Source organism: Callithrix jacchus, chromosome 9 (assembly GCF_049354715.1).
Source record: "Callithrix jacchus isolate 240 chromosome 9, calJac240_pri, whole genome shotgun sequence".
NCBI classification, from domain to species: domain Eukaryota; kingdom Metazoa; phylum Chordata; class Mammalia; order Primates; family Cebidae; genus Callithrix; species Callithrix jacchus.
The window spans coordinates 33,746,451-33,818,539 of NC_133510.1; the positions used below are offsets into that span (position 1 = coordinate 33,746,451).

Consider the following 72,089-nt stretch of genomic DNA (forward strand, 5'->3'; position numbering starts at 1 on the left):
GTGTGAAATGAACAAAGGCAGGAAATAAATTATGAGGTAAGAAATAGTATTTACTAGGCATTGCAAGATTCTTTTGGTCAGCAGCTTAGTTGATTTATGGTTAAAAAATAGCATATTAAACGGTGCTTTATGAAGGATTAGCTTCCTATTGCTTAGATGAAGTAGGCATAATCTAATTTTATTATTAATGCAGAACAAATGTGCTAAGCCTTGAAAAGTGTACTCACCCAGAAATGGATGAAAACTGTTCCTTGAGGTTGAATTCATTTGATGTTATTTGGGAAAATGCTTTAAGTGATTAGTCAGACACCTGAGTGAGGCAACCCAGCTATTTACCATTTGTCTAGTAGTTAAAAATAAATTCAATATTGTTTCTTTGTTAAGGAAATCAGGACAGAAAGGCTGCCCTGTGTTAGCCACACTAATAATAGTTATAAATGATAGTAACAGAACATACTTATTGAGCTCTTATGAGATGCTACATGCTTTGTCAAGGGCTTTATGTGGATTATTTTGTTTAATTCTCAAAATTGACACTGAGGTATATTGTTATTCCAGTTTACAGAGAAAATAAGAAATTTCACAAAGGCCATCGTTGGTAACTTGTGGACTCATGGACAGTCTCTAAACTACAACAGTAGAGCGATGTCTCTTATTCTGCAGTTGATTTGCTATGGACAACTAATTAAAAAAATAGTTTGGTTTGGAACAATCCAAGATGGCTGATCGCTAACATCTCGGAATTGCAGCTCCCAGTGAAAGTGCAGAGAAGGAGAGGATGCCACAATTTCAGACAAATTTTGATCGCTCACGGAGCAGAAGATTCCCAGTGGAGGAGCTGCACTGGTCGCCAGCGCGACTCTTGTGGCCGTGCAGAGGTTTCACCGGCACCTCGGCGCAGCAGCTCTTGGTGCAGAGTAAACGGGACTGGTTCCCCTTCTGACCAAGGTTTGGAGCTCTGGGAAGGCAGAGTCACCTATTATGGACTCAAGAAGGAAGCCAGACTGGAGATTCCTGGGCAGAAAAGCACCATTAGTCTTTTTTTTTGAGACGGAGTTTCGCTCTTGTTACCCAGGCTGGAGTGCAATGGCGTGATCACGGCTCACCGCAACCTCCACTTCCTGGGTTCAAACAATTCTCCTGCCTCAGCCTCCCAAGTAGCTGGGACTACAGGCATGCGCCACCATGCCCAGCTAATTTTTTTTTTGTATTTTTAGTAGAGACGGGGTTTCACCATGTTGACCAGGATGGTCTCGATCTGTTGACTTTGTGATCCACCCGCCTCGGCCTCCCAAAGTGCTGAGATTACAGGCTTGAGCCGCTGCGCCCGCCTGCACCATCAGTCTTAACACTGCTGTTTTGGGCAGAGCAGTGGGTTGCTCATATTTCGGACCTGGGAATTAACAACTTGGACGTCCACTCAGAGACCTAATTTGAAAGTTGGTAATTACAAAGACGACAGGTGGATACATTTACAATGATGGGAAGAAACCAGCGTAAAAAGGCTGAGAATACTCAAAATCAGAAAGCCTCTCCCTCTAAAGAGGATCACAGTTCCTCATCAACAAGGGAACAAGACTTGATGGAGAACGAGCACATCCCATTAACAGAATCAGGCTTCAGAAGATGGATAATAAGAAACTTCTGTGAGTTAAAAGAACATGTTGTAGCCCAATGTAAAGAAACTAAGAACTTTGAAAAAAGGTTTGATGAAATCCTAATGAAAATAGACAACTTAGAGAGGAATATAAGTGAATTAATGGAACTGAAGAATACAATACAGGAACTCCAAGAAGTATGCACAGGTTTAAACACTCGAATTGTTCAAGCAGAAGAAAGGATATCAGAGGTTGAAGTCCAACTTAATGAAATAAAACGAGAAGACAAGTTTAGAGAAAAAAGGATAAAAAGGAATGAGCAAAGTCTCCAAGAAATGTGGGACTATGTGAAAAGACCAAATTTATGTTTGATAGGTGTACCTGAATGCGACGGAGAGAATGAATCCAAGCTGGAAAATATTCTTCAGGAAAATTTTCCTAAACTAGCAAAGCAGGACAATATTCAACCCCAGGTAATATAGAGAACACCACAAAGATATTCCTCAAGAAGAGCAACCCCAAGGCACATAATTGTTAGATTCACCAGGGTTGAAACAAAGGAGAAAATACTAAGGGCAGCCAGAGAGAAAGGTCAGGTTACCCACAAAGGGAAGCCTATCAGTCTTACAGCAGATCTCTCAGCAGAAACTCTACAAGCCAGAAGAGAGTGGGGGCCAATATTCAACATCCTCAAAGAACAGAACTTTCAGCCCAGAATTTCATATTCCAGCCAAACTAAGCTTCACAACTGAAGGAAAAATAAAATCTTTTATGAACAAGCAAGTACTCAGAGATTTTATTACCACCAGGTCTGCTTTACAAGAGCTTCTGAAAGAAGCATTACACATAGAAAGAAACAACCAGTATTAGCCTTTCTAAAAATATACCAAAAAGTAAAGAGCATCAACACAAAGAAGAATTTACATCAATGAATGGATAAAACAGTCAGTTAACATCAAATAGCAGTAATCCAAAATTTAAATTGACTAAATCCCCCAATCAAAAGATACAGCCAAAACCCAACGGCATGTTACATCCAGACCCATTTCACATGCAAGGATACACAAAGACTCAAAACAAAGGGATGGAGAAAGATTTACCAACCAAATGGAGAGCAAAAATAAATAAATAAAAAGCAGGAGTTGCAATTCTTGTATATGATAAAATAGATTTTAAAGCAACAAAGATATAGTGGTAAAAGGATCAATGCAACAACAAGAGCTAATGATCCTAACACCCAGATACATAGAGATTTAGATTCAATGAGACAGAAAATTAATAAGGATATCAAGGACTCGAACTCAGATCTGGAACAAGTAAACTTAATAAATATTTATAGAGCTCTCCACTTTACATACACAAAATATACATTCTTGTCAATACCACATCACACCTATTCATAGGTTTAAATGAAATATTGATTGGCCATTATTAATACCCATTTTTTTTAGAATAAAGCAACATTTCCGTTCTCTCTCCCTCTTTTTCTTCCACTTTCTTCCTCTCCTTCACTCCTTTTTTTTCTCTCCTTCTCTCAAAAAAAAAGAAAAAAAAATAGTTTGGTTTGTAGCAGGCTTGGAGACTATATGGCATGGGAGAGTGTGTGCACCTTGAAGTTGCACACACCGGAGTTTCAATTTCGGTGCCATCTCTAGAGCAAAATTCACAATCTAGATGAACATCAGAATTGTGAGGATTCAATCAGATAATTGTAAAGTGATTTTTAAAAGTTTGCAAAAAAATCTTTTCTATTCTTTCTCTCAAATTCTTCTCTCTTTTTTGGCTTCATGAGTATGTGATCTGATTTCCATCGTTTTAAATTAAAACTCATTTCCAGTTGAAAGAAAAGTTGGTGAGCTAAATCTCTTTTCTGTCCCATCACTCTGTAGAAGACAGAACTGACAAGATGGTTCAGCATTTTAAATAAAACCACCTTTTTGTAGGAGAGAGATTAGCATAAGACATGTTAAAAGAAAGATCATAAATATTCTAAAAGCAAATAGGTCCAGAGATTTTGTTCTGGGGAGCTACATTAGGTTTCTTAATTTTGTAGGGGAGGAGCCTTAATATTATTTCCTTCTCTTTTTTATCTTAATCTGCACCTATTTCAGAAGGGTCATTCACTGGTCTATTTTAGTAAGTCCTGCCTTATTAGAGAGAAATTAAGTTTGGCTTCGCCAACCTCAGGATAGCCAGGAAGACAGGAAAAAGGAGCCAACAGGTTCTTGCTTTAAGTTTACAAAACTTTGTAGTTCTGCTTAGACATTTAAATTAACAATGGGGAAGGTTTAAAATTTAGATTTTCTAGTCTTCAAAGTCTTCATGGAAGCTATGTATTCTGAAAAAATTATCACCTTGTAATTAAAAGTATCAAGCCTTGCTGCAACCGTTAAAAAGCAAACTTTGCATGGATTAGTTTTTGTTTAGTGGCATAAAAATGAGTGGATTGCTTTATATATGGCTATCACATAGTGTTCTGTAACTTTTTTCTCTTGTAGAGTTATTATGTATGCATGCTCACTAGTTCTGTTGTTTGACTCACAGATATCTATCTTTGCTTTCAAAATGTGAGTGTAAGCAATGCTAGGTGGTGCTAACCATCTATAATTATCTCTATTTCTTAATAAAGAAATGGTATTGAATGGTCAACAATTAACTGCTTAGCAACACAGGATTTTTAAGTAAGCTGCTGCTTTTTAGAATCAGGGAAAGGAAAACCTATCCATGCACTTGGTCTATCATTGGGGCAGAATTTTGCTACCTGCAGCTCTTCTTAACAGCAATGGATGCCAGCAGGCTTATGACTTTATCTCTAGAGTTATTGCCCCAAGAAATAATATTTCAATTGCAGCTATCTCTGTGAGATATCTCTATAATGACTCTCTTTTACTTTGTGCTTTGAAATGTATATTATTAATATACCAAACCTTCTTATGACCAATGCTGTCAGTGATGTAGATAGCAGAGGTGTAGGTATATCAGTTAAGATTTTAAAAAGCTAAAATATTGAATGAAAACAGTGAAGTCTGCTGGAAACCATACCAATGTCTGGTGCTCAAGCGTTTTTCAATATCTATGTATTGCCAGAAAATAAGAAATGTTTGAGATCATCTATAGTGTCTTTTGGTTTGGTAGAGGAATTTTTCACCCAAAGACAGTAATATAAATGCCAAACATTCTCTAAGTCTGTCTAAGGATCTATAAAGTCTCAACCTAGACATGTTGTACAGACAAGCACTATTGTCACCAACATACATTGCTTGAGAAGTATTGTTTGAGAAAAAGTATGCTACAGACAGACACACTGGAGTAAATGTGAAAATGATGCATGTAGCAGAGTTAAAGTTTTATTCTGCTCAACACTTGACATATAATTTTCAGTAATCTTTAGTGATTAACCTCTGATGTTTCTTAACAAGATCTACTTATCTGAATCTTTTTTTTGGGTGCCTTGGAGTTGTAGGTTATTGTTTTAGACACTTGGAATTATTGCTGTTCTTCTGAGTCCTGTCTGAAGAGGGGCTGGCTTTGTTAATTTTTAGTGCAGCAGCATTAAGAACAATATTTAGCACTTATGAGGCTCCACTTCTCAGTTTCAAAGCACTTTACAAATATCAATTAATTGCTTTGAATGGGGAGCTCTGCAGCTGCTGAGAGAAAAAAGAGCACATAGTGATTGGCTCATTATCATTTACAGCTGTTGAAAAATGTTCTTCAAAGAAATAATTACAGATCTTCATATATATTTAAAGAAAAAAGGAGCAGGCAGGAGGCTACTAAGGGTCTTCTTTAACAAACGACTCTTGTCTTTCCATTCTGTTTCGAGAGCAGCAGCTTTATTGCAAATAATTGTCCTCCCCTGGACAAAAATAAAAAAAGTGCTGTAATAACCCCTTCTCCAAGAAAATGCAAGATAGTAAATCCTCTTTTAAAAAATCTCAATTTCACCAATTTTGATTTGTTTAGAATTTTTGTTGCTTAGTGGTTGGGCTGCTGCTGGACTTTGCCTAATGCAGCCTTATTTAACGTCTGATCCAATGTTGGCTTTGTCCAGCTTTAATTATGCATGAAAACAGAACAAGTAGACAATAATGGATAGCACTTCTCGCTTTGTTTCCAACAGAGCTTTATCACCATAAAGGCGCCAAAAGAAACTATCTGAGCTGTCTCCCTGTCACTAGGAAGAGATACAGGCAGTCCTGGCCATAGAAACAGATTTCCTTTCCTTTTCTTTTTCATTCTTTTTTCTTTTCTTTTTTTCTTCCCTTCTCTTCTTTTTCATAACGTGTATCTCCTGGTTGAGCAGATAAGCTGCTAATTCTATTAATTTTCTTATCAAAATCAGCAAGGGAAGCAAAGCTTCCAATTTAGTGATTTATTATCCTGAGCAAGCTGTGCCAGTGTGCCTTTCATAGTCTGTAATTGGCACTAGAGGGGAAGAGACTTTCAAGGGAGATGCACTCAGCTAACCGTTTCCATTTCAATTGACTATTGAGCAAACAAATGGAGTGTCCTTTCATTGGCTTAAATCATTTAAAATGATAAAGCTAGCAATTCTGCATTTGAATATATGCCAGTGGATATCTGTATGTGAGATGCTGACCCCTAAGACATTAAAATATGAGCATAATAACCTCTCTCTATAGGATTTGCCATCAATAGAACATCCAAGTGCAATACGTTAATTGACATGCAAAAGGCCAAAACTGATCACACATGTAATCTGACCCTTATTATTATACCGCCCCCAAAGGCCTTTGAAATCAACATCTTTCCTTTGCATGCTGAGTATTGAATTTTTGGTATATGAAAGTTGGCTGCATAAGCAGTGGACTCTGGTGTTTTAACACTGAAGTAAAAACCAGTCTCAAAGGCAGGAACATTATCAATTTGAAAGGAAAGTGGTGAGGTGTTGGATGCCAGGAGTGAGTGGGACTGATTGAGATATAAAAGGGAGACTAGGTTTCAGGTGGGAAAAAAGTTACTTCTTGTTTAGTGTCATTTGAAAAGCTAGGAAAGGCTCCTCTGCCCCAAATATTATCCTCAGTAAAATAAGAACTTCAATTGTAGGCATCCATTTCTTTTTGTTTGTGACCATAATTTTTTTAAAAAGTAAATTTTATGTAATAATTGCCACCAACTAGTTTAATGGTTGCAAATCTTGCTACCTTCGTTGCTCTAATTAAATCTCAGAGCAAGGCAGTAGTGCCCCTGTTATACAGATAGTGCTTAGAGAAACTTGAGAGGTTGAGTATCATACATAATGTTTAGATGCTTGACAGGTTAAGTAACTTGTCTGATTTTACTTGGTTAGAGTGTTCAAGCTGGGATTTGAATTCAGCGCCATGAGACATGAAACTCTGTTGTTTTCTAATCACTATATTATTCTTCCTCTAGACTTGTATTTCTGGGAGAAATAGTATCCTTAGCCCTTACATCTTAAATCTAAATCATGCCTTGAATGGCACCATATCCAAACCCTTGAATTAGTTTTTGGTATTAAAAACTTCAAAGATAATTCATTTTAAAAATTGAATCATTTTTTCTCATGATATATTTCATAAGAATTATGACATTTTGACAATTTGGAAATTCCCTCCTAATTCTTTGGGATTTTTTTCCCTTGCATTTCCCGGGAGGATCAAGGCAGGGGGCGATTTTCCCTCGCAGAGTGCTGTCCATAGTGCCAATGGCTGGGAAACGTACTACAGGAGTGTGCACAATGATTTAGACATTTGTTTGGGCTCTTAATCTTTTCTCATCTACACGTACCACCAAAATAAAAACCAGTGAAGTATGTACCCTATAAATCTGCTTGTTCTCTCACTCCTCAGAAATATTTCAGAAAGAACTTGACACTTGTAATCAGAACTGGGCTTAGGTGCTGCCTCCTGTTGAGTCAGCAATCCTGCCTCTCTTCCTTTCCTATTTTAAATAGCACAAAAATAGTACAGGTCAGAGGTTACGGGCTGGAGAAGCACTGTTGTTGGAAGAATGTAATATCTACTTATGTGCAATGAATTTCTGCCGACTTCAAGTGCATGCATTACTGAGTTAAGAGAAGAACAAGTGGAGAAGACAGTTAAAAGCGTTGTCTGTTAGACAGGTGGGAAGAAGCTACTGGGCTTCATGTGTGCCACAGCAAAAGACAGATGTACTGTGGTGATGATGCAGCGCAAATGCTTTGGAGAATATAGTTGCAAAAGACCTTTGGAGATTATTTGCAAACAGAAGAGGCTTAATAGTAATTAGTAAGATTTCAGTTAAAAAAAAAAGGACTATGTTGGAACTTATTAGGAGAAAAGAGGAAAAACAGATAATAATTATCACGGGATAATTCTCTGGGATTCTGAGAGATGTGCAGTATGTAACAATGCAGCCAATAGCTCAATGTGGGGAAAGGAAAGAAGGAAAAGTGAATCGAAGAAATGGGGAAAAAAATAAAACTATGTTTGTGACAATTATTCTATTTATGAAACACTCTGTGTCATGCAACTGTGCTATGAGCTTTCCATATATTACCTCATAAGATTATTTCCTTTTTTTGCATAAGGAAATTGTCGAGCTCTATATTGTTTTAATAATAATTAAGGACATAATAAATGTGACAAATCCTAGAATTTTTGATTTTTTTTTTTAGTGGAATATAAGCCATAAAAGCATGAATACTGTGAATTAACAAGAAAAGTATGTATGGGACAAAAACGTTTGAGAATACCTGATTCAGTGGTTTCAATAATAAACTAAGATGCTATAAACTCCGATTACTAATAGTATAGTTCCAGCGAAGTCACAGTAGTTTTCTGATCTTCAATATTAGATAGAATAAAATATCTTCTATTTACAATATTTTAAAAGTAAATTAAAACAGGCATTATAGGCTGGGCGCGGTGGCTCAAGCCTGTAATCCCAGCACTTTGGGAGGCCGTGGTGGGTGGATCACGAGGTCAAGTGATCCAGACCATCCTGGTCAACATGGTGAAACCCCGTCTCTACTAAAAATACAAAAAATTAGCTGGGCATGGTGGTGCGTGCCTGTAATCTCAGCTACTCAGGAGGCTGAGGTGGGAGAATTGCCTGAACCCAGGAGGCGGAGGTTGCGGTGGGCCGAGATGGCGCCATTGCACTCCAGCCTGGGTAACAAGAGTGAAACTCCGTCTCAAAAAAAAAAAAACAAACAAAACAAAACACAACACCAGGCATTATAAAGATAAAGCCTAATTTTGAAGAAGGCATTTTCTTTTTCTTTCTTTTTTTTTTTTTTTGAGACCGAGTTTCGCTCTTGTTACCCAGGCTGGAGTGCAATGGCGCGATCTCGGCTCACCGCAACCTCCGCCTCCTGAGTAGCTGGGATTACAGGCGCGCACCACTATGCCCAGCTAATTTTTTTGAATTTTTGGTAGAGACGGGGTTTCACCATGTTGACCAGGATGGTCTCGATATCTTGACCTCGTGGAAGAAGGCATTTTCTGAGACAAGCTATTTGTATTTTATAGTGACTGTATGTATGTTTTTTTAAGGTTTCATGATGCTTTATAAAGCTATATACGATAAAACTAGAACTCTGTTCTTCATCTGCTTCTAAGTTTTCACCTGTATCTTCTGTGTACAAAGGTGACTTTGACTTCAAAGGGCAATGGGAATTGAATCTGGTATGAAAATGGGATGAGAAAATATATAGTCTTTCAGGAAAAGGTCATTACATACTGTACAGAAGCTCAACTTTTATTTTGATTAAATACTTTTTTCAGTGCGATTTACTAGCTAATTACTTTTTCAGCTTTGTGGCTTCGAAAGACTTACCTGATCTATAATGTCTACTGAAGGACTTAGCAGCCTCAAGGTTTGTGTGCTTTTATGTACAATTATTAATATTAATAATAATTAACCATAAATGGTAACTAGGGTGGGCCAGATGGCCTTTTCTTCTTTCAAAAACATCTTTATGTTCTTAGCTATTCAGAAGGTAGAGGTGATCATGCAAAGACACAAGTGACATTTTACATTATTGATTTTGGAACAAAGCTTAAATATAAGGGGACTGCCTTTCACCTGTATCAGACTGAAAGCACTAAATACCATCTGCTTATATCAAAGTAAAACTTTTTGTCTGTTTGTAGTCATGCTGAGTTTGGGGCTCCTGTTGGCCTCATTTTTAAGAACCTCACCCATTAATCATTAGTATTAGTTGGTACCACTGGTAATTAGTCTTTTAAGTTGCAACCAGATGGAATGTATAAATTATTAGAAGTTTCCTGCCAGGCACAAGTGTAGATGATTCATGGGGCTACGGCATTTTTCCTGTGCTCTGTTCCTGATAGGAAAATATAACGAGTATGTAGTTGGAAAGGCTAATTATAATCACTTTGTCTTGATTTCAACAATTGCTGACTGTTACTTCTGGTGTACCTGGAGATACAACAGGTTGAGTTCTTTTTAGAATTGTTTTAGACTTATTTTTACATTTTAAAATCGCCCCCCACTTATTTTGGTTCCCTTTCTATTCTCCTTTCTTTAATATCAGTAGCATGTCACTCCAGAAGCCGTCTTGTCTGCAGGAAATGTGGTGTTGCCAGGAGTCTCCTTGCTATGGCCAGTGGTAAGGGAGTTGGGGGTGGAGAGATTGAGAGGGATGACCAGATTAGATTTTTCTCAGTGGGAACTTACCCTCAAATATGTGTGTCCTCTAGTTGTAATCCTAACCACAGGCATGTGTGGTCTGGCATACAGATGAAAGGAAAGAAAGTTGACTATGGGGCTTACACTCCCTCTCTTGTGCCTTTTTCTTATTGCTCACTTCTGTGGCAAAACCCTTCCCCTAGATAAACCCTAGTCATCACCTACATTTGTCCATGCCTATATGCAAGCAGTGAAGCATTTCTGGAGAAAGTGAGATAAAATGTTGGTAGGAGTATAAATTTAAGACTACAATATAATTTTTAATGTGTAAATTAGACAGAAACCCAACTTAACCTAGCTTAAGCAAAAATAGAAATTTGTTGGCTTATGTAAGAAGAAAGTTAAAGGAGTGGTCAAGCTTCAGGCATGGCTGGATCTAGACATTCAAACAGTTTAATCAGGGCTCTGTTTTTCTCTCCAGCTTCATGACAAGGTGACATCTAGCAGCCTTAACTAACCTTACATTGTCTTTATACTTTTTTTTTGAAATGGAGTTTCACTCTTGTTGCCCAGGGTGGAGTGCAGTGGCACAATCTCGGCTCACTGCAACATCTGCCCCTGGGTTCAAGCAGCGATTCTCCTGCCTCACCCTCCTGAAGAGCTGGGATTACAGGTGCCTGCCACCATGCCCTGCTAATTTTTTGTATTTTTAGTAGAGTTGGGGTTTCACCATATTGGCTAGGCTGGTCTTGAACTCCTGACCTCAGGTGATCCACCTGCCTCAGCCTCCCAAAGTGCCGAGGGGTTACAGGCATGAGCCACCGTGCTTGGCCTCTTTATACTTTTAATACCAGTGAGAGGGAAAGAACAGACTTAACTAACCTTACATTATCTTTATACTTATTTTTTGAGATGGAGTTTCACTCTTGTTGCCCAGGGTGGAGTGCAGTGGCACAATCTCGGCTCACTGCAACATCTGCCCCTGGGTTCAAGCAGCGATTCTCCTGCCTCACCCTCCTGAAGAGCTGGGATTACAGGTGCCTGCCACCATGCCCTGCTAATTTTTTGTATTTTTAGTAGAGTTGGGGTTTCACCATATTGGCTAGGCTGGTCTTGAACTCCTGACCTCAGGTGATCCACCTGCCTCAGCCTCCCAAAGTGCCGAGGGGTTACAGGCATGAGCCACCGTGCTTGGCCTCTTTATACTTTTAATACCAGTGAGAGGGAAAGAACAGACTTAACTAACCTTACATTATCTTTATACTTATTTTTTGAGATGGAGTTTCACTCTTGTTGCCCAGGGTGGAGTGCAGTGGTGCAATCTCGGCTCACTGCAACCTCTGCCTAGAATGGTGATGACATTTTCAGGCCTGACTTGGAATGGCCTAGCTTGGGTCATGTGCTTATCCCTTGTATTAGTCCATTCTCATGCTGCTAATAAAGACATATCTGAGCCTGGGTAATTTATAAGAAAAAGAGGGTTAATTGGCTCACACTTCAGTCTGGTTGTGGAGGCCTCAAGAAACTTACAATCATGGTAGAAGGGGAAGCAAACACGTTTTTCTTTACATGGTGGCAACAAGGAGAAGTGCAGAGCTAAGGTGGGTGTGGTGGGGAACCCCTTACAAAACCATCAGATTTTGTGAGAACCCACTCACGATCGCAAGAACAGCATGGGGGTAACCATCCCCATGATTTAATTACTTCCCACCGGGTCCCTCCCATGACATAAGAGGATTATGGGAACTGCAATTCAAGATGAGATTTGGGTGGGGACACAGCTGAACCATACCATCCCTGGACCGATAACTCAAGTGCTTGTCCTTTGTCTAAGTGTAGCATCCCAGTCAAGGCTAGATCCACTTAAATCTCATGGGATCAGCGGGCATAAAATAGAGTGGGGAAGGGGAACATTCATGTCAATATTGAAATTCAAAGGTGTTCTCAAAGCTGTGTGGCCTTCCTGCTACAACCTTTTAATCCAAGTCACACTTCCACTCCTAATAACAAATATTTCAAACTGTCTTCACTGCTCTCAACTTTTCCCACTGCACCCCAATCCTTTCTCTGACTCTCAAGATGAATAACTTTTCTTTCTGTCTTACAAAGAAAGTTGAAGTGAAATGATGGAAAGCCCCACCATCAATTTCCTGCTACCCAACAACTGTGCAAATGCAAAGGCTTCTGTTTGAATCTATCCTCTTCTGTTTCTTACACCGAAACAGGGGCTTCTCTGTCTATGGCCAGTGCCATCGTCTGTGCCTTTTCCTGCCTTCTAACTCTAACCCTCTCTTTATTTATTTCATGAACATCCTACTGCATTCTCCTACCTGGAATTTACATTCCCTCCAACATTCTCATTCTCATTCTTCTTTATCTTTTAATAAAGCTTTCAACTGCTCATATATTCCTTATCCAACTTCTATTTTAAAGCTTTCCTTCTTTCAAAACCAAGCTTCTTATGAATGATGACAATCCTTGGTATCTTCATTTTCTCACTTCCCACTTACTTCTCAACCCACTCCAATCTAACTTTGATCAAGCGGCAAACCCTCTTATGTCCTTTCTGCTTTAAAATTTTCAATGTTAGTGCATTGCTCTTAGGATAAACATCCCAATTGTCAAAATGACTCAGAAGACTCTAGACAGTCTTGTTGTTCCTGGGGAGATTTCCAGCCACATCTTGCACTACAGTTTTCATTTCACATGACCATCTTCTTTTGGTTTCTTACATATATTGCAGTCTACTCTTTGCATCTGTGGGTTCCATACTACTGGATTCAACAATGGCAGACTGAAAATATTTGGGCAAAAATATCATCTGTACTGTAGACTTTTTTTTGGTAATTATTTCCTAAACAATGTGGTATTACAACTATTTACATTGTATTATGTATTACAAGTAATCTAGAGATGATTTAAAGTATATAGGAGGACGTGCATAGGTTATATGCAAATAATATGCTATTTTACATTAGAGACTTGAGCATCGTTTTTGGTATCCTGAGGAGTCCTGGAACCAATCCTCCACAATACTGAGGGATAATCATAGGTCACATTCCTATCTGACACAATCAAACTGTGTAACTGAGGAGAGTTTATGAGGTACTGTTTACAAGGGAGTTGATAGGGGATGATGAAGCATTTGAAAGCTTAGTTATCAAGAACATAGGCCCTTTAGATACAAGCAGGATTAATTACAGGTCTCTGAGATGCCACTAGCTGTAGCTATAGGATAAAGCTTTTTGAGTAACTTTACCCAATTGGAACTGTGCCTTAGAAAAAAGATCACAGCTATAGCCAACCCAAGGCCCATCAGGGAGAGAATCAGGAAAATAAATACCCTAAACAATTGACTAAAAGTAAGAAGCCAGAAGGCCAAGTATATGGTTGACAGATAGAGGTTAACCTTTTGGGGTACAAGGCAGGGTAAAGAAAGGTAAAGAGTGGATTAGGAAAAGCAACAGATAATTTCCAGCTCCTTCTTACCACAGCAATTTTGTACATGCTGCTCCTTCATTTGGATGCTGTTTTTGAAGGCTGATCATCTTCAACTAGTTCATTCTTCTTCATCCTTCAAACCTTGTTTTGTACAGAAGCTATTTTTAATCAAATGATAGGCCAAGGTCCTTCATTATGGAGGTCGGTACTTTTTTTCTCAGCACTTACCTCAGTTTGTAATTATCCTGCTATTAGTGTGATAATTTAATCAATGTCTGTGTCCTCCCTATGGTTCTATATTCCATGTGACTGGGGATTATGCCTGATTTAACTCATGGTGGAATCCCTAGGCCCTAGCACACAACACCTGGTATATAGTAGGAACTCACTAAATTCTTGTTGAATAAGTAAATATACTGAAAATGTATGCTATAGTCTGAATGCTTGTGTCCCCCACCAAATTCATCTGTTGAAGTCCTAACCCTTGAAGTGATAATATTAAGAGGTGGAGACTTGGGAAGTAGATAATGACATGGGAATCCTCATAAATGGGATTAGCACTCTTATCACAGAGGCCAAGGGGAGCTTGTTTGTTTCTTCCACCAAGTGAGGGTGCAGTGTGAATACACTGTCTATGAGGAAGGGGCTCTTACTAGTCAGCAAATCTGGTGTCTTGATCTTAGCCTTCCCAGTCTCCAAAACTGTGAGAAATAAATTCCTGTTGTTTATAAGCCACTCAGTCTAAGATATTTTGTTATAGCAGCCCGAAAGGACTAAGACACAGTGTAGCACTCTTAGTGGCTTGAGCTCTGGGGTCACCTTCTGTCCAGAGACTGACTGGGCAGCACCCATCACCACAAGGGCCTAGATGGGCTGAGTGCAAGCTTCCTAGCTTGGTAGCTTTTTGTTCTTTATCTTTCCCTTGCTATCAAAGAGGCTGGCTGTTCTCTCCAGGAATTCCAGGAGTTGCTCTTGTTGCCGGAGCTCTGGCCAGCCAGGGTTCAGTGCTTCAGCTAAAGAAAAGCCTCAGGACCTTCTCATTACTGGTTTATGTTTCTGTAACATCACTCTGTTTCGATGAAGGTCAGGATTGCTGGAAGCTTCCTGCCAGCCTTCTCTGTTTGGACCTAGGCAGAAGGCTTGCTGGGAGATCTTAGGGATCTGTTATTGAAGTGAAAAGTATGGCTCCAGAAAGGGCCAGGAGCGGCCATTGTGCACATTCATCTTCACAGCCAATTTAGCCTGTTGGTCACTGTCCATGACATGATAAGAATATTCATCTCCAGTGTGACTCCACAGCTGGTGAAGCACTGTCAACAGGTTTTGTAGGGAGACTTTATTCTTGCAGCTGCAATATTCCCTTTTCTCTAGTACCTCTTACCCAACTGGTGTCAGACTTCCACCAGCTCAGGCTCCAGCTTCACAGCCTTTGATAGAAATTCCTTAGCCATAGAGACACAGTCTGTAGTCATGTCCAGTGCCTTCCCAGTCAGCATCCCTGCTGCACCTTGACCTGGATTAAACCCACGACTTCTTCCATCTGCCACAGGGTCTTCAACATCTCCTTCAGGGTCTTCTGCATCTCTTCCTGCACATCCTGTTGCTTCCCCCCAGCATTCTCAACACTACGTGTCTTGAAATGAATAGAGCTGATCCACCAGTTCCTGCAGTTTCTCAAGATCTGCCTGACTTCTTCCTTTTCATTAGCCATCATTTCCCAGCTATCATGATTAATTAATTAATATGCAATCTGGTAAGTGCAGTGATTAGAAATGGATTTTTCTGTGAAGTTAATGAAGCTTAAGCTTCAGAACTCTCACTCCCTGGGCCTGTTCCAAGGCCCTGGCAAAGTGTTCACATGGTCATATGTTTTTGTAAAATATGCAAATATTAACTGTTTTAATCACACTCAGGTAAGAGCATACTCTCTCTCTATTCTGACTTCCCATGAATGTCACTTCTGCTTGTGTTAAATAACAGACTAGCAGTGGGCATTTTTGGGATTTCAATAAAGGGAATTGAGCTGAGGATGCATTATGTTTATGTGTTTTTCAGTTACTTTCATGTATATTGAAGCTATTGTTACTCATCTTGGTGTAGAAATGTCTTCTAGGAATTCTTGCATTGCTCATTATGCCAACTCACCTAACATTGGGACATGACAGGGCCAGTTTTAACTGGATGTGAATATATTCCACACTCCTGGCACAAAAAGAAAGTGCGTGGAGACAAAACAAGATTGGAAATGTATGGAGCCAGAAGCTAGTCCTCGGAAAATTCTTCCCATCGTTCAATCTGTAAGTGAAGGCTTTGATTCTCATTTATCTTCAGTTTAAATGGACGATGTTTAATATAAAATGACAACTGTATGTTATTTTTTGAGAAGAATCATGTGAAATAGAATTTATCAGAAATTCTGTGTTTGTAACAATACAGAGATTTTGTCTGTGTATAATGTAGCATGTTTTATAAAGCCCAACTATCAATAATAAAAAAAATTCTGATCAATTGTTGCATCAGAAAGATCAAATTCTATTCCTCCTCTCTCTATGAAAAGTAATGATACGAAATTATTGTTAAAGAGACGATAAAGAGTATGCAACCAACAAATAGGAAAACAGGCAGGAAAGGTATTCTAGAGAAATCAGGGCATTAATTAATGAAATATGTGTTTTTTTCTATATTTTGGATAGGTAGTATATTTTTCAGATTTAAAAAATCTGTATTAGAGTAATTTTTCCCTTTATAATAATAGTATCTTGGCATTCTAATTTTATATTTGTAATTTTGTATTCTTTTGCTTAAAAAGGGTCTTGAAAACTGTGCTAGCTTAAGGCCCCACAAGCCTGAGGCTGCACCCTGTGGTAGCAGAAGTAGGCATTAGGTTTTGAGGGAGTGTGTAGTTTCGGATGAGGATGTAAAGGACCAGGCGCGTTCTTACAGTGGGAGCACTTAAGCTGAGGTCTAGAGGCCGAATAGTTTTCTAGGGAAACTCTCCAAATTGCTGACAGGCTTGCCCAAATAATGGAATTTCTTTTTAGTTTTATACTCGTAGTAAGCACGTTTGGTTTACAGCTTCCTCCAGGAGGTTTGTTGCCATTGTTATGTGTGGATGTCATCACTTTATAACAGGTTGGGGAGAGAGGATGTTTGGTATGGGCTCTACGGGACCCTGTGGATTGATTCTGAGCTGCCTACAAAGAGAGTTAGCCAGGAACTGGTGAGACCCCAAGGGTGTTTGAGCCTCTAGGCACAAACAGAACTGTTTCAGAGCTTAGGTGACCATTGTCCTGCATCTGCATGGATCCAGCTTTATTCTGTCATGTCCTTTGGCATGGACAATGGTATAACCTTGACGGTTGGCAGGGGCAGCTAGGATGTTTCTCTGAGTGGCTGAGCAGTCTGCAGAGGTGGAAAAGTGGGAAACAGTGGCGTGTGGTAGTCTATTTTTGCATTGCTATAAAGAAATACCTGAGGCTGGGTAATTTATAAAGAAAAGAAGTTTAATTGATTCTTGGTTCTGGAGGCTGTACAGGAAACATGGCACCGTCATCTGCTCAGCTTCTCAGGAAGCCTCAGGGAGCTTTCACTCATGGTGGAAAGTGAAGCAGGAGCAGGCATCTCACATGGTGAGAGGGGGAGCAAGATGTGGTGTGGGGGGGTTTGTACCACACTCTTTTTAACGACCAATGTGAGCTCAGAGCAAGAAATCACTCATTACTGCAATTTCCAGGATTCTTAGGGTGGATGGTGAGGCCACCAACTGAGATAGAACTGAGATTCCCTCCCATGACCCAAATACCTCCTACCAGTCCCCACCTCCAACACTGGGGATGACAATTCAACGTGAGATTTGGAGGGGACCAAATCGAAACCATATCACAGAGCCAAAGTGAAAGGACAAAGCACATCTAGCCTTGTAGTGAAGTCAGCTGGCAGACTGGTTGTTGGTTCATTTATTTACTCAATAAATATTTACCGAGTACCTATTATGTGCCAGATCTTATTCTAGACTCTGGGACTACCATAGCACATAAAGTATATGAAATGCCTGGCTTCTATGGAATACATGGGAGACATCCCTTGGGAATGACAAGAAATAACAAATAGAACTTACTGCGGGAAGGAGGAGTGAAGAGGGGTTGAGGTTAAGCAATCATAGGTATGGGCCACTAAGGCACTGGATTTTCAGTTTCCAAATGTTATAATTAAACTTAGTGCAAATTATGCATTGTATTCTATTATACAATGGTGTTTATTTTTATATAAAAATGAAGTGTGCCCATCCAAGTCTGAGAAAAACTGATGTTGTGTGTAACCAGGAAGATATGTTGTATATAACCATAAACCCCTGCTATGAGCTTTACAGTTAATTGAAGAAGAACTATTTGAAGATTTTCAAACAAAAAAATGATTGAATCAGATTTGTGTTTATGTAGCTCACTCTTCTTTTTTTTTTTTTTTTTTTTGAGACAGAGTTTCACTGTTGTTACCCAGACTGGAGTGCAATGGCATGATCTCGGCTCACCACAACCTCCGTCTTCTGGGTTCAAGCAATTCTCCTGCCTCAGCCTCCCAAGTAGCTGGGACTACAGGCGCGCACCGCCACGCCCAGCTAATTTTTTGTATTTTTAGTAGAGACGGGGTTTCATCATGTTGACCAGGATGGTCTCGATCTCTTGACCTAGTGATCCACCCGCCTTGGCCTCCCAAAGTGCTGGGATTATAGGCATGAGCCACCACGCCTGGCCCACTCTTACTTCTTTACTGGGCTTGAAGGAAGAAGCCAGGGTGACTAGTTAGGGACTAATGCAACATTCCAGACTAGAGAGGTTGAGGATTAGAGGCAGAACTGGGGAGACTGGAAGGGAGGAGAAAGGACAGAGTCAAATAAGACTTAGGAAGTAAAACCAGCAGAACTTGGAAACTGAGCGCATGGGAGTGGAGGTAGGAGTTAGAGAAATTGAGGACTATTTCTAGGATCTTTAGGGTGAATGCTGAGGCCACCAACTGAGATAGGACATAAAGGTGGAGGAGCACATTAGGGATCAAACAATGAATTCACCAGCCTGGGTCACACAGTGAGACCCTGTCTTTAAAAATAAAGAAAAACTAGACAGGTGTGTTGGCGCATGCCTGTAATCCCAGCTACTGGGGAGTCTGAAGTAGGAGGATCACTTGAGCCCAGGAGTTCAAGGCTGAAATGAGCTGTGATTGCACCACTGCACTCCAGCCTGGGCGACAGAATGAGACCCTGACTACAAAAAAAAAAAAAAAAAAAAAAAGAATTCAGTGTTGGATATGCTAAGTTTGAGATGCCTATGGATATTTGATGGGAATGACCATCAGATAGTTTGATTTTCAAGTTTGCTGGGGGAAGTGCTGTGGGCTAGAAATAAATATTGGCAATTATTGGAATGCAGGTGATGATTTGAGCAGAAATAAGGGATGAGATTGCTGAAGAGGAGTAGGGAGATTGAGATTAGTCCCCCAAGGGTGGGACACAAGGGTACTATATATATAACCGGTATAGTGTGGTCAGAGGAATGGGGCTCTTCAAAGGTATGTAGGAGGGGCCCAGAGAAGTACAAGAGCCGTCTCTGTCATCCTCTTCTGGTGTGAGCATATGTGGAGTTGCTGAGCCTCCTTAATTCATTCAAGAAATATTTATTAAATATCTCTGGATATGCTGTAACATTCCCCACTAATTACTTGGTGACTGGTGTCAGATGTCCAGATGGTTGTATTGTTGAAAATATGTATGCTTAACTCCTTGGTGGGAAGAAATGGCTCTAAATAAGGTCCCATGGCCCACAGCAGGAAGGCCCAAGACATTGAGCATGAAGTCAGCAGAGCCATTGTGATGAGCGACCAGATGGGGATGCGGGATGAGGGGTGTGGGGGCAAGCAGGCCAGCCTGAGGGAATGCCACGTGTTGGACGCTGGAGACATGCTGTGTTGCTTCTGTCACAGAGCCACCAGCAGCATGCCTGGTGCTTCGCTGGCAATCATGCCTCCTGCATGAGAGCCTGAATCCCTGCTTAAGCCATGAGGCTGAGACTTGCTGGTTTCCTTTCCCAAAGCAGGCTTCACAATCTGTTCAGGGCTGTCTCGGTGCTTGGAAGGAGGCGGAGGAACTGGGATTCACCGTCTGTGAGGGTATTGCAGGGAAAGAAGGAAGAGTGTTCTGTTTTTGAAGAATGATAAGAAAGAGAAAATTTCATCATTTTACAAGTGGAGTTTAATTCATGTACTAGATAAGAGGACACCTCACCTCTGGCAAGCATCATTAATTTACTCCATCAAATATGTTCATAGAAATCCTAAGGTTGATAAAATTCTCAAACAGAAAATGTTAAAAGATCTAAGAAAAATTATAATGGCCTTAGCTATAGGGCCTAAATAATTAAGAATAGTCTCAAAGGCATATGGAACATCAGAGAAAAGTTATGGATATTTTTGTCTGTTAAAGGAGAAAATCTCAAGAGGAAGATGGCTTTTAAAATAGAAATGGCAAGTGAGCGCTTGTCGACTCAATTGTAAGCACCTGTCCAGTTTTGTTTCCTGCCCCAGACTCCTTTTAAAAACATTGTAGGGCAAGTGGCCAAGAATCTGCCGCTTTAAAATGCATTCACCTGATCCTCAAGCACTTGTGGTATCGGCATTGTTATCTGTATTCTCAGATGAGAAAACAGAAGCTCGGAGAAGTAGTGTACTGTGCCCTTTTGTCAAAGCTGCTCTGTGGCAGAAGTGAGACCCTCAAGCCGGATCGCAGGGCTCGTGCTCATCTCCATGCTCTTCTACAGCAGCTTCCTTCTTGATGCACCCCACTTGCCATGGTAGAATCCACTATCTATTTGGATTTTGAGGCCATGCCTCCTGATCAGTTTTATATCTGAATCAAGAACTGGGTTATGGGTACGCCATGAGATGGGATGGTCAGAATGCCCTGGTGGTCTCACATACTGCCTTGATGAGGGTAAAAGTGGGACGGAGAGAGGATACAGTTTATGGCTCATCTTACTTATTGTTTATCTCCACATAAAGGTCCAGCGTCAGAGGTGATGAGTAGGAGGTGAGGTGGAGGGGAGCAGGGTCCCCCTCTCAGCTGACCCAGGCACTGAGACTCCAGCATTGGGTGACACAGGAGCAGGATCAGGAAGACAGACACCAGAGCATGTTGTACTGTGTTCCTTACGAGAAAATAGGCCAAGGCCTCTATTCAGTCTTTGAGTTGAATCAGAGAAGGCAAAAATCAGAATACATAAGAAAGTATGTAACTTAATTTCAGCATTCAACGTAAGTACAGCTCATTCCCATTGGAAAATAAGATTTTACTGACAGCTTATATGGTGTAGCTAATTTAATTACATCACCTGCTTTCCCTGTTAGTGACAGCATTAGGGGGCGGGATGATGGCATTCGGAGATTTCTCTGGGTCGACTGATCTTTCTTTGAATTTTATGTTGTCTTGTCTCTTTGCAGCAGCCTCCCCGCCCCCGCCACCTTTATAAAACAATTTTTCAATATTGTTACAGAAAGACAAATTGTGAATGGAGTTTAGGCCTGCCCTCGGTTCCCGACACATGAACTGTGTATAAAGTCGGCTGACTGTGAAGTGTTCAGTTTGGAAAGTTACTATCCCATGAGCAACATCGTCAGGATACACAGGCCTTGTTTTCAATGTTAAGCTTGTGGCACAAGTTTCCTACTGCCCTATGGAAATTCCCTTACTACAGATTGCGTGACCTGCTTAAGTCATGATGCATTGTGGGTGAATAATTTTCTTCATTTTACTCTTTTTACTGCCCTTGTAACCCTTCAGGGTCTTGAAAAAATACGGTCTGGTAGATTTTTTCTTTTGTTTCTACTGTAACACTGAATACATAATGTGATTTTGCAGATCCTGTGGCAAGAGATTGGCTGGCTTCCATACTCATTTAAAAATCACTATTGGTGCTTCTGCTGGAGGGGTTTTCAATTCACCATCTCTAATCTGCCCTTCTGAAAGATTTAGTGACCAGATGTCCAGGATCAGTGAGAAAGATCCTGTCTGCCAGAGTCAATATTTTTTTTCCTATCATCCTGCTGGCCTAGGGACTTGAAAATCCCCATCAGGCATAGCGAGCTGTGGATGTCTCTGGTAGAAGTATTGTTAACCAAATTCGAGTTTACTAGACTAGCCCAGCTCTAATATCGATAAAACTCCTTTTATGTTTTCATCTTTATTTAATTTTTTTTAAAAAATTACCTTTCTTTTTTTTTTACCACCTTTTCTATTCTGCATTTCAAGTCTGGTCATGTACTCTCTTATCTTTGACTTCATTCCTTTCCATCTGCAGAGGTATTTCTACTGTGATACCACTTTCTCTACTTGCTTGATGTAACCTTGCCAAGTAACTGATCTTGTTACTTAGAGTGCGGTCCTCAGGCACCAGCATCAGCATCACCTGCAAGCCTTTTGGGAATGCATGATCTCAGCCCTCACTATGGACCTACTGATTCAGAATCTGAGTTTTCACAAGATCCCCAGGTAATATGGATATGTGTTAAAGTTTGTAAAGCTTTGCTCCAATGTATGGCCTTGCAAACTCAGTCTTTTCTAGAAACCTATGACATGGAGGGCATAGTTACAAAATATTTTTCACTCTCTCGATGTCCTGGGGTAACTACTGACACTTGCAACTGGGGAGTGGAATGCCAGAGGAGAGAGTGCTCAGCTGCATTGGAACCATGCTTCCAAGGCAGGTGGTCCTGCCATGGCTCTGGACAGGTGAATGTCCTGCTTTTCCTTATCTGCACCAATCTGATGCCCGCCTCTCTCATACTTGCACAGCAAGGAAATGAAGCCACTGCAATATGAAGATGTATTTCAAATGACAAAAAGTGTCACTTTAGAGCAAGAGTCCACAGAATGAGGGGGAGACAGATGTCTCAATTTCAGCTGCATGTACTAAGTGACATATTTCACGAGGCAACCAGATGTCTCCATTTCATCCGTGTAACAGTTGTTCCCCATGAGACAGGTAAGTGGGTGAGCAGGAACCACAGCTCTGGGACTGGCGAGTGTCTCAATGTGACAGCCTTGTCACAGGAGGCACAAGGTTCTTCATTGTTTTTTTCAAGTTAACATGTTTCAACAGTTATATAGTTACACTTTTTTTTTTTTAAAGCTACAGAAGTTTAACAGAAATTTATCATGGCGATGCACCTCTCACTTAATATGAAGTATATAGGCACATGAATCTTCTGGGAATCATGGTGAAAATGTAGATTCTGATTCCAGAGATCTAGGATGGGGCCTGAGGATCTGCATTTCTTTCTTTCTTTCTTTCTTTCTTTCTTTCTTTCTTTCTTTCTTTCTTTCTTTCTTTCTTTCTTTCTTTCTTTCTTCCTTCCTTCCTTCCTTCCTTCCTTCCTTCCTTCCTTCCTTTCTTTTTCTTTCTTTCTTTCTTTCTTTCTTTCTTTCTTTCTTTCTTTCTTTCTTTCTTTCTTTCTCTCTCTTTCTTCTTTCTTTCTTTTCTCTCTCTCTCTCTCTTTCTTTCTTTCTTTCTTTTTTTTGAGATGGAATCTCACTCTGCTACCAAGCTGGAGTGCAGTGGTGCAATCTTGGCTTACTGCAACCTCCGCCTCCAGGGTTCAAGCGGGTTCTCCTGCCTCAGCCTGAAGAGTAGCTGGGGTTAAAAGCTTGTGCCACCATGCCCAACTAATTTTTGTGTTTTTAGTAGAGATGAGGTTTCAACATGTTGTCCAGGATCATCTCCATCTCTTGACCTCGTGATCTGCTGGCCTCTGCCTCCCAAGGTGCTGGGATTACAGGCATGAACCACCGTGCCCTGCTGAGGGTCTGCATTTCTAACAGGCTCTCAGGTGACTCTGATGCTGAAACTATGGTAAGCTCTTGCCTCTTCTCCAAACAGGAATTTCAAACTGAGGAGCAATTAGCTTTTCAAATGCAATGGCACTTGGGCTACTTTTCCATTTGAGAATGAGATCAGGAAGATTTTTTTGCGTTTTTTTTCAATATTTTATTTTTTATTAACAAATAATTTTACATATTCATGGGGTACATATTTTGATAGATTTAGGAGTGTCATTGCAGTGGTGCGCTTTCTTTTTCAAAATCAAACTACTGATCTCTTGTTACCGTATATTCATTCAGCACAGGAAAGACAAAAATACATCAGCCTTCAGTCCCTTTTGCTTCCAATCCATCCAGCAGACTGTCACCAACATAATCTTCCTGAAACACTGCTGTCACCATGTCACTTCCCTGCTCAGGAATTTACAGTCATTTCCTTTTTCCGATTAGACCAAGTCTAAATTCATCTGCCAGGCTTTCAAGGACTCTCATAACTTGGCTCACTCTATTTATTCAATCTTATTTTCTTCCCCTCCTCAGCCAGTACTCCCTGTCACTCAGACCCGCCTCTGTGCTGCTTTCCTTCCACTGCCAGACTGTGCTGTACTACAGCTCACCTGAATCTGCTGTTTCCGTAGCAGGATTCAAGGTCTAACGTTCCCATGACATTGTCTCTAATTTTTTAGATTGCAATGATCACATCTTTCTTTGAATTTCTATGGCCAAACAATTCAGCACTTAATTTAGAGTTATTTATTTATTTATTTGAGATGGAATCTTGCTCTGTTGCCCAGGCTGTCAGGCTGGAATGCAGTGGCGTGATTTCAGCTCACTGCCACTTCTGCCTCCCAGGTTCAAGTGATTCTCTTGCCTCAGCCTCCTGAGTAGCTGGGATTACAGGTGTATACCACCACACCCAGCTAATTTTTGTATTTTTTTTTTTGAGACTGAGTTTCACTCGTTACCCAGGCTGGAGTGCAATGGCACGATCTCGGCTCACCGCAACCTCCACCTCCTGGGTTCAGGCAATTCTCCTGCCTCAGCCTCCTGAGTAGCTGGGATTAAAGGCACGTGCCACCGTGCCCAGCTAATTTTTTGTATTTTTAGTGGAGACGGGGTTTCACCATGTTGACCAGGATGGTCTCGATCTCTTGACCTCGTGATCCACCGACCTTGGCCTCCCAAAATGGTGGGATTACAGGCATGAGCCACCGCGCCCGGCAATTTTTGTATTTTTAATGGAAACAGAGTTTCACCATGCTGGCCAGGCTGATCTCGAACTCCTGACTTCAGGTGATCTGCCCGGCTCGGCCTCCCAAAGTGCTGGAATTACAGGCATGAGCCATTGCGCCTGGTCCCACTTAATTTAGATTTAAAAGTGCTTTGTGTAGGAGGTTGAGTAGCATCCCCCTCAAGATTTATGTCTTTAGAATGTGATTTTATTTGTAGATAGAGTCTTGGCAGATGTAACTAATTAAGATGAGGTCACTTGGCATTAGTGTGAGCCCTAAATCTGGTGTCCTGATAACAAGAGGAAATAAGAGAAGACATACAGGGAAGAAGGTTATGTGAAGACAGAGACGGGAATTGGAGTGAAGCTGCTACAAGCCCAGGAATGCCAGGAGCCACCCTGGAGGAGGCAAGACAGGATCTTCTCCTAGAGCTTTTGAGAGGAGTGCGAACCTGTCAAGACCTTTATTTTGAACTTCTAGCCTACAGAACTATGGAAGAAGAAATCTCTGTTATTTTAAGCTACCGAGTTTGTGGTAATTTATTAAGGCAGTCCTAAAACACACTTGGTATTAATTTTTATCTAATGTATGCATGGTAGCTTTAGCTCTTTACATGTGAAGTCTCTACAGAATAGGGCCCCCTGTGCTCTTCTAATATTCCCTGGAATGGTTTACATAGGACTAAAACAGTAATGTAAAAATATCTATTTTTTTTGTATTTTACTTTTGTTACTGAGATATGTCATGCATCCTATAAAGTGCAAAAATCCTAAGCGTCGAGCTTATGACTTACAAAAACCCGCCATAGTGGAATTACTACCCAGATCAATGTAAAAGACATCCACAGCACCCCAGAATCCTCCCTTGCACCTTTCCCCAGTTAGAACCACTCGTTGAACTTCAATTGCCACATTAGTTTTGCTTGTTTGTGAACTTTATCTGAATAAATTCATACAGAGGCTTCTATCAACCCTGTGCTGTGAGGTTCATTCATCTTTTTACATCTAAGAGTTTATACTTCATTAAAAAAATTTTTAATGGTGTTATAAAATGGCAATTTATAATTGTGTGTATTTATGGAATACAGAGTGCTTATGACATATGAATACAAAGTGGAATAACCACATCAAGGTAATTTTAAGATTTATCACCTCAAATACATATTTTCTTTTGTGATGAGAACATTTGAAATTTGCCCTCAGTGATTTTGCAATGCACAATATTTGTAACTAGATTCACCATGCTGTGCCATAAGTCTTAAAAAAAAAAACCCAACCCCTAGTTTTCCTGTCTGAGACTTTGTACCCTTTGACCATCGTTTCCCTATTCTCCCCACCCCCAGCCTCTGTAAGTGAGAACGTGTGGTATTTGTCTTTCTGTACTTCGCTTATTTCACCTAGAATAACGTTCTTTAATTACATCCCTGTTATTCGAAATGCCAGAATTTCCTTCTCCTCCTTCTTCTCTTCTTTTCTCTTCCTCCTCCTCCTTCTCCTCTTCCTCTTCTTCTTCCTCGTCCTCCCTCTCTTCCTCTTCTCCTTCTCCTCCTCCTTTTCTTTCTTCTTCTTCATTATTGAGAGGCCAGTGCTCGCTCTGTCACCCAGGCTAGTCTAACTCCTGGCCTCAAGTAACTCTCCAGCTTCAGCCTCCCTAGTAGCTGGAATTATAGGCACAAGCCACCATGCCTGGATCAGAATTTCCTTCTTTTTAAAGTCTGAATAGTGTTGTATCTATACCACATTTTTCCTTATCACTTTATCTGCTGATGGACACTTAGGCTGATTCCATAACTTGACTACTGTGCATATTGCTGCAATGAACATGAGCGTGCACATCTCTTTGATAAGCTGATTTCCTTCCTTTTGGGTAAATATCCAGAAATGGGATTGCTGGATCATATGATAGTTCTATTTTTAGTTTTTTGAGGAACCTCCATCCTGTTTTCCATAATGATTATACTAATTTACATTCCTACCAACAGTCTACAGGGGTTCCCTTTTTTCCACATCCTTGCCAACTTGTTACCTTTCGTCTTTTTTATTGTAGCCATTCTGATAGGTGTGAGGTGATATTGCATTGTGGTTTTGATTTGCATTTTTCAAATTAGTGGTGTTGAGCATTCTTAATTATACCTACTAAATACTTGTATGTCTTCTTTTGAGAAATGTTTATTCAGATCTCTTATTCAGTTTTGAAACTGGATTATTTGTGTTTTTGCTATTGAGTTTTCCTTATATATTTTGGATATTAACCCCTTAACTTCTGGCTTGTAAATATCTCTCCCAATCTGTAGGTGGTCTTGTTAGAGTTAATTGTTTTCTTTGCATGGCAGAAGGTTTTTAGTTCAATGTAATCCTATTTGTCTATTTTTAGTTTTGTTGCCTGTGCTATTGCAGTCAAATCCCTAACAATATCAAAGTGTAGTTTTCCCCTATGTTTTCTTCTAATAGTTTTAGTTTGAGGTCTTATGTTTAATTTTTTAATCCACTTTGAGTTTATTTTTGTATATGGTGTGAGATAAAGGCCCAATTTTATTCTTCTGCATGTAGGTATATTCAGTTTTTCCAATACCATTTATTGAAGAGACTATCCCTTTTTCATTGTGCATGACATTTTTGTTGAAATTCAATTGACCATATGTGCATGGGTTCATTTCTGGGCTATTCTTATCTATTGGTTGATGTACCTATTTTTATGCCAGTATCATGCTGTTTTAATTACTAGAGCTTTAAGGTATAATTTGAAATCAGGTAGTATGATGCCTCCAGCTATCTTCTTTTTGTCCATGATTGCCTTGGCTATTTGTAGTATTTTGTATTTACACATGAATTTTAGGACTACTTTAAATATTTTTAAGAAAAATGCATTGCAATTTTGATAAAGGTTGTATTGAATCTGTAGATAATTTTAGGTGGGATGGGCATTGTAACAATATTAATTCTTTCAATTCATGAACACATATCTTTGCATTGATTTGTGTCTTCAATTTTTTCATAAATGTTTTTTAATTTTCAGTGTACAGGTCATTTACCTCCTTGATTAAATTTATTCCTAAGTATTTTATTTTTTTGGTAGCTCTTGTAAATGGGATTGTTTTCTAGATTTCTTTTTATACATTTTCATTAAGTGAATATACCTATGTTTATTCATTCTGTTGTTGAAGCTCACTTGGGTTCTTTCTGGGTTTTGGCTATTATGATAATGTTGCTATGAACATTCCTATACTGTATTTTGGTGCATATTTAAACACCAAGGTATATATTGTTGGTCTATACCTAGGAGTGGATTGCTGAGTCATGGTTCAGCACAGTTCATCCATGCTGTTGTGTGGTTCAGTAGTTTGTTCTTTAAAAAAAAATTATTTCTTAATTTTTGTGGATATATAATAGATGTGTATGTTTATGGGTTACATAAGAAACTTTGGTACAAGCATGTAATGCATAATAATCACATCAGGGTAAATAGGGTGTCTGTCACCTCAAGTGTGTATCTGTTACAAACAACCCAATTATATTCTTTTAGTTATTTAAAAATGTACAATTAAATTATTTTTAATTATTATAGTCACCCTGTTGTGCTAGCAAATACTGGGCCTTATTATTTCCTTCTAATTTTTTTTTTGTACCCATGAACCATCCCCCCATTCCCCACCACCCTTCCTAGTCTCTGGTTACCATCCTTCTACTATCTATCTTCATGAGATCAATTATTTTAATTTTTAGCTCCCGCAAATAAGTGAGAACATGCAAAGCTCGTCTTTCTGTGCCTGGCTTATTTCACTTAACATAATGTCCTCCAGTTCCATCCATGTTGTTGCAAATGACACAGTCTCATTCTTTTTAATGGCTGAATAGAACTCCATTGTGCACATGTAGATTTCTTTATCCACTTACTTTCTGTATCCACTCATCTGCTGATAGACACTTAGGTTGCTTGACTACTGTGAATAGTGTTGTAATAAACATAAGAGTGCAGATATCTCTCTGATACACAGATTTCCTTTCTTTGGGGTATATACCTAAAAGTGGGATTGCTGGATCATATGGTAACTCTATTTTTAGTTTTTTGAGGAAACTCCAAACTGTTCTCCACAGTGGTTGTACTAATTTATGTTCCCACCAGCAGTGTACAAGGATTTCCTTTTCTCCACATCCTCAGAAACATTTATTATCGCCTGACCTTTGGGCAATAATAGCTATTTAAACCGGGATAAGATGATATCTTATTATAGTTTTGATTTGTATTTCTCTGATGATCAACGATGTTGAGCACCTTTTCATATCCCTATTTGTCATTTGTATGTCTTCTTTTGAGAAACATCTATTCAGGTCTTTTGTTCATTTATTTATTAGAGTATTAGATTTTTTTCCTATGAGTTATTTGAGCTCATTATATATTCTGGTTATGAATCCCTTGTCAGATGGGTAGTTTGCAGATATTTTCTCCCATTCTGGGGGTTATCTTTTCACTTTGTTAATTGTTTCAACAACGCATACAAATTTGCTGTGTAAAAGCTTTTTAACTTAATGTAATCCCATTTGTCCATTTTTGCTTTGGTTGCCTGGGCATATAAGGTATTACTCAAGAAATCTTTGCCCAATCCAAAGTCCTGAAGAGTTTCCCCAGTGTTTTCTTGTAGTAGTTTCATAGGTTGAGATCTTAGATTTAGTTGTTTAATCCATTTTAACTTGACTTTTATATATGGGGAGAGGTAATGGTCTAGTTTTATTCTTTTGCATATGGACATCCAGTTTTCCCAGCACAATTTATTGAAGAAACTGTCTTTTCTCCAGTGTACGTTCTTGACACTTTGGTCAAAAATGAGTTTACTGTAAATGTATAAGTTTATCTCTAGGCTCTCTATTTTGTTTCACAGATTAATATGTCTATTTTCATGCCATTACTATGCCATTTTGATTATTACAGCTCTATAGTAAGTTTGTTCTTTTTTATTGCTGGATAGTATTCCATTGTTATGAATCTACTACAGTTTCTTTGTTCATCTGTTGATGGATATTTGGATCATTTCCCGTTTGGGATTATTGCAATTAGAGCTTTATGAAAATTCATCTTTTCATGAACATGTATTTCATTTCTTTTGGATGTGGACAATATAAGAATAGAATTTCTGAATCACACAGTAAGCATAAATTTAACTTTATAAGAAACTATTGAAGTTTTCCAATGGTTGTACCATTTTATACTCCAATCAACAGAGTATGAGGACTTTAGCAGCTGTACATCCTTTCCAACACTTACTGTTGTCAGTTTTTATAGTTTTAAGCATTTGAGTAAGTGTGATATGATATTTCACTGTAGTTTTATTTGCATTTCTCTAAATGACTATGTTGAGTATCTTTTCATTTGCTTATATATGTTCTTTTGTGAAATATCTGTTCACCTCCTTTGCCCATATATTTTTTTGGGTTGTTTGCCCTTTTATTGTTGATTTATAGGAGTTCTTTTACATATTCAAGATCCACTCTTGGTCATATATTTGCATTGCAAGCCTGTGGCTTGCTTTTTAGTTTTTTAGTCATGTCTTTCAAAAAGCAAAAGTTTTAAATTTTGATAAAGTCAGATTTACCATTTTTAAATGACTTCTGTTTTTTTGCTTTCTGTCTTAGAAATCTTTATCTCCTCCAAGGTTGTAAAGATTTTCTCTTATATTTTCTTCTAAAAGATTTATAGTATTATGTTTATATTTATGATCAATTTTGATTTTATGTGTATGGCAGAAGGTAAGAATTGATGTTCATTTTTGTATCTATCTATCTATCCGTCTATCTATCCATCCATCCATCCAGTTGTTTCAGCAACATTGGTTGAAAAGACTATTCTTTTTAAAATAAGTACCTTGGCAACTTTATTAAAAATCAGCTAAGTACAGATATGTATACAGATTTCTGGAATCTCTTTTGTTCCACTGATCTATTTGTCTATCACCATGCAAGTACCATGTTCTCTTTATTACTTGAGTTTTATAATAAGTCTTGAAAAGGTAGTGTAAGTTCTTCCTTTCAAGATCATTTTGGGTATCCTAGCTTGTGCAATTCCATATAAATTTTAGAATAAGATTTTTTTTTTTTAATTTTTTATTGGATTTTAGGTTTTAGGGTACATGAGCAGAGCATGCAAGACAGTTGCGTAGGTATACACATGGCAGTGTGCTAGAATAAGATTATTAATTTCTATGAAAATACCTGCTTGAATTTTGATTGGGATTGCACTGAAGGATTAATTTGCATAGAAATGACATCTTTACAATGTGTCTTTCATCCCCTGGAATATGATATATCTCTATACTTGCTTAGATTTAAAAAAAATCAGTGTTTTGTAGTTTTCAATAAGCAATTATTGTACCTTTCTAAAATTAAACTTATTTCTTAAGTGTTTTTGTTTCTTGATGCTACTACAAACAATATTTTCTAAATTTTATTTTTTAATTATTTGTTGCTCTTAAAGAAAAAATGCAACTGATTTTTTGTATATTGATACTGTGTCTTACAACCTTGCTAAATTCACTTGTTAGAGGTACATAGATTCCTTAGGATTTTCTATACATGCAATCAAGTTGTCTGACAATACACACAGCTTTCTTTCTTTCTTTGCAATCTTAATGCTTTTTATTTAATTTTCTTGTTTTATTTCACAATCTAGGATCTCTTAATCTAGGATAGAAGTGATGAGAGCAGACATCTTTGATATGTTTTCTGTTTTAAAGGGAAAACATTAATTGGTCACCATTAAATATGAATGGATATTGATTTTTGTCAACTTTTTAATATCTAGTGAAATGATCATATAATTTTAAAATTATAGTAATGTAGTAAATTGAATTCATTAGTGAATTTAACCTTGCATTATTAGAATTAACTTCATTGGTCCTGCCATATTCTATTTTAAATATATTGCTGGATTTGGCTTGCAACTATATTGTTGAGTAATTTTGAGGTGTATAAGTTTTCTTGTAATGCTTTAGTTACTTTTGACACCAGAATTGTGCTAAACTCCTGAAGTGGGAATGTTTATTCCTTTTTGATTTTCTGAAAGAGTTGGTTTAACTTCAGTATTATGAAATGTTTGACAGAGTTCACCAGTGAGCGATATGGGCCTTGAGTTTTCTTTGTGAGAAGATTTTTAAGGACAACTTCAATTTATTTAGTAAATATTAGGCTATTCATATTTTGTATTTCTTCTTGTTTGATTTTAGGAAGTTTTATTTCTTAAAGACTTTGTACATTTCACTTAATTTGTTCAATTTACTAACATACTATTACTTATAACATCCTTTTAGTGTCTGTAGCTGCTTTTATAATTGGTAATTTGCAGTTTTTTCTTTTTTATAAGTCTTGCTAAAGGTTTAGCATTTTCATTAAATCTACAATGGATAAAGTGGTAGGAAGTTTTAGGGTGATCTGGTAACTCTGAAAAAGAACCAAATTAAAATCCTAGGACTAACAATTATAATCATTGAAAAAAATTACTGCATGGGATTAATAGCAGGTTGAACACAACAGAAGACAGTAAGAATCTGAAGACAGGTCAATAGAAATTATTCCAACTAAAGCACACAGAGAAAAAAATTGAAAAAAACCAAAAACCCAGAACTTTATTTTTAAAATATGGACCACCCAATTTTCCAAATTTGATTAAAAAACTCAGCCCACGTTTCAAGAAAGTTCAACAAACCCAAAACAGGATTTAAAAAAAAAAATCCTCACCTAGACATGTAATAGTCAAACTGCAGAAAAAAAAAAAAAAAAATCTGAAAAGCAGACACAGAGAGAAAGACTTTTAGGTACCAGAGAACATTGATGTGGGTGAACTCTGCCTTTATGGAGCTTTAATTCTAACAGGGGACACAAACAATAAACAGAAAACATAATATGTAAGTAAGAAAGGTGAAAAGTGCTATGGGAAAAGAGGGAAGAGGAGCAGGGTATGATGAATCAGAAATGCCAGAGGCCAGTGAGGTGCAATGTTGCATAGTGTGGTCAAGGTAGGCCTCACCAGCAAGGCAATTGAGCAGTCTCGATGCCCACATGAGGAAGTTGGGGAAAAGTATTATGTAGAAGAAATAGGTGATGCAGATGCCCTGAGACAGGGACAGTGAGGTGGGGCATCTGGAGTGAGGCAGAGTGCTATGATCTGAATGTATGCATCCCTTGAAATTCATATATTGAAATTCAATCTCCAAAGGACTAATATTAAGAGGTGGGGCATTGGGAGGTGATTCGGGCAGGGAGGCTCTGCCCTCATGACTGTGATTAGGGCCTTTATAAAAGAGGCCAGAAGGAGCTTGTAGCCCTTTTCGCCCTTCCATTGTGTCTTTCTACATAGAAGGAATTATCTGTGAGGAATAGGCCCTCACCAGACACGAAATCTGCTGGCGCCTTGATCTTGGACTTCCCAGCCATCAGAACTGTGAGGCATACATTTCTATTGATAAATTACCAGGTCTAAGGAATTTTGTTATAGCAGCCTGAACAGACTAAGAAAGAATATAAGAAATTATGTCATTGTTACTCCGTATCTCTCTACTGTGTCTCCAGGCACTGTGCCTATGCTGTTCTCTGGAGTATTTTCTCAGCCCATAGAATGAATATTTCTCTCCTCTAATACATTGGAAATTGTGGGACAAGGACTGTATATTTTACTTCTTTTGCACCATTGGTGCTTAAATAAATATACACTAAATAAATGAATGAATAAATAAACAAACTTACAAATGTCTTGCTTTAATTCTCCCATTCACATTTATCATGTAGACAAAACAGTAGCGACTTGTTCTCTCTGTCCAATTACTTGGTTGATCGAGACTGTAAGCTGTGACCTCAGAGACTACCACAGTCTTGTTTACTGACACTTTTTCAGAGTCAATCATGGTGGCTAGCCTATGGAAGTGCCTAGAAATGTATGTGGAATTAATGACTAAAGCCACAATTTCACAGCCAAAGAATCATGTATATATGTATCTATATAATATGTGTATGTGTAATTTTAAAAAGTCAAATTCAAAAGTTAACTTGACCTCATCTTGATTAACTGAGATTACAACATTAGCAGAAATATGTCCGCATTCTGTTTAGGCCTCCAGACACTACTATTTCCAGGACTATACCATCCCCACCTTAACAAGCCCCACCCCACTGTGACAACATGTGGATTGTCATCTATGAAGACCTATCTCCACCTTGTATGCCTAGCAACCAGGGCATTAAAACATAAATGGTGTAAATAATGTAGTCACGATTTCATCACAATACAACATTCCTTATAAGGACAGAGGTATGTTTATGGCCACATGAGCTAGACCTTTGCCCTGAGAAATAGTATTAATGCCTAGAGTCAATTGATTTTCTTACTTCCTACATTGCTTGTTGTAATTTCCAAGATGGCATATTTATGAACACTGAGTGTTACATTGGGAATTGTATTTTTTCATCTGTATTACGTTGCTTAGGAACATTGCCATAAATTTCAAATTTGTGCATCTAAAACATATTACAAATAAGATGTATGCTATTCACATTCAACCTTAATATATATTACACTATCAGTGAATTAGCCAATAGCACACTGGAAAGATTTTTGGGGATAATTCACCCATAAGATCAAGAGTAGAAAAGGAGGCAAATCCTAGTCCAATTTAGCAGCATAGCAATGATTTTTACAGAAACTTTGACAGGGCTCCGAGACTAAATAATCAGCATTTCCATCACTGCTGAAGATAGCCTGTTTGGTACAAAACATGTGGGTACTTAGACATCATGAATTACTTATTGTTGGAGACCTTCTCAGGGGGAGAGGATAATTTCTTACGCCAAAAGGTGGAGAAGGCAGAAAGAAGTGTTCAATTTTGAAGATTTTGCTAATAATATAGATGGTCCCCGACTTACAATGGTTGGACTCATGATTTTTTAACTTCTCAGAATGGGTGAAAGCAATATACATTCAGTAGAAATTGTACTTCGAATTTTGAATTTTGATATTTTCCTGGGCTAGAGATATGTAGTCCAATACCCCTTTTTGATGCTGGGCTGCAGCAGCTCTGGTCAGCCACTGATCAGGAGGTAAACAACTGATACTATGCAGTGTCCTGCTGCGAGATCATTTTGCCCAACTGTAGGCTAATGTGTTCTCAGCACATTTAAGGGAGGTGAGACTAAACTATGATATTCAGCAGGTTAGGTGTAATAAATGCGTTTCTACTTTCCATATTTTCAATTTATGATGGGTTTGTTGGGACATAACTCGCCATCACAAGCTGAAGAGCATCTGTACACAGAAAACAAAGGGTTTCCGCTATAGACTGAGGGGAAGTAATGACCACAAAATAATTACATTTCATTAACAAAGAAGAGTTAATGAAATGAGACCTTGTAAAAGCAGTTAGAACATTGTCAGATAAGCGAGTCTTGAAAGCCAAAGCAAAGGATAATGAGATAATGAAAATATAACTGTATAGAAGTCTTGTGAGTCTGAAAAATGCAGTAGAGGCTGAATTCATCTGGCAGACAAAGAAAAAGCTCAGTAGATCCTGCTCTTTCTACACTGGCAGGCACAAATGCTCCCTTCACTCCAGATTTTCAGGAGCTGTGAAATTCCTGTATTCTCCCACTTCTGTTTCAGTGATTTTTGACAGCATTGAAAAAGTTTCTAGTAGATATAATTTATATCATTTCAGCAGTTACTGTTGCTTGACATACATTTCCGTACTTCTAAAAGACATTCTTGTTTTCTTTCCTTCCTACCAGTCTCTTTCACTAGTTTTTCCTTTATAACTGCATACTCATAATGTGTGGATGCTCCCCTAGGTTTTTCTTCTTCCCTTGTTTTCTTGATCATACTCTTACCTTGGGCTGCCTCTTTTAGTTCCATGGCTTTGAATGACAGTGTATCCTGGTGATTGTTAAAATCACAGTTATAGTTCTGATTTCTTTCACTAATAAATCAGTATTTCCAGCTGCCTGCTAGATAGGGCACACAGGCGTCTGCCTACTTCTTATGACTTTGGTTTGTTGTATTTCTCCTGAAGCTGATTCTTCCTTTTGCATTTTCTATTTTGTTTTTGAGCATCCCCATACTGCTAGGCCTTTTACCTATCTTAAAATAATTTCCTAAATTTCTGCTCTCTGATACCCCATTTGGTTGATCCTATTAACCATGTCTGTTTGGTTAGGCCACTTCATCCCTCCAATTCCCGCTGCTGCTTTTCTGATTCATATCTCATCATAGCCCAGTGAAACATTTAACAGGCTTTCTTGCTGCCCTCTGTTCATTCACTGATTCATTAATTCAGTAAATCTTTATTGAATGTCAATGATGTACCAGGTATTATTCTAAGCACTTGATATGATATATTGCTGTGAGCAGAACAGACAAAAAAATCATTAAGAAGAGCTTATGCTATAGTGGATGTGGGCAACAACAAAAAAGACAAGTCAATTCACAATATGTTAGAGAATGATGAGGAATGTGGAGAAAATAAAGCAAGGCAGGATGGAGAAGGAGTGTCTGGGGACAAAGATTGTTATGCTGCTTATGCTCAGTGAAAACTATTGAATAGGTAGGCTTCAACCAGAGACTGCAAAGGAAGTGAGAGAGTAAACTGTGCATGTACTTGGGGCAATAGCAGAGTTAGGGGCAGGCTTAATGCACTCATGATTCAGCTCTAATTCCCAAAGCAAGCTGGCCAAGATGGCTGGAGTGAAGTGAAGGAGGTGTAAGAGGAGAGGGCTTACCTGTTTATTCTGAGCAAGATAGGACACTATTCTACTTATCAAATAATCATATAATTCCACACCTTGCTATATGTATTATATAAACTCATTTAAACCTCATAACAAACTTAGGAGATGGTTACTTGTTATCTCCATTTTACAGATGAGAAACTGAAGCATCTGTAAAGGAGTGAGGGAGCTGAGATTTGAGCCAAAGCTGTCAGGTCTGTGCCCTTAGCAACTACACTATGCTCTTGCAGGGATTTAAGCATAGATACAGGGTAATCCAACTTAACAAATAACTGGATTCTCTGTGGATGATATATTGCAAGGCAAAGGCAGGGGAATTTAGAATACTATTCTAATAATTAAGGTGAATAATGATGGTGGCTTGAACTAGGGTGATAGCAGTAGACATTGGAGAAAGGTTAATCTGGGATATACTTTAAAAAATAGAGCTGATTTGGTTTCTTGACAGTTTCTATGTATAGAGTATAAGAGGAAGAGAAAAATTCAAAATGATTCCAAGTTTTGTGGTTTGAGCAACTGAAAAGGTAGAATTGACATTATTGAGATGGGAAGGTGGGGTTGCAAAAGAGAAGTATATTTGGGCCAGAGTGTGGGCCATCAATTGTAAATTTGGCTTTAGACTTGTTAAATTTGAGATGTCTATAGAAGTTTAAATGCACATATTGACTAGTCAGTGGGAGATATAATTCTGGGATTTGGGGAGAAGCTACAGTTGGAGATATAAATCTGGGAGTGTCAGTTATGGCCCTGGATGATACCACCCAGGGAGTGATTACAGATGAAGAAGTAGAAGAGGTTTAAGGATCAAGCCCTGAGGAAACTCCCAAATTTAAAGATCAGGAGCTGAAGAAGAAGAGATAAAGGAGGAGTGGGAAAGAACTAAGAGAGGGTGGTATTCTGGGAGCAAAGGAAGTCAGTGTCCTAAAGAGGGAAGAATCAGTTATGTCAACGCCGCTAATAGACTGAATAAGATGAGAATGTTAGGTTTAGGAATGTGGAGGTCATTTGTGACCAAAAGCTATTTTGGTAGACTGGTAGGCATGAAAATTTAATTGGAGTAGGTTCAAGAGAGAGCAAACGTAGAGGAATCTGAGAAAGCAAGTGTAGAGGACTATTTTGAGGAGTTTTGCTGTAGCAGAGAAATAGTGTAGTAACTAGAAGGAATGTTAGGTAGAATTTCTCAGAATCGCAGCTTGAGATAGAGATTTGGGTGAATGGGATTTATAGAGGAATGCTGTGGGATGAAGGAGTAGAGGAAGCAGGAGAGGGGAAGGGATGTTGCTAATGAGGGATGTGTTCTTAGCTGGGGTCTGCTTTAGCTCCATCCCACAGGAGTTTGAATTGTACCATGAAGTTATTCCTACCTTGAAGCCAAGGGCTAGACCTCTGCGCTCCCATGCCAGCAAGTTATGAGTTGTGAGCTGTCTCCAGTTGGGAATGTGTAAATGATTGATTGGCCCAGGCTGCTTCCATTTGGCCAAGGGCAATTCTTTGAAGACAGGAACATCTTGCGATGCCCACCAACCTGCTACAAAACAGATATAGGAGAGAAGCCAACAGTATTCACTATGGCAGTGAATGGAGTTTAGTTTAAGTTGGGCAGTATTATGGTGTGTTTCTCTTGGGTGGGAAAGGCCTAGTTGAGAAGGAACAATTAATACTTCATAAGAAAGAAAATCAATTTCACCATTACAATTTATCCTTTAACTAGTAACCATAAATCCATATCAAGCAATACAAGATATTCTGAAACATCATAATTGTAATAAAATCTAAAATGTCAAAAATGCTAGACAGATTAAAAAAAAACTTTAAAAATACATAGCTAAACATGGACATTTCGGAGGCCAAACAAGCATGCCATTTACTAATTCACTTTCCTTGAACAACTTAATTTACTTTTCTGTGCCTTAGCTTTTTCATCTAATATGGAATACTAGGAATAGTACTTACATGATAGGATGTTGGCAACATTTCTATGAGAGAATATATAAAAAATACCCAAAAGCAAATACCCAAAAGCACTTCCTGCTTTCCTCCTCCTTTTCCTTGTCTCAGTAGCTTAACTTCCATCATGTGCCTCTTGCGCTCTTTTCTTCATCATTATTGAAAGACTTGTCATCCTCTGTCCACATCGCACTATTTAAAGCTTCCCTGTCTTTTTGGATGTGCTTGCTTTACTGAAATATACATGCCCCACCTTGCTCAGTTTTTCCTGTATCCTTTTGCTTCTCATTCAAAATACTGCTCAGATATCACTTTCTAATCCTTCCTTATTTACTTCCAGAGTTACTTGCTTTTTGCCCTGTATGTTCCTTCATTTCTTGTATTTAATATACTTTCTGTAATGCATTCTACTCATTTAATAGTATTGAGTGTTCCAGGTTCTAATCTAGTTCCTGTATGCCATACAGATATATTGTAATGAATTGTAATTACTTGCTTAGATGTCCTATCACATCATCTGTGATGTCAACTCCCAGACTTGCAGAGACCAGGCTTATCATTGTGACCTCAATGCCTACTCAGTGTATGGGTCTGTATGTGACCTATTTGGAACTGTTTGCCACCAGACACTTGGATGGGCACTTTTACCTGTGCTTCTAAGCTGTAGCTAAGCCGCTGCTTACTACATATCTTAAAGTAGTACTATTCTCATTGCAGGTTTTTCTTTGGAATAGAGTATTAGGAATAACGAATCTAAATTTGTATTAATTTCCAATTCAGAAAAGAATATATTCAGTGGTAGAGTGAGGGGACTTGGTTAAGCATGATTGGCAAGTTTAAATTGGGTAAAAATACAATACAATGAATAGCTACAGAGACTTAAGTCAGTATTTCTTATGACCAGTAATAATAAATGAAATCAGGTTGTTTTAAAATGCAAGGTTTTTTTTTTCTCCTTTTCAATGATTTGGTATGATTATTGAAGATGGCAGCTAAGAAAATTTGTTGAGGCCACGGACTCATAAATGCCTGGGTCCTACCCCTATTTGCTTCTTGTTTCTGAATTGTTGTACAAGGATATAAGGAAAGAGGAATAAAATAAGGTAGAACATTTTTTCAACCTCTGGTGGCTTTGGCTCTGAACCTCAGGTAGAACTTGTGGTACAGCAGCTTGATAAGGCAAGACTGGACCCCATGAGGAATGTCTTCTTCCTTCACGGAGTTGGCCTCAGAGGCCCGAAACCAACATAAGTTGAGACTGCATAGGAGAAGAAGATGTTTTCACTAAAATCTACAGCAGAGCTTAGATGGTTACCTGTTCTCAAGTCTTTCTGGGAATGAGGAGAGAGATGGCAGAAAAACGGAAAAAGCTCAGAGCCATTTTACCATGTGGAACGAGAAAAGGAAGGGAGAGGGAGAAAAAGGGGAAAGGAGGGAGAAAAAGGGGAAAGGAGAGAGAAAAAAAGGGGAGAGGAGAGAGAAAAAGGGGAGAGGAGAGAGAAAAAGGGGAGAGGAGAGAGAAAAAGGGGAGAGGAGAGAGAAAAGGGGGAGATGAGAGAGAAAAAGGGGAGAGGAGAGAGAGAAAAAGGGGAGAGGCGAGAGAGGTTTAGTGAGAGGAAGAAGAGTAGCAGCCAGCATTTGTTAAGAGCTTACCATGAGTTAAGCCTTGTTCTTGGTGCTTTATGTATTAATTCTTTTAAAACTTGATTAAGTTTTTTTCTTTTAAATTTTCTTTTATTGAGCTTTTACTTCTGTGAGGTAAGTACTGTTATTTACCTTCTTCTGCATATGCGGAAACTGAGGTACAGAATGATTAAGTGACTTGCTCAAGGTCACTCAACAAATCAATGTCAAAGAACTTAACCAATCATAAAAGAGCTTCCTCTTGTTGGGGTGGGGGGTGGGAAAGGGATGGACAGGAACCTTGACACTTGTTCTGAAATTGCTATCTGCTAGAGATGAATCAGAAAGGAGAATGATCTATACAACTGATGATGCATCTTTATAGAATATAACTGGTAAGAAAATGAAGAGAAGAATACAGTTTGATTTAACACATATATTTCAAGCATTTCCTGTGTGCAAGGGACTGTGGTAGGTGCTGGAAGTATAAAGAAGAATAAAACATTGTCTCTGTGGCAGGAAAGCTTGTAGGAGAGACACATGTATGAAGAGCTCATCTCTGTCTAGTAGAAGTAGATGGCATGATTGGAGCACAGGGTGGAGAAGTCTACCTGGGGGTTCAGAAAAGGTTGCCAGCAAGTAATTTTGATGGAGCTGAGTTTTAAAGGAAGAGGAAAGTCACTCAGATAAAGAAAAAGGGCAGGGCATTCCAGGAAGAGGAAACAAAAGAAACAAAGCTGTGTTCCAGAATTGTGTCTGTTTGGAATGATCTACACTTGGATTTACTAAAATCTCAAAGGCAAGGAAGCAGATGATGTAGGAGGAGACTGGAGAAAGAAATGTGGCTCATATTTTAGAGATTCTGATAGGCCGTGCTAAAGAGTTAGAGGTTAGGCATGTCCTATAGACATTAAAATGTATGCTAGAGGCATGATCAAAATAATATGGTAGACTGGAGTGGAAATCAATGCAACAGAGACCAGGAGAGATCCATGCATCAGCTGTAGAAATTTAGATTATAATAAAGGTGATATTTCAAATTCATAGAGGAAAGTATAACCTATGCAATTAATAGTGTTAGGAGAATTAGTTATGGATAGATAAAAAAGGGAAAGTAAACTATTACTTTATGTCAGCCATAAAAATAAACTTCAGGTGAGTTAAGCAGCTGACCATAAAAGAAATTTGAAAGTATTTGGAGGTTATATTGGAGCACATTTTTATAGGTTTGGAGGTGAAAAAGGCCTTCTTAAACAAGACATAAGTACCAGAAGCCATAAAAGAAATGATCAACAAAAAAACCTCATAAAAATTAAAATTCATCTCTGCACAATGAAAAGCATGATAAAACTAAAAGATGAGAAAACTGTAGCATATTTAATGGATGACTGATTATTGTGTAGGATGTAAACAGAGCTTGTATAAATCACTACAAAACAGAAATATGGATAAAGGTTATAGTAGGCAATTTACAGGAGAAATACCAGAGGCCAATAAAATGATGCTCACAAAAAGATGCTCTTCAACACTAAATTAGGTAAATATGAATAAAATATACATGATAGAAAAATTTGGTGGGAATATTGAGAAACAGCCACTTTCACACATGGTTGGTGGTAGTGTAAATTAATGTGGTGTTTTTGGAAGGCAATTTGGAAGCCAAATCAATAATACACTCTTGTGGATAACTAACTACACCAACTGTCTGTGATTACCGTTTGGGAATCAAAGCACTTCTAGGTAAGCTGGCTTACCCACAGCTTCACATGAGTGGCATATGACTAAGCATGTCAGGCCCCAGTGATTGATGGTGCAGGAGTGGACATAAGACCTAAGTTAATCAAATTAGAGAGAATCTCAGGACTTTTCCTTAGAATTCAGGGTAAAAGCACTCTTTTCTTCTTGGTGGATATAGATGGGGAAACATGTTTCCTTGGAAGATGTTGGCAGCTAACTGGGATCAATGAAGTGAACTATCCATGGGAGGACAGAAGGGAAGGCAGAAGAAAAAGATGGAAAGAAATGGAGGTTCATTGGGCCAGTCCTTTTCTAAAGCAATTCCTCCCCAGAGTTTGGATCAAATGAGTCTCATATTTTCCCCTTCGCTTATACTGATCTGCCTTGAGTCTTCTATCACTTGCAGCCAAATTGACACAGGCATATGTGTTTTAACTGAGTAACGTAACTTCTATGAATTTATTGTAAGGAAATACTTGGACATATGCACTAGGATGTTTATTGTAGCATTATTTATAATACATGAAAAATTGGAAACAACCTAAATATTAACTGGAGTCATTAAATAAATTATCATAGATGCATGTATGAGACATATAGCCATAAAACAGAATGAAGTAGACCTTCTTTTACTTTTAATATACACATATTATAAGTGTATACAGATATACATACATGCTTATTATATTATATATGTAACAATATATAATATTGTTACAGTCTCCAATAAAATGATGCTCACAAAAAGATGCTCTTCAACACTAAATTAGGTAAATATGAATAAAATATAAATGATAGAAAAATTTGGTGGGAATATTGAGAAACAGCCAGTATTAATAATAAACAAACAGGAGACTGAATGGCTGCTCACCAAATAGTGATATTGACTATCTTGAGGGAGAGGAATGAGAATTGGGGAGATGTGAAGGGGAGGCTTTCATTGCTTACTCTGTTTATGTGATATTATATTTATAATTACTCAGCAATATTATATTATTAAAAAAGGGAACACTATGCTGCATTTAAAAGATGTTATGACTTGGGGGAGGACTCAAGATGGCGCTGTGAGAACAACCCAGGATTGGAGCTCTCTTTGAGTCCGTGGAGAGGTGAGTCAGAGCTGCATTTCCAGACTGATCTTTGTTGCCCACGGAACGGGGAGATTCCCAAGTATAGGGGAGACGCTGGATGCCTGGCAGTGCCTCTGCCTGGCAAAGCCGGCAGCCGGGGTGGTGGTGGCTGGCCCTGCCCATCGCTCCCCACAGGGCGCGCTTGTCCGGGTGCCCTGTTGAGCCGGCAACCTGAGACTTGAGAGGGCTGGACTTGAGACTGAGCGAGACTTGGACAGTGGGCCCGCCCAGGGGATTGCAGGGACAGAGTGTTTGGGCTAGCCCAGTGGGATGAACAAGACCGCGATTTCAAGCGATCCCCGTGCAGTTGGTCTGAGATGCTCTGTGGGGGAGGGGCGACCACCATTACCGAGGCAACCCGCCCCAACTGAGATACACGCCCACTGCTGAGGCAGCCAGCCGTTGCCGAGGCAACCTGTCCCTACTGAGATACACGCCCACTGCTGACGCAGCCTGCTGTTGCCGAGGCAACCCGCTACAACAGAGAGACTCTGCCTCAGGGCGTGGCGGAGACCACAGCAGAACAGCAGACCCTGCCCTAACAGGGCGAGCCTCACAACAGCAGGGCGGAGCCTCGGCAGGCAAACAGTGGCTAGTCTGCCTCCTAGCTGGGCAGGACACCTCAATGAACATCCAAAAATAAAGCCCGAACCCCCCACCACAGAGCATATGAGAAAAAAAGGGTTTTTTTATGAGCTCTGTTGCAGCAGAATCAAACATAGCAGCCTAACAGCCCTGAATGAACAACAGAGATCACAGCTCAGCAATTGAGCTCCTATAAAGCACAGACTGTCTCCTCAAGCAGCTCCCAGACCCCTCTATATCCCAAAGACTGACATTTGGCAGGCATCATTCTGGGACAAAGATAGCAGAAAAAGAAACTGGTAGCATCCCTCACTGTGCCACAGCTGCTAGAGGTGCAACCCAGACAAGCAGGGCCTAGAGTGGACCTCAGCAGTCGTACAGCGAAGGGGCTAGACTGGTAGAAGGAAAACCAAGTAACAGAAATACTTCATCATCAACAATCTGGGTGTCCACTCAGAGACCCAATCGAAAAGTCAGCAACTATGCAGACGACAAGCGGATAAATCCACAAAGATGGGAAGAAACCAGCGAAAAAAGGAGGAAAACACCCAAAACCAGAACACCTCGCCTCCTAGAAAGGACCAAAACTCCTCACCAGCAAGGGAACAAAGCTGGACGGAGAATGACTGCGACGAAATGACGAAATTAGACTTCAGAAGGTGGATAATGAGAAACTTTTGTGAGCTAAAAGAACATGTATTAAATCAATGCAAATAAACTAAGGAACTTGAAAAAAGATATGTGGAAATGATAACAAGAATGAATAACTTAGAGAGGAATATGAATGAAATAAAGGAGCTGAAAAACACAATACGAGAACTTCGCGAAGCATGCACAAGTTTCAATAGCCGAATTGACCAAGCAGAAGAAAGAATATCTGAAGTCGAAGACCAACTCAATGAAATAAAATGAGAAACCAAGATTAGAGAAAAAAGCGCAAAAAGGAATGAACAAAGTCTCCAAGAAATGTGGGACTATGTGAAAAGACCTAACCTACGTTTGATAGGTGTACCAGAAGGGGACGAAGAGAATGAATCCAAGCTGGAAAATACTCTTCAGGACATCATCCAGGAAAATTTCCCCCACCTAGCAAGACGGGCCAACACTCAAACACAGGAAATACAGAGAACACCACAAAGATATTCTGCAAGAAGAGCAACCCCAAGGCACATAATCGTCAGAATCAACAAGGTTGAAATAAAGGAGAAAATACTAAAGGCAGCCAGAGAGAAAGGTCGGGTCACCCACAAAGGGAAGCCCATCAGACTCACAGCAGATCTCTCGGCAGAAACACTACAAGCCAGAAGAGAGTGGGGGCCAATATTCAACATTCTTAAGAAAAGAACTTTCAACCCAGAATGTCATATCCAGCCAAACTGAGCTTCAGAAGTGAAGGAAAAATAAAATCCTTTGCAAACAAGCAAGTACTCAGAGATTTTGTCACCACCAGGCCTGCTTTACAAGAGCTCCTAAAAGAGGCGCTACACATGGAAAGGAACAACCAGTACCAGCCATTCCAAAATCACACTAAATGCTAAAGAGCATCAATATAATGAAGAACCTACAACTAACAGGCAAAACAGCCACTTAGCATCAAAATGGCAGTATCAAATTCACACATAACAATATTAACCCTAGATATAAATGGACTAAATGCACCAATCAAAAGACACAGACTGGCAAATAGGATAAAAATCCAAAACCCATCAGTGTGCTGTATCCAGGAAACCCATCTCACATGCAAGGATACACAAAGGCTCAAAATAAAGGGATGGAGGAAGATTTACCAAGCAAATGGAGAGCAAAAAAAATCAGGAGTTGCAATTCTCATCTCTGATAAAATAGATTTTAAAGCAACAAAGATCAAAAGGGACAAAGAAGGCCATTACATAATGGTAAAAGGATCGATAAAACAAGAAGAGCTAACGATCCTGAACATATATGGACCCAATGCAGGAGCAACCAGATACATAAGGCAAGTTCTTAATGACTTACAAAGAGACTTAGACTCCCACACAATAATAGTAGGAGACTTTAACACTCCACTGTCAATATTAGACAGATCAACCAGACAGAAAATCAACAAGGATATCCAGGGCTTGAACTCAGACCTGGAGCAAGCAAACCTGATAGACATTTACAGAACTCTCCACCCCAAATCCACAGAATACACATTCTTCTCAGCACCACATCACACCTACTCTAAAATTGACCACATAATTGGAAGTAAAGCACTGCTCAACAAATGCAAAACAACTGAAATCATAACAAACAGCCTCTCAGACCATAGTGCAATCAAGTTAGAACTCAGAATACAGAAACCAACCCAGAACCGCACAGCTTCATGGAAACTGAACAACTGGCTCTTGAATGTTGACTGGGTAAACAATGAAATGAAGACAGAAATAAAGAAGTTCTTCAAAACCAATGAGAACGAAGACACAACATGCCAGAACCTCTGGGACACATTTAAAGCAGTCTCTAGAGGAAAGTATATAGCAATAAGTGCCCATATGAGGAGAATGGAGAGATCCAAAATTGACACCCTATCGTCAAAATTGAAAGAGCTAGAGGAGCAAGATCAACAAAACTCAAAACCCAGCAGAAGACAAGAAATAACTAAGATCAGAGCTGAACTGAAGGAGATTGAGACACGAAAAACCCTTCAAAAAATCAATAAATCCAAGAGCTGGTTTTTTGAAAAGATCAACAAAATAGACAGACCACTAGCCAGATTGATTAAAAAGAAAAGAGAGAACAACCAAATAGATGCAATAAAAAATGATAAAGGGGAAATCACCACAGACTCCACAGAAATTCAAACCCTCATCAGAGAATATTATAAACAACTCTATGCACATAAACTAGTAAACCTGGAAGAAATGGATAAATTGCTGGACTCCTGTGTCCTCCCAAGCCTAAACCAGGAGGAAGCTGAAACTATGAATAGACCAATAACAAGGTCAGAAGTCGAGGCAGCAATTAAGAGCCTACCACTCAAAAAAAGCCCAGGTCCAGACGGATTCACAGCCGAATTCTACCAGACACACAAAGAGGAGCTGGTACCATTCCTTCTAAAACTGTTTCAAACAATCCAAAAAGAGGGAAGCCTTCCCAAATCATTTTACGAGACCAACATCATTCTGATACCAAAACCCGGCACAGACCCAACAAGAAAAGAAAACTTCAGGCCAATATCCATGATTAACATAGATGCAAAAATCTTCAATAAAATATTGGCAAGCCGATTGCAACAGCAAAGCAAAAAACTTATTCACCATGATCAAGTAGGATTCATCCCGGGGATGCAAGGCTGGTTCAACACACGCAAGTCTATCAACATAATTCACCACATAAACAGAACCAAAAACAAAAACCACATGATTATCTCAATTGACGCAGAGAAGGCATTTGACAAAATTCAACAGCCCTTTATGCTAAAAACCCTCAATAAACTCGGTATCGATGGAACGTATCTCAAAGTAATAAAAGCTATTTATGAAAAACCAACAGCCAATATCATACTGAATGGGCAAAAACTGGAAGCATTCCCTTTAAAATCTGGCACTAGACAAGGATGCCCTCTTTCACCACTCCTATTCAATATAGTACTGGAAGTTCTAGCCAGAGCAATCAGGCAAGAAAAAGAAATAAAGGGTATTCAAATAGGAAAGGTGGAAGCCAAATTGTCTCTATTTGCAGACGACATGATAGTATACCTAGAAGACCCCATTGCCTCAGCCCAAAAACTCCTGAAACTGATAAGCAACTTCAGCAAAGTCTCAGGATATAAAATCAATGGGCAAAAATCACAAGCATTTGTCTACACCAATAACAGACTTAAAGAAAGCCAAATCAAGAACGAACAGCCATTCAGAATTGCTACAAAAAGAATAAAATACCTTGGAATACAACTCACAAGGAACGTAAGGGACCTCTTCAAGGAGAACTACAAACCACTGCTCAACGAAATCAGAGAGGACACAAACAGATGGAGAAACATTCCATGTTCATGGTTAGGAAGAATTAATATCGTGTAAATGGCTATACTGCCCAAAGTAATTTACAGAATCAACGCTATCCCCATCAAGCTACCATTGACTTTCTTCACAGAACTGGAAAAAACCACCATGAACTTCATATGGAACCAAAAGAGAGCCCGCATAGCCAAGTCAATTCTAAGCAAAAAGAACACAGTGGGGGGCATCACACTACCAGATTTCAAACTATACTACAAGGCTACAGTAATCAAAACAGCATGGTACTGGTACCAAAACAGAGATATAGACCAATGGAACAAAACAGAGACACCGGAGGCAACACAACATATCTACAACTATACAATCTTTGATAAACCTGACAAAAACCAGCAATGGGGAAAGGATTACCTGTTTAACAAATGGTGTTGTGAAAACTGGCTAGCCATGTGCAGAAAGCAGAAACTGGGCCCCTTCCTGACACCTTACACTAAAATTAACTCCAGATGGATTAAAGACTTAAACATAAGACCTGGCACCATAAAAACCCTAGAAGGAAATCTAGGCAAAACTATCCAGGACATAGGAGTAGGCAAGGACTTCATGAACAAAACACCAAAAGCATTGGCAACAAAAGCCAAAATAGACAAATGGGACCTAATGAAACTCCACAGCTTCTGCACGGCAAAAGAAACAGTCACTAGAGTGAATCGGCAACCAACAGAATGGGAAAAAATTTTTGCAGTTTACCCATCTGACAAAGGGCTGATATCCAGAATTTACAAAGAACTCAAACAGATTTACAGGAAAAAAACAAACAAGCCCATTCAAAAGTGGGCAAAGGATATGAACAGATACTTTACGAAAGAAGACATATATGAGGCCAACAATCATATGAAAAAATGCTCATCGTCACTGGTCATCAGAGAGATGCAAATCAAAACCACACTGAGATACCATCTCACGCCAGTTAGAATGGTGATCATTAAAAAATCTGGAGACAACAGATGCTGGAGAGGATGTGGAGAAAAAGGAACACTTTTACACTGTTGGTGGGAGTGTAAATTAGTTCAGCCATTGTGGAAGACAGTGTGGCGATTCCTCAAGGCCTTAGAAATAGAAATTCCATTTGACCCAGCAATCCTATTACTGGGTACGTATCCAAAAGACTATAAATCGTTCTACTATAAGGACACATGTACACGAATGTTCATTGCAGCACTGTTTACAATAGCAAAGACCTGGAATCAACCCAAATGCCCATTAATAATGGACTGGATTGGAAAAATGTGGCACATATACACCATGGAATATTATGCAGCAATCAGAAATGATGAGTTTGTGTCGTTTGTAGGGACATGGATGAATCTGGAGAACATCATCCTCAGCAAACTGACACAAGAACAGAAAATGAAACACCGCATATTCTCACTCATAGGCGGGTGATGAAAAATGAGAACACGGACACAGAAAGGGGAGTACTAAACACTGGGGTCTATTGGGGGGAAAAGGGGAGGGCCAGTGGGAGGGGGGATAGCCTGGGGAGAAATGCCAAATGTGGGTGAAGGGGAGAAGCAAAGCAAAGCACACTGCCATATGCGTACCTACGCAACTGTCTTGCATGCTCTGCTCATGTACCCCAAAACCTAAAATCCAATAAAAAATTTAAAAAAAAAAGATGTTATGTCTTTATTCTGTCACCAGTGATTCTAAAACTTTAGTCAGCATAATGAATGTCTGTGACATTTTTAAGAATGAAGTTTTCTGGGCCTTCCCCTCTGAATCCAAAGTGGTAGAGCATAATCTGAGTATTATGGCCTGACGTTCTCAAAGCCCACCTTGGAGGTTATGCTGCAGAGTATGGATTTAAGTGGGACAGAATCAAGTTGAGAGATAAATTAGGAGGTTATCGTAATAGTTTAGGTGAAACATGCAGCTTGGAGAAAGGTTGTATTAATGGGGTAGTGAGATAATCCAGCTAAAGAACTTAAACATTATCTGGTACATAGTAGGCAGCCTCCATCATCAGCAGCACTACTACTACTATTGCTACCACTATGAAGGATTCTAAAAACATTTGAAAACAAAAATCAGCAAGTAAGAACATAAGAGACTTCAATAAGATATTAAGTGGGCTAATTAATATATACATATAATGGCAACATCAACTTTCTTATGTTTTATATCTGTATGTATATTTGCGGAAAATTCTATAACATGAAAATAGAGAACAAATATTCTTCTTTCTTTCTTTCCTTTTTTTTTTTTGAGACAGTATCTCACTCTGCCACCCAGGCTTGGAGTGCAGTGCTGTGATCACTGATCACCACAGCCTCAACCTGCCAGGGCTCAGGTGACTGCTACTTCAGCCTCCCAAGCAACTGGGACTACGTGTGTGCACCACCCAGTCTGGTCAATTTTTGTATTTTTTGTAGAGACAGGGTTTTGCTCTGGTGCAAGGTTGAAACACGGTGGTCTCGAACTCCTGGGCTCAAGTGATCTGCCCATCTTGGCTTCCCAAAGTGCTGGGATTACAGGCATAAACCACCATACCCAGCCCCATATTTTATTTTTAAATTTTCAATCACAATAAACGAATGAAGTAGAGATTGTACAACAACATTCTTTAATCACTATATAGGAAAACTAACAATAATAAAAAACCCAAATAACAAAAGTCTTTAACTCTTAGAAATTAAGATATTCTTTTCTAAACAACTTGGTTCAACTAAAAAAATAAATTAAAAATGTAGAACATCGAAAAATAATTGTAACAAAAACTTAGTGTGATAGAAACTATAAGAAATAGCTAAGCAGTGCTTAAAGGAGATACAGCCTTAAATAAACAACAGAATGAACAAAATCAAATTCAACATTCAACTCAAGAAGTCTGAAAAAGACGACAAAATAAATGAAAAGAAAGCACACAAAAATTCATAAAGATATCTGACTAAATTAGTGAGTTAGAAAACAGAAACAGCAACTGATAAAATCAAAAGTTTGTCCTTTGATATAAACAATAATTGAGATAAACTGAAAGCTAATGGAACCAAGAAAGAAGTGAGAAAGTACACATATAAAAACCAGAAACAAGGGGCAAGTCAGCACAAAAACAAAGTGAATTAAAAGGCGAGAGAACACTCTGATTAAGTCTGCAAGCAAACTGAAAACTTTAATGAAGAAAGACAAATTTCTAGAAAAATATAATTTACTTATTATAACCCCAGAAAAGGTTGAAACTATTAAATGACCAGTTTTTATGGAAAACGGAAAGTTATCAAAGAGCTCTCCCTTGGAAAAACATCTAGGGAAATCTACCTTGCCCTTAAAATGCAGTTAATTCCACTGCTATTTAAACTGTTCCAGCTCATAGAAAAGCAACTATCACAAGCATCACAAATTCTGGCAAATAACGCACAAAAACAAAACTTTGGATCAACTTCACTTACAGATGTTGAGGGACAATCCTAAGTTAAATAACAGCCAGAAGAGTTCCACAGCACATTAAAATAATGAGATAACATGATCAAAGGGAGCTTATTCCAGGCAGGCAAAGAGTGATTCAGCAGGAGGAGAAAAGTCGTATGACCATCTCCATCTAAGCTGAAAAGGCATTGGAAAAAAAATCAACATTCATTCTTGATAACGACATCCAAAAATGGAAAATTAAATAGAAAGTCCAGAAATAGATCTAAGTATACAGATGTCCATAGTGTATGCTAAAGGTGACATCTCCAGTCGGAGACGAATAATAAATGGTGTTGAGGCCATCACTGGAGCAGTGGCACCTGAGTCTTTATTTATAACTATTATTCACATTTTACGTGTATGTTTTATACATATGTATGACCCATTCAAAATAAAATAATATACAATGGTGACAGTTCTGCTTTAACAGGCTAAAGGGCTTTGGCCATTACAAAGCTTCCTTTATTTACGAATAAATGGGCTTGTTATCCAATACACAAGCAACTCCTACAATCAGTAAGAAAAATACAGGAAATCCAATAGGAAAATAAGCAAGACACACAAAAAGGCAATTCATAGAAGGCTATTAAGTCTATAAAGAAATCTTTGTCCTCACCATTAATCAGAGAAATTAGAACCACACAGGAATACTGGCTTATCTGCTTGGCAAAAACTAGGAAGGTGAAAAACAGCAAGTGCTGATGAAGGATGTGAAGAAACTAGTTTCAAGAGGGCAGGGACATTGTCAGCATGTTCGTCCTTGAATCCCCAGGAGAACTGATTTTTGCACTTGTGGTTGCCTGTTTGTCCACACCTCCCTGGCTGTCTTCTTGGGTGGTCACCCTCTGAACTGATTCTGGGCTTGGGCATGACTTGTTTGGCTGCTGGGAAAACAACAAATATAATTCAATTAGAGATTTGTAATGTTTGTGCTTTATGGCTTGTCCTCTCGTGCTGCTCTTTATACCCTGAGACTGCCATGTGAAGAAGCCCAGACAAGCCTCCTGGATGATGAGAGACCCCATGGAGCAGAGATGAGCTGTTTCAGCTGAGGACCCAGTGATGTGAGGTAGCCAGCTCCCCACTGACCTGGAGGCTGCTGCGTGGGAGAGAGCGCCCAGCTGACTAAGATAAAAAGTGCTTAATCGTATTTTGCTGAATGAACAAATCTGTGATTTAAAGTAAATGAAACAGAAAAATTGCCCAGCTACAGAGATCTCAACTATTGAGGACAAAGATTTGCAACCCCTAAAAAAATTCAAAGACCATCTATGGATTTGGAAGAGCCACTGGCTTCCACAAATGCAAGTTTGTTCATTCAGCACACATAGTTGTCCCTGGGGCAGTGGTACATGTACCACAACTCTGCGTGATGAATGAACATTGGACCAGCCTGTGATCACTATGTATCAACATGTGACCATTGGGAAGGAGATTTAATAATCATTCAGATGCATAAATTCTGGTGTTTAAAGAAATGCAAATCTGGCTCATTACTTAAGATTAGTAGGAAAATCCATAAACTGGGTTTGAAGTGTTACTAGTTCTGTGACCTTAGGTTCACTAGCCTCTGAGTGTCTCACTCAGAATGGAGATAATAATACCTGCCTTGGCCAGGCATGGTGGCTCATGCCTGTAATACCAGCACTTTGGGAGACTGAGGTGGGTGGATCACCTGAGGTCAGGAGTTTGAGACCAGCCTGGCCAACATGGTGAAACTCTGTCTCTACTAAAAATACAAAAAATTAGCTGGGCGTGGTGGTGTGTGCGTATAATCCCAGCTACTCCCCAGCTACTCCAGAGGCTGAGTCAAGAGAATGACTTGAACCTGGAGGCAGAGGTTGCAATGAGCCGAGATCCCACCACTACACTTCAGCCTGGGCAGTAAGAGTGAAACTGCATCTCAAAAACAAAAAACAAAAAACAAAACAAAACCTGCCTTGACAACTCATAGCTTTGTTCTGAGAATTTTATAAGACAGTAGAGTGAGTGCGGTTTGTAAAGTGAGAAGCTACACTGGATAATGGAGAGGCTGATGCGCTGAAAGTTTTGCTTGATCCATTTTATGTACCTTTTACCCACTGGCACCTCATGCCTCATTCTACAACCCAGGGAATGTATGTTGGCTTTACTCTTTATTTAATTTTCCCTGAGGCCCTGCGAAGCTCCTTGGGACCTAGTAGGCCTTTGAAAAAGCTTCTGTTTTTATTCATTGTAACTGTCAGAGGCAGCCATGTAGAAACTAACCCTGTTACAGAATGTCTTCTAATTTGGTAAGGAGCTTAAATGATGTGAAGGGGGGAATAATGAATAGAGTAACCGGTGAGCAAAATTAAATTTCTTGCTCAGGCCCCTGGCTGGCTCTAGTGAACATTCACATAACTGAAGTGTTCGTGCTAAGAAGGTCTCTTGTGATTAAAGGAATATTGAAGAATATTTATTTCATAAAAGAGATGACATTGTAATAAATGATCCCAGGCCTGCGCTCCCTTTGGATAGAAATGCTCCGTTAGGCAGAGCCCTTGGAGAGATTCACTGTTTGGTGGTGATATATCAAAAGCTGGTTCTTTATTCATAACTGTGAAAACTCCATACTGAGGTTCTATGTGCAAAATTAGTTGGTTTAACTGCTCAGTGTTTTTATCTGTGCTAGTGTTTTTATCACCAACGCATAGGTCATGCTGTCTACCGTCTCAGCATGACCAGAGAAGGAGACCCTCTGGCAACATGACTGCCGGGTTTCATCTAGCCTCAGTAATGGGAGGCAGAGGCTGTGCTTCCAAAAGCACTCCTTTGGTAATTGTTTAAACAAAGCACTCATGTTTGTTCTTGTTTTTTCTCATTCTATCCTCTGCGGCATGACAGAATATGTCTCCTTTCTCTCCGTGGCTCAAATGTAGGGTTTACGGAAGAGCAGACATCCTTTGTGTTTCTATTCCCCTCTCTGACCACTGCTTTTCCCTCTGTTTTCTGCTCCCCTGATGACAGTTGCAAATCCTAATGATCCAACCATATTTTCACTTCCTCAAGTTCCGTACCTTTGCCAACTCTCTCCTCAGGCTTCTCCCATGATTATTATCTAAGATGGAAAAAGGTGGTGTCTTTAGCGCCGCAGATTAAATAATATTTCCACTTACCATTTCTACAAGTTTCTCTAGGGTCTTCAAACTTTGGCCAGTGTATTTAAGATGTATATTGAATAGATTCTGGTATTTTTCAAGAAGTGATAAATGATGAGTATTTACATTTTTAAATTATTAAAACTGACAATACATTAGTAGGATTCTAAGTAGACCAGCTAAAGGAGATCATATTAGCCTTTAATGTATCTTAGCCTTGGTGGGCAGAGTCTTTGTGTCCTCCATGCTTCCTTCACCACAGTGCCTGACACATAGTAGGTGCTCAATTAATGTTGAATGAATATGTGAAAAAATTAGGCAAAAATTTCTATGTATGTACTTGTATTTATGAGGACAAGAACGATTCTATAAACATCTTGAAAGCAGTAGGCATTTACTGGGAGAATAAGAAGGCAGCAGGACCTGGTTAGCATCTGCAGGAAGGAACTCTTGATGAGATGAGTTTAGTTCCATCACATGTAGCCACTTAGGTACATTAGAGGTAGAGCTAAGAGGAATGTCATATGGTTTGAACCTGTGTCCACACCCAAATCTCATTTTGAATTATAATTCCCACACATTGAGGGTGGAAGGTGATTGGATCATGTGGGCGGTTTCCTCCATGCTGCTCTCGTGATAGTGAGGGAGTTCTCACGAGGGCTGATGGTTTTAAAAGTGTTTGGCAGTTTCTCCTTTACTCACTTTCTCATGCTGCCTTGTGAAGAAGGTGTCTGCTTCCTCTTCTGCCCTGGTTGGTAAGTTTCCCAAGGCTTTCCCAGCAATGCGGAACTGTGAGTCAATTAAACCGCTTTCTTTTATAAATTACCTAGTCTTAGGTCATACTCTTCACAGTAGTGTGAAAACAGACTAATACAGTACCTGAACTGCATGCTTTTTCCTTGGGTGTATCTGCCAATGAAATGAAGAGAAATTTTAAAATCTTGTTAGAAATGAAAATGTGTGTGTTTTTTGGAATCCCAATTATACGATATGCCACTGGGCAGAGACTGCTCTGCAATGATTTCTCTGAAGAAGAGCTAGGGTCCATTTCTGTTCATTATTAACACCTTCTCCGCTCCTTTTGAGATCTCTGATTCTCTGTGGCCAATGCCTCTGTCGTCTTTGCCTTATTCTACTAACAGGGCTGTGTTGAATAAAACTTTCCCTCCTTGAGTGTGCTAATCATTGGAGAAATCAGTGGGAGTGTGAATAATGGAAGGAAACAGAGCAGCCAGAGTAGTGGAGCACTCCCTAAATCAACGGCTCCAAATCTTCTGGATTTCTTGAACTAATAACAAATGCAAACATATTTTGTACTTTGCCAAGTAATGATATTAAAATTTTTTTCAAATTACCATCTTCATCATTATTTCATAAAGAACTGGAAGATTTCTGGAGTTAAAAGTTAGTGCAAGACATAATTATTTTAACAAAGGCCAATTCTTTAAACAGAATAAAGTCAGCTTTATATCACTTAAAAAAAAATTTCACCGCAGCAACATTTTGGCATAGACCAGAAATGACAGGGTAACCATGTCCATGCTGAGCTGGATGGTTGGGAGGCATAGTAGTGGCAGGAGGGCTGCCCCAGCCCTGGGTCCTGGTGCTCACAGGACATCACTTGGCTGGATCTGGCTAGTCAGGTGGTGACCAGGCTAATAGGAATTTGTACATATTTGCAGATTTGATGAAATTTACAACACTTTTCTTGGATAATGACTTTCCAATCAGAGTTGTCATCACAATGACCCTACTAAGGGCAGGTAAAAATCAGATACAAATTTTTCAGCCTGAAGAAATATTTATGACTTCACAGTTCAATTGGTGGGAGAATTCTGTGGTCCAAGGCTGTAGTTTTGTACCAAATTTAAATCGCCCCTTTCAAAATATTCCATTATTGGTATTTTATTTTTCTGCTTGTGAGGAAGATCATGTTTTAAGTATAAGATTTGTGGTTTTAAACAATAGAAACCACTTGTGTTAACTTAGGTAGATAAGGACATTTAAATAACACTTTTTTTTTTTTGAGACAAGGTCTCACTCTCTCATGCTGGGGTGCGGTGATATGATCTTGGCTCACTACAACCTCAACCTCCAGGCTTAACTGACATCCTTGTCTCAGGCTCCGGAGTAGCTGGATACAGGCTTGTTCCATGATGTCCAGCTAATTTTTGTATTTTGTAGAGACGGGGTTTCACCATGTTCCCAGGCTGGCATTCCCTGGGCTCAACTGATCTGCTCACCTTGGGCTCCCAAAGTGCTGGGATTACAAGCATGAGCCACTGTGCCCAGCCAAAATAATTATTTTTAACTGACAAGAATTGTGTTACAGCGTACAACATGATGTATTGATATATGTATACATTGTGGAATGTCTAAATCATGCTATGTAACATATACATTTCCTCACATACCATTTTTTTTGTGTATAGTGAGAACACTTAAAATCTACTCTCTTAGCAATTTCAAATATATAGTACATTGCTATTAACCATAGTGACCACGTTGTACAACAATCTCTTGAACTTATTTCTCTCACTTAACTGAAATTTTGTATCCTTTGACCAACATCTCTAGTACCCCACTCCTCAGGAGCTTCATAATCACCATTCTACTCTCTCCTTCTAGGAGTTTGACTATTTTCAGAGTCCACATATAAGTTTGAGCCTTGTCTTTCTGTGCACAGCTTATTCCACTTAGCATAATATCCTCCTGGTTTATCCATGTTGTTGCCAATGACAGGACTTCCTTCTTTTTAAGGGCTGCATAGTATTCCACTGTGTATATATACCACATTTTCTTTATCCTTTCATCCATCGATGGACAGTTTGAGTCCATGTTCTGGCTATTGTGAATAATGCTGCAATGAATGTGGGGGCACAGATGTTTCTTCAACATATTGGTTTCATTTCTTGCGACTATATACTTAGTAGTAGGATGGCTGGATAATATGGTAGATTTTCACCTTCTTGTAGCAATGCCACACTGTTTTCCTCAAGTGGCTATACTTAGTGACTGTATTAATTTACACTCTCACCAACAGTATGTAAGGGTTCTCTTTTCTCCACATCCTTGCCAACACTTATCTTTCATCTTTTTGATAACAGCCATTCTGCCAGGTGTGAGGTGATATCTCACAGTGGTTTTAATTTACATAATTAGAGATGATCATTTTTTTCATATATCTTGGCCATCTGAATATCTTCTTTTGAGAAATATCTTCACATTATTTGCCCATTGTTTTATTCATTTCTTTAAGCAACACATATTTGTTGAGGGCTGACCAAGTGCAGATATCTTTCCAGGTGCTGGAGATTTAGGACTGAATGAGACAAATTTCCTGCTCTCATAGTACCTGCCTTTGAGTATGTGCAGAAAGATACTAACCTAAATATACATAAAGTGTGTAATATAGTAAATGGTGACAAGTGCTATGGAGAAAAAGAGAGCAGAGGGGAGGGCTGTAGTGGGCATGGACACAGAGCCTCCTGATGTGGGGACATGGGTGGACAGCTTGAGAAGCCTACCCTCTTGGCCTCTTGGCCTCTCATGCTGGTGCACCAGATGCTAAGCGTGTTACACCCCATCCACTTGCTTGGTGGGAGTGGAATCCAGGGTGATTCTCCTGTGAATGGTGTTTCTTTACCCATTTAAAAAATTATGCTTCAAGTTTTGGGATACATGTGAAGAACATGCAGGTTTGTTACATAGGTATACATGTGCCAAAGTGGATGGCTGCACTCATCAGCCCATCATCTACATTAGTTATTTCTCCAAATGCTATCTCTCTCTTTTACCCCCACCCTCCCAAACAGGCCCCAGTGTGTGATGTTTCTTTCCCTGTGCCCATGGGTTCTCATTGTTCAATTCTCACTTACGAGTGAGAACATGCAGTGCTTGGTTTTCTGTTTGCGTGTTAGTTTGCTGAGAATGATGGTTTCCAGCTTCATGTCCCTGCAAAGGACATGAACTCATTCTTTTTTATGACAGCATAGTATTCCATGGTGGGTATGTGCCACATTTTCTTTATCCAGTCTATCATTGATGGGCATTTGACTTTGTTCCAAGTATTTGCGATTGTGAGTAGTGCTGCAATAAACATACACGTGCATGTCTTTATAGTAGAATGATTTATAGTTTTTTGGGTATATACGCAGTAATGGGATTGCTGGGTCAAATGGTATTTCTGGTTCTAGATCCTTGAGAAATCACCACACTGTCTTGCACAATAGTTGAACTAATTTAAACTTCCACCAACAGTGTAAAATTGTTCCTATTTCTCCACATCTTCTCCAGCATCTGTTGTTTCCTGACTTTTTAATGGTTGCCGTTCTAACTGGCATGAGATGGTATCTCAGTGTGGTTTTGATTTGCATTTCTCTAATGACCAGTGATGATGAGCTTTTTTCCATGTTTGTTGCCTGCATAAATGTCTTCTTTTGAGAAGTGTCTGTTCATATCCTTTGCCACTTTTTGATAGGGTTGTTTTTTCTTGTAAATTTGCTTAAGTTCCTTGTAGATTCTGGATATTAGCCCTTTGTCAGATGGATAGATTGCAAAAATTTTCTCCCATTCTGTAGATTACCTGTTCACTCTGATGATAGTTTCTTTTTCTGTACAGCTCTTTAATTAGATCCCATTTGTCAAATTTGGCTTTTATTGTCATTACTTTTTGTGTTTTAGTCATGAAGTCTTTGCCCATGGCGATGTCCTGAATGGTATTGTCTAGTTTTTCTTCCAGGTTTTTTGTGGTTTTAGGCCTTATGTTTAAGTCTTTAATCCATCTTGAGTAAATTTTTGTGTAATGTGTAAGGAAGGGGTCCAGGTTTAGTTTTCTGCGTACAGCTAACCAGTTTTCCCAACACCATTTGTTAAATAGGGAATCCTTTTTTCATTGCTTGTTTTTGCCAGGTTTGTCAAATATTAGATGGTTGTAGATGTATTATTTCTGAAGATTTTGTTCTGCTCCATTGATCTATATATCTGTTTTGGTACCAGTACCATGCTGTTTTGGTTACTGTAGTCTTGTAGTATAGTTTGAAGTTAGGGAGCGTGATGCCTCTGGCTTTGTTCTTTTTGTTTAGGATTGGCTTGACTATAGGGGCCCTTTTTTTGCTTCCATATGAAATTTAGTTTTTTTTCTAATTCTGTGAAGAAAGCCAGTGGTAGCTTGATGGGAATAGCATTGACTCTATAAATTACTTTGGGCAGTATGGCCACTTTCATGATATTGATTCTTCCTAACCATGAACATGAAATTTTTTTTTAAATTGCATTTTAGGTTTTGGGGTACATGTGAAGAACATGCCAGATAGTTGCATAGGTACACACATGGCAGTGCGATTTGCTGCCTTCCTCCCCTTCACCTATATCTGGCATTTCTCTTCATGCTATCTCTCCCCAACTCCCCACCCTCTGCTGTCCCTTCCCTGTTCCCCCCAACAGACCCCAGTGTATAGTGCTCCCCTGCCTGTGTCCATGTGTTCTCATTGTTTAACACTCGCCTGTGAGTGGGAACATGTGGTATTTTCATTTTCTGTTCTTGTGTCAGTTTGCTGAGAATGATGGTCTCCAGGTTCATCCATGTCCCTACAAAGGACACAAACTCGTCACTTTTGATGGCTGTATAATATTCCATGGTATATATGTGCCACATTTTTCCTGTCCAGTCTATCATCGATGGGCATTTGAGTTGGTTCCAGGTCTTTGCTATTGTAAACAGTGCTGCAATGAACATTCATGTGCATATGTCTTTATATTAGAATGATTTATAATCCTTCGGATATATATACCCAGAAATGGGATTGCTGGGTCAAATGGAATTTTTTTGTTCGTATCCTCTCTTGTATCCTTGAGCAGTGGTTTGTAGTTGTCCTTGAAGAGATCCTTTACATCCCTTGTAAGTTGTATACCTAGGTATTTCATTCTCCTTGGAGCAATTGTGAATGGGAGTTCACTCATGATTTGGCTCTCGGTTTGTCTATTACTGGTGTATAGGAATGCTTGTGACTTTTGCATACTGATTTTGTATCCTGAGAATTTGCTGAAGTTGCTTATCAGCTTAAGGAGTTTTGGGGCTGAGAGGATGGGGTTTTCTAAATATACAATCATGCCATCTGTGAACAGAGACAATTTGACTTCCTCTCTTCTTATTTAAATGCCCTTTCTTTCTTTCTCTTGCCTGATTGCCCTGGCCAGAACTTTCAATACTGTGTTGAATAGGAGTGGCAAGAGAGAACATTCTTGTCTTGTGCCAGTTTTCAAAGGGAATGCTTCCAGCTTTTGCCCATTCAGTATGATATTGGCTGTGGGTTTGTCATAAATATCTCTTATTTTGAGATATGTTTCATCAATACCTAGTTTATTGAGTGTTTTTACTATGGAGGGGTGTTTAATTTCATTGAAGGCCTTTTCTGCACCTATTGAGATAATCATGTAGTTTTTGTCATTGGTTATGTTTATGTGATGGATTATGTTTACTATTTGTGTATGTCGAACCAGCCTTGCATTCCAGGGATGAAGCCAATTTGATCATGGCGTATAAGCTTTTTGATGTGCTGCTGGATTCGGTTTGCCAGTATTTTATCGAGGATTTTTGTAGGTATATTTGCCTGAAATTTTCTTTTTTTCTTGTTTTTCTGCCAGGTTTTGGTAACAGGATGATGCTGGCCTCATAAAATGAGTTATGGAGGAGTCCCTATTCTTCTATTTGGAATAATTCAGAAGGTACAGCTTGTCTTTGTACCTCTTATAGAATTTGGTTGTGAATCTGTCTGGACATGGGCTTTTTTTTTGGTTAGTAGGCTATTAATTACTGCCTAAATTTTAGAACTTGTTATTGGCCTATTCAGGGATACAACTTTTTCTTACTTTAGCCTTAGGAGGGTATATGTGTCTAGGAATTTATCCATTTCTTCTAGATTTTCTAGTTTATGTACATAGAGTTGTTTACAGTATTCTCTGATAGTAGTTTGTCTATCTGTGGGCTCAGTGGTTATATTCCTTTTATCATTTTCTATTGATAAAATAGAAATCAAAAATTCATTCTTCTCTCTTTTCTTCTTTATTATTCTGGCTAGCAATCTATTTTGTTGATATTTTTTTTTTAAAATAAAACAGCTCCTGGATTCACTGATTTTTTTTTTGAAGGTTTTTTGTGTCTCCATCATCTTCAGTTTTGCTCTACTCTTAGTTATTTCTTGTCCTCTGCTAGTTTTGAATTCATTTGTTCTGCTTCTCTTTTAATCATGATGCTAGGGTGTCGATTTTAGCACTTTTCCACTTTTTCCCGTGGGCATTTAGTTCTATAAAATTCGCTCTAAACACTGTTTTAGCTGAATCTCAGAGATTCTGGTATATTGTGTCTTTGTTCTCATTGTTTTCAAATAACTTGTTTATTTCTGTCTTAATTTCATTATTTACCCCCAGTAATCATTCAGGAGCAGGTTGTTCAATTTCCATGTAGTTTTGCTGTTTTGAGTGAGTTTCTTAATTCTGAGTTCTCATTTGATTGCACTGTGGTCTGAAAGACTATTTGTTATGATTTCCACTCTTTTGCATTTGCAGAGGAGTTTTTTACTTCCAATTATGTGATTGATTTTAGAATAAGTGTTAAGCGGTGCTGAGAAGAATGTATATTCTGTTGATTTGGGGTGGAGGGTTTTGTAGATGTATATAAGATCTGCTTGTTCTAAAGCTGAGTTCATGTCCTGAATATCCTTGTTAATTTTCTGTCTTGTTGATATGTCTAATATTGACAGTGGGGTGTTAAAGTCTCCCACTATTATTGTGTGTGAGTCTAAGTCTCTTTGTAGGTCTCTAAGAACTTGCTTTATGAATCTGGGTTCTCCTGTATTGGGTGTATATATATATTTAGGATAGTTAGCTCTTCTTGTTGCATTGATCCCTTTACCTTCTTTGTCTTTTTTGATCTTTGTTGGTTTAAAGTCTCTTTTATCAGAGACTAGTATTGCAAACCCTGCTTCCTTTTTGCTTTCGATTTGCTTGGTAAATATTCTTCCATCCTTTTGTTTGGAGCCTATGTGTATCTTTGCACATGAGATGGGTCTCCTGGATACAGCACACTGATAGGTCCTGATTCTATCTAATTTGCCAGGCTGTGTCTTTTATTTGGGGCATTTAGCCCATTTATATTTAAGGTTAATGTTGTTATGTATGAATTTGATCCTGTCATTATGATGTTAGCTGGTTATTTTGCCTATCAGTTGATGTAATTTCTTCATAGTGTCAATGCTCTTTACAATTTGGTATGTTTTGCAGTGGCTGGTAATGGTTGTTCCTTTCCATATATAGTGTTTCCTTCAGGAGCTCTTATAAGGCAGACCTGGTAGTGACAAAATCTCTCAGCATTTGCTTGTCTTTAAAGGATTTTATTTCTCTGTCACTTATGAAGTTTAGTTGGCTGAGTATCAAATTCTGGGTTGAAAATTTTTTAAGAATGTTGAATATTGTCCCCCACTCTCTTCTGGTTTGTAGGGTTTCTGCTGAGAGATCTACTCTTAGGCTGATGGGTTTCCTTTTGTGGGTAACCCGACCGTTCTCTTTGGTTGCCCTTAGCATTTCTTTCTGCATTTCAACCTTAGTGAATCTGACAATTATGTGTCTTGGGGTTGCTCTTATTGAGAAGTATCTTTCTGGTGTTCTCTGTATTTCCTGAATTTGAAGGTTGGCCTGTCTTGTGAGGTTGGAGAAGTTCCCCTGGATAATATACTAGTTTGTTTTCCAAGTTGGTTCCATTCTCCCTGTCACTTTCAGATACACTGATCAAATGTAGGTTTGGTCTTTTCATGTAGTCCCATACTTCTTGGAGGCTTTGTTCCTTTTCATTCTTTATTCTCTCATCTTGCCCTCATGCTTTATTTCATTAAGTTTATCTTCAATCTCTGATATCCTTTTTTCTGCTTGATTGATTTGGCTATTGATACTTGTGTATAATTCCCAAAGTTCTCATGTTGTGTTTTTCAGCTCCATCAGGTCATTTATGTTTTTCTCTAAAAGTTTATTCTAGTTAGCAATTCCTCTAAACTTTTTTTCAGTGTTCTTAGCTTCCTTGTGTTGGGTTAGATCATGCTTCTTTAGCTTGGAGGAGTTTGCTATTATCCACCTTCCAAAGCCAACTTCTGTCAATTTGTCATATTCATTCTCCATCTAATTATGTTCTCTTGCTGGTGAGGAGTTGTGATCCTTTGGAGGAGAAGAGGCATTCTGGTTTTTTGAATTTTAGGCTTTTTTTGCATTGATTTTTCCTTGGATTTATGTACCTTGGTCTTTGATGTTGGTGATCTTCAGATGAGTTTTTGCCTAGGGGTCCTTTTTATTGATGTTGATGCTATTCCTTTCTATTCGTTAGTTTTCCTTCTAATAGGCCTCTCTGCTGCAGGTCTGCTAGACTTTGCTGGAGATTCACTCCAGACCCTGTTTTCCTGTGTATCACCAGCGGAGGCTGCAGAACAGCAAGTATTGCTGCCGGTTCCTTCCTCTGGAAGCTTCGTCCCAGAGGGTCACCTCTAGATGCCAGCCTGAACTCTTCTGTATGAGATGTCTGTTGACCCCTGCTGGGAGGTGTCTCCCCTTCAGGAGGCATGGGGGTCACAGACCCACTTGAGGAGGCAGTCTGTCCCTTGGCAGAGCTCAAGCACTGTGCTGGGAGATTTACTGCTGTCTTGAAGCTTGCATGCAGAAACATTTAAGTTTGCCGAAGGCGCCCACAGCTGCCCCTTCCTCCAGATGCTGTGGCCCCGGGAGATGGGAGTTTTATCTAAAAGCCCTGACTGGGGCTGCTGCCTTTCTTTTAGAGATGTCCTTCCCAGAGAGGAGGAATCTAGAGAGGCAGTCTGGTTATATTGGCTTTGCTGAGCTGAGGTAGGCTCCACCCAGTTGAACTTCCCTATGGCTTTGTTTACACTGTGAGGGGAAAACCACTTACTCAAGCGTCAGTAATGGCAGATGCCCCTCCTCCCACTAAGCTTGAGGGTCCCAGGCCAACTTGAAACTGTTGTGCTGGCAGCGAGAATTTCAAGCCAGTGGATCTTAGCTTGCTGGGCTCCATGCTGGTGGGATCGGCTGAGCAAGACCACTTGACTCCCTGGATTCAGCCCCCTTTCCAGGGGGAGTGAACGTTTCTGCTTTACTTATGTCTCAGGCACCACTAGGGTATGAAAATAAATAAATAAATAAATAAATAAATAAATAAATAAATAAACTCCTGCAGCTAGCTTAATGTCTGTCCAAATGGCTGCCCACTTTTGTGCTTGAAACCCAGGCACCCGAGGGAATCTCCTGGTCTGTGGGTTGCAGAGACCCTGGGTAAAGTGTAGTGTTGGGGATGGATAGCATCATTCCTTATGGTATGGTCCCTCATGACTTCTCTTGGCTAGGGTAGGGAGTTCCACAACCCCTTGCACTTCCCTGGGGAGGCAACATCCCACCTGGCTTTGGCTTGCCTTTTGTGGGCTGCACCTACTGTCTAGCCCATCTCAGTGAGATGAACTGGGTACCTCAGTTGGAAATGCAGAAATCACCTTCTGTGTTGGTCTCTCTGGGAGGTACAGACTGGAGCTGTTCTTATTGAGCCATCTTGCCAGCCTCCTCTCTTTGCCCATTTTATTGTATTTTTATTTTTAATTAATTTTTTTTGAGACAGGATCTCACTCTGTCACCCAGGCTGGAGTACAGTGGTATGATCATGGCTCACTGTGGCCATGACCATCTGGTTACAGATGATCCTCCTGAGTAGCTGGGACTACCTGCAAGCTCCACCATGCCCAGAATTTTTTGTATTTTTTTAACATCAAGTATTTTATACACACACACACACACACACACACACACACAATACTTGATGTTAAAACAATAATTGATATTTTTTTTTATTGCACTTTAGGTTCTGGGGTACATGTGCAGAACATGCAGGATTGTTGCATAGGTACCTACATGGCAATGTGGTTTGCTGCCTCCATTCCCCCCTTCTCCCTTCACCTATATCTGGCATTTCTCCCCATGTTATCCCTCCCCAACCTCCCTACCCGCCACTGTCCCTCCCCTATTCCCCCACAACAGACCCCAGTGTGTGATGCTCCCCTCATTGTGTCCATGTGCTCTCATTGTTCAACACCCACCTATGAGTGAGAACATGTGGTGTTTGATTTTCTGTTCTTGTCACTTTGCTGAGAATGATGGTTTCCAGATTCATCCATGTCCCTACAAAGGACATGAACTCATCGTTTTTTATGGCTGCATAGTATTCCATGGTGTATATGTGCCACATTTTCCCTGTCCAGTCTATCATCGATGGGCATTTGGGTTGGTTCCAGGTCTTTGCTGTTGTAAATAGTGCCATAGTGAACATACATGTGCATGTGTCTTTATAATAGAATGATTTATAGTCCTTTGGATATATATCCAGTAATGGGATTGCTGGGTCAAATGGAATTTCTATTCCTATGTCCTTAAAGAATCACTACACTGTCTTCCACAATGGTTGAACAAATTTATACTCCCACCAACAGTGTAAAAGTGTTCTTATTTCTCCACATCCTCTCCAGCATCTGTTGTCTCCAGATCTTTTAATGATCGCCATTCTAACTGGTGTGAGATGGTATCTCAATATAGTTTTGATTTGCATTTCTCTAATGACCAGTGATGATAATTTTTTCATGTTTTTTGGCCTCATATATGCCTTCTTTTGAAAAGTATTTGTTCATATTCTTTGCCCACTTTTGAATGGGTTTTTTTTCTTGTAAATCTGTTTTAGTTCTTTGTAGATTCTGGATATTAGTCCTTTGTCAGATGGGTAGATGGCAAAAATTTTTTCCCATTCTTTTGGTTGCCCATTCACTCTAATGACTGCTTTTTTTGCTGTGCAGAAGCTCTGGAGTTAAATAGATCCCATTTGTCTATTTTGGCTTTTGTTGTCAATGCTTTTGTTGTTTTAGTCATGAAGTCTTTACTTATGCCTATGTCCTGAATGGTTTTGCATAGGTTTTCTTCTCGAGTTTTTATGGTGTTAGGTCTTAAGTTTAAATCTTTAATCCATCTGGAGTTAATTTTTGTGTAAAGTGTCAGGAAGGGGTCCAGTTTCTGCTTTCTGCACATGGCTAGCCAGTTTTCCCAACACCATTTATTAAATAGGGAATCCTTTCCCCGTTGCTTGTTTGTGTCAGATTTGTCAAAGATCAGATGGTTGTAGATGTGTGACATTGCCTCCGAGGCCTCTGTTCTGTTCCATTGGTCTATATCTCTCTTTTGGTACCAGTACCATGCTGTTTTGATTACCATAGCCTTGTAGTATAGTTTGAAGTCAGGTAGTGTGATGCCTCCGGCTTTGTTCTTTTTGCTTAAAATTGACATGGCTATGTGGGCTCTCTTTTGGTTCCATATGAAGTTTAAGATGATTTTTTCCAGTTTTGTGAAGAGGGTCATAGGTAGCTTGATGGGGATAACATTGAATCTATAAATTACTTTGGGCAGTATGGCCATTTTCACAATGTTGATTCTTCCTAACCATGAGCATGGAATGTTTTTCCATCTGTTTGTGTCCTCTCTTATTTCCTTGAGCTGTGGTTTGTAGTTGTCCCATTTTTTTATATTTTTTGTAGAGACGGGGTTTCACCATATTGCCTAGGCTGGTCTTGAATTCCTGGCTCCAGTGACCTGCCCACCTTGGCCTTCCAAAGGGCTGGGATTATAGATGTGAGCCACTGCACCCAGCCTCTTTGTCCATTTTTAAATTGGTTGTTTTTGTGCTCTTGAGTTTTTCGAGTTCCATATATGTTTTATATATTAGCTCCCTGTTAGGTATAGAATTTGCAGATAATGAAACACCGCACATTCTCACTCATAGGTGGGTGATGAAAAATGAGAACACATGGACACAGAAAGGGGAGTACTAAACACTGGGGTCTATTGGGGGGGAAAAGGGGAGGGCCAGTGGGAGGGGGAGGTGGGGAGGGATAGCCTGGGGAGAAATGCCAAATGTGGGTGAAGGGGAGAAGAAAAGCAAAGCACACTGCCATGTGTGTACCTACGCAACTGTCTTGCATGCTCTGCTCATGTACCCCAAAACCTATAATCCAATAAAAAATTTAAAAAAAAAAGAAAAAAAAAAAAAGAAAAAAAAAAAAGAATTTGCAGATATTTTCTGTCATTGATAAGGCTTTGTTGAAGGACATTTCCTAGGGCTCAAAAAGGACAGGAAGTCCAAAGAGCCAGGCTGGGGAAAAGGCAGGAAAGCAGGGGGCCTGGGCATGCACGACCATAGCCAAAATCACACCCTAGAACCAATTGCTGAAGATTTTGTTGCGAACAGCACCACAGCCAGGCTCCTAGGGTTTTGTATTTGGCTGCTGCCTCTCCCAGAATGAATCTTTCCTGTCTTGCTTCTTTGTATTATCAGATTAAGAGTTAAAGATAAGGGCAGTTAAACCGGCAAAAGTCACACCAGTTTGGCATTAGAGTTCAGGAGTAGAGAACTCACTAAATTTTAAAAATAGAGAAGGCAAGTATTTCGGCTTGAGGCTCATAGAAATCTCTTGAATGGTGGACGTGGGAACAGGCAGCCCAAAAGGTAAATATCTACACATGACCACAGAATAAGACTATGCTTGCACGGTATGCCCAGATACTTAGGGTGCAAGTCCCCATGCTGCTTATTTGCAAGAAATCAAGCCTTTCGCTATGATCTTTAATCCACTGCTCCCTGGAAATTCCCAGGACATCTGTCCCCACTCCTCAGATCTTTCTTCTTGTTTCTGACCCCTCTGCCTACTGTCTGGCTCTGGGGTCTTCCTTCCTTCTTCAAAAGGGAGTTTTCCTTCTTACCTCTCACAAGGAGAGGTGAGATGAGGTTGCAAAGTTGAAAAGATTTTGTTGATATTTGATACTAATTAAAGTGATTATAATTGAGAAAATCTAAATGCAGCTCAAACACGGTAGCTGTTTGAATGAAGCCTTATCCATAGGCTATTACCTATGACTCTGTCCTTAAGCCGGAACTGCTGATCATTGCCACTGTGTCTTCACCTACTTTGCTTTGAGCTTGTTTCTCCTTCTTTCCTAAAAGGAAATAATCTGGAGATGAAACTTGGCCAACAGAGAATAACAATCTAGTGTATATATATAAATTGATAATTTGTAGATTCTCTTCCATGTTTCTTATAACACAACTTATATAGTACTTAGATAGTCCTATAAATAAGACTGTTCTCCAGTTTTAAGGATGAGAAAAGTGATGCACAAAGGGATTAGTAGATTGTAACAAAATCACACAGCTAGTAAATGGAAGAATCCAGGATTTGAACTTGGGCATTATATCCCCACCATCTGAGTGTATAGCCACTAAACTATGCTCGTTCTTCACAACAACCAGCCAGCAGCTCTGTGGCAATCTCTGCTCTAGAATAAGATCTCTGCTTTATCCAAGATTTTTCACAAAACCAAAAGTTTATTCAAATGATTTTTTTTTTTCAAATCATAGGAGCAGTTTGTCTCCAAAGTATAATTTAAGTCTTCTTCACCAGAGAAGCAGAAAACCACTTGCAGACTTAAAAATAACAGCTTCCTTGACCAGGCACAGTGGCTCACACCTGTAATCCCAGCATTTTGGGAGGTTGAGATGGGCAGATTGCCTGAGGCCAGGAGTTTGAGAACAGTCTGGCCAACATGGTGAAACCCCATCTCTACTAAAAATACAAAAATTAGCTGGGCTTGGTGGCAGATGCATGTAATCCCAGCCATTTGGGAGGCCGAGGCAGGGCAATCACTTGATTCCAGGAGGCCGAGGTTGCAGTGAGCTGATACCTCACCACTGCACTCCAGCCTGGGTGACAAAGGGAGACCTATCTTAAGATAAGATAAGATAAGATAAGATAAGATAAGATAAGATAAGATGCATGCAGCTTCCCCTACCTTCAAACCAACAATGCTTTACCCAACCCCCCGCCAATCAGAGTCAAATCACCCTGAAATATAAAGTGGGCTTTTCTCAAAATGTTAAGTGCAAAAACCTGGAAGATGGACAGCAGCTCTCAGGCAGTAATAAGTCAAGAAATAAATAAGACATGGCTTATTTCATAAATGTTTAAAATTTTTTTGAAGGACAAAAGTTTATGTCCCTGATATTTTTGTTTTGCGGGGTAGTACTGATTGCTGGAAGTTTTACACTAAAGCCCATTTGTGAGCTTGTATGAAAATAGTGCCTGCTTTACTGATTCAGTGCACTCACATACAAATACATGCATGCCATTTATCAACCTGAAATAACTGTGCTGCCTTTTGAGTGTGGCATGTAGCTCCATCATCAAAGTACTACTAGCAAAACAGTCTTTGAGCTGCATGAAAAAACTTAGGGAACCTGGGTGGGAAAATTTCTTTTAATCCTTTTATCTTTATTCTTTGGTTAATAAACACTGAGTTTCACGTGAGGTGAATCATTTACGATTCACCATTCTGTTTAAATTTTGAGAATAGGCACTTAACGTTCATTTTTAAAAGCTCTTCTTTCTTAGATGGGCTCCTTGGATCGACTCTTGCTTTTAGTGGTCCTGGCCTCTTTGAAATCGTTTGATCGTTTTAGTGTTCAAGTGGGCCTGCAAATGAAAGGATTTCAGAGGGGATGGTGGCTTCTCATTAATCCCACACAGCATCCATCCCATCTCAACCATCAGAGACAATCACAGAGGGAGCCTGGCATTAAGAGGGGAAATGAACACACCACTCACACTTGATAAAGATCTGTATGAACTGTCTAAAAAATGTGCTAGGCACCATGGTGACAACACTGACAATATAGTGGCAAAAAAACAGATGATGAGAAGTGAAGGAGACTGTCACCCTTTAGGAATTGGGAGCAGAGCCCTTAACCTTTGTGGTCATGTACATATTTGTCCCAAGATATTAAGGTTTAAAGTTACTATTATGGCATTTTCATAGCTCTTGGGATTGGCTTTATGAAGAGGCACTGAGTCTAATTCTGTTTTTGAAGTTGGGCTCAGTATGTCATAAATGCTTGAAATTACTGCAGTATTTGGAGGACTGTGAAGCTGGTGGAGGCTGGCAGGATACCCAGCTAGTCCTCTGGTTCTGTGTTGCTAGGTTCTGTCTGGGAAGAACAGGAATAGAACTGGCAGCTTTGAACTAGCTCTGTTCATGAGTCCTGAGGATCTGTTCAGTACTGGTCCAGTAGATTGTCAGGGCTCCTGGATATCCTGCTTATTGTATCACTTTGTTAGAGCCAAGTCCTCTCCTTCCTTCTCAGCACCTCTTAGACTTTTTTTTTTATTTATTCATCCTGTTTGTATTCATTTCAACAAATATTTAGTGGGTGTATTTTCTAAAGCAGGCCACCGTTCCTGGGAGTTGACCATTCAGTGATAAAAAAACAGACATACTTCCTATATTCATGGAGCTCACATTTTCTCCTCTAGATGAGTCAGAACCAAAGAGGACTATTCAGCTATCTATGCCTTGGAGTCAAGTCGTGTTGAATAGTATTCGAGCCTGGATAACTGTCTCATATTTGGATACGTTAATAGAGGTCATGTAGAACAGAACAGGATTACCTATAGATCTTTAAATCTTAGATAGCTAGTAGACAATGTAAATGAAGAACCCAAGATGTCAGATTTAAGGAGGTAAAAAAGATCCCTTTTGGCTTGTCTTCACCTCACTTTCAAGTTTATCAAAGATGAGGCAGAGGATAATTACAAGATGATTTCCCAGGCTGATACATCTATATACCAATAATGCTATCTCCAGCAGCTTTCAAGCATAGCAGAAACTGGCGTAGCAGAAACTCCAGAAAATTTAGAAGTTAAGACTTCCTTACTCACCTTCCTTACTTGCCAGTTTGAGAAAAATAGTTTAAAGAATTACTGACAACCCCCAGGCACAGCACTATATATATTTCGTTTTCTTTAACTTTTATTTTAAGGTTAGGGTTACATGTGTAGGATGTGTGTTACATAGGTAAATGTGTGTCATGGTGGTCTGCTGCACAGATCATCCCATCACCTAGGTATTAAGCCCAGCATCCATTAGCTATTCTTTCTGATGCTCTCCTGTTCCACCCCCAACAGGCCCCAACATGTGTTGCTCGCCTTGCATTGTGTCCATGTGTTCTCATGATTCAGCTCCCACTTACAAGTAAGAACATGCAATGTTTGGTTTTCTGCTCCTGTGTTAGTTTGCTGGGATGATAGTTTCCAACTCTGTCCATGTCCCTACAAAGGACATAATCTTGTTATTTTTTATGACTATATAGTATTCCATGAAGTATATGTACCACTTTTTAAAATCTAGTCTATTATTGATGGGCATTTGGGTTGAGACCATGTCTTTGCTATTGTGAATCAGCTGCAATGAACATACACCTGCATGTTTCTTTACAAGAGGATGATTTATATTCCTTTGTGCGTATACCTGGTCATGGGATTTCTGGGTCAAATAGTATTTCTGGCTCTAGGTCTTTGAGGAATTGCCACACTATCTTCCACAACAGTTGAACTAATTCACACTCTCACCAACAGTGTAAAAGTATTCCTTTTTCTCTGCAACCTTGTCAGCATCTGTTGTTCTTTGAGTTTTTTGTAATTGCCATTCTGACTGGCGTGAGATAGTATTCATTGTGGTTTTGATTTGCATTTCTCAATGATCAGTGTTGTTGATCATTTTTTCATCTGTTTCCTGGCCAGATGTATGTCTTCTTTTGAGAAGTGTCTGTTCATGTCCTTTGTTGACTTTTTAATGGGGTTGTTTGTTTTTTCTTATAAATTTGTTTAAGTTCCTTACAGATGCTGGATGTTAGACCTTTGTTGGATGGATAGATTGCAGAAATTTCTCACATTCTGTAGGTCGTCTGTTCATCCTGATAATAATTTCTCTTGCTGTGCAGAAGCTCTTTAGTTTAATTAGATCTCATTTGTCAATTTTTGCTTTTGTTGCCATTGCTTTTGGTGTTGTCATCATGAAATCTTTGCCT

General features: G+C 39.3%; 2 long non-coding RNA genes across 5 annotated transcripts; one reads left to right on the forward strand and one right to left on the reverse strand.

Annotated features, from left to right (window-relative positions):
• Positions 1-8,955: 8,955 nt before the first annotated feature.
• On the forward strand, positions 8,956-28,315 carry LOC144577758 (uncharacterized). 3 transcript variants are annotated; one of them, XR_013522303.1, is made up of 4 exons: positions 8,956-9,441; positions 15,208-22,191; positions 22,495-22,684; positions 23,387-28,315. It is a non-coding gene; the product is annotated as an uncharacterized LOC144577758 (long non-coding RNA). The 3 variants fall into 3 exon arrangements; XR_013522302.1 differs by having other exon boundaries at positions 15,208-21,432; positions 22,001-22,191; positions 22,495-28,315; XR_013522301.1 differs by having other exon boundaries at positions 22,495-28,315.
• On the reverse strand, positions 17,144-51,123 carry LOC108593116 (uncharacterized). Of its 2 annotated transcripts, none has more exons than XR_004728693.3 (4): positions 50,957-51,123; positions 37,873-38,036; positions 20,683-20,851; positions 17,144-19,809 (listed from the first exon to the last, which is right to left on the reverse strand). It is a non-coding gene; the product is annotated as an uncharacterized LOC108593116 (long non-coding RNA). The 2 variants fall into 2 exon arrangements; XR_004728691.3 differs by having other exon boundaries at positions 17,144-19,845.
• Between the last annotated feature and the right edge of the window lie 20,966 nt (positions 51,124-72,089).